Consider the following 67,086-nt stretch of genomic DNA (forward strand, 5'->3'; position numbering starts at 1 on the left):
CGTTAGAAGGAGGAGAGGCTGGACCATTCCTGGCACGCTGTGGTGTGGAGTTGGGAACTCTGCAGAGAACTCCTCAGAACTGGGTGAGCCACGGGGGTGTGTATGTGGGGAGGGGGCTGTCTTTAGAGAAGTGACTTAGGTACTTTGAACCTCAACTTTTTTTTTTAATCTGTAAAATGGGGGGTGAGCATGAGTAGTTCTTCATGGGACACATAAGTGATGTCATGGATGGGTCTTACTCAAACCCAAAGTCCTGTGAATCACCTTCTGAGGGAGGAGGCAGGTTGGGGAGGATCCTACTTCTGCTGTTCTAAACAGCCTCTACCCATGAGGTACTTCAGTGGAAAAAGCCCCTCAGATCTGGGTTCAGATTGCCGCTCAGCACATTCAAACTGGCACTTCTTGTAGCTTCAAGTTTCTTATCTATAAGATAAAGGGCCACTTCCCCTTCAGGACTGCTGTGAGCTTAGCTCCTGGGGAACACCCATGAAGGTCGCTATTGCTGCGGCTGTGGTTGTTGGTGTGTTTCTGCAAGGGGAGCTGGTGGGGAACTTGACCTGAGTAGGCCACCCAGAGCCTTGCGGTACCAGAGAAAATGTTGCACCCCTCCTGCCCGTCATTCCATTACACACACCTTCATAACTTGGAGCTTTATTTGGGTGTGAGCTTGAGAACTCTGTGAGTCAGCTCTAGTGACTTCCGAGGAAGACACGTCCACATGCTGGAGTGTGAGCTTCCTGGCATGGGGGAGGCAAAGGAGGTTGCGAGCCTGGATGGTCTTCTCAGAATATGTTGGCGCTATGGGTGTTGTGTATCCAGAGACCAACTGTCCTGAGGCCACCGTGGGCTGGGATGACAATTGGGAATATTCTAACTACTATGGCCAGGTCGGCATAACTGGTGCACAGTATCCAGGGCCCTGCTCTAGCCTGTTCCCTCTTCTCTCCATGCAGGTATGTTCCACGGCCCTGACCTCTGCTGCAGGGAACACGACCAATGCCCACAAACCATCTCACCCTTGCAGTTTAACTATGGCATCCGAAACCTCCGATTCCACACCATCTCTCACTGCGACTGTGATGCCAGGTTGGCAGCAGGCAGAGAGGGCCCGGGGCTCAGGGGCAGAGCAGAGTTACCCAGTCTTGGGTATCAGCACTAGAAATCCAGAGTATTCTAAAGGTCAGAAGCAGGGCCCCCTTCCTCTCCCGACCACCTTCAGTGCAGATGGGCAAAACTGAGGCCCCAGAAAATGAATGATCATCTAGAGGGTGGGCTGAAGAATGTGCCAGGAGGCTCTCTGGGGTCCCGGGACCTGAATTCTGGTTCTGGGGGCAGGTTTCAGCAATGCCTGAGGAGCCAGCGTGACTCCATCTCTGACATCATGGGCATGGCCTTCTTCAATGTGCTGGAGATCCCATGCTTTGTGCTGAAGGAGCAGGAGGCCTGTGTGGAGTGGCACTGGTGGGGCGGGTACGTGGAGCGTGGCACTGGCGGGGTGGGTGCGTGTGGCGTGGCACTGGCGGGGCGGGTACGTGGAGCGTGGCACTGGCGGGGCGGGTACGTGGAGCGTGGCACTGGCGGGGCGGGTGCGTGTGGCGTGGCACTGGCGGGGCGGGTGCGTGTGGCGTGGCACTGGCGGGGTGGGTGCGTGTGGCGTGGCACTGGCGGGGCTGGTACGTGTGGCGTGGCACTGGCAGAGTGGGTGCGTGTGGCGTGGCACTGGCGGGGTGGGTGCGTGTGGCGTGGCACTGGCAGGGTGGGTGCGTGTGGCGTGGCACTGGCGGGGCTGGTACGTGTGGCGTGGCACTGGTGGGGCGGGTGCGTGGCTGCCCACTTGAGTCCTTGCATAGCCAGCAGGGCAAGTTGGGCTCCAAGACCAGGGAGGGAAGGAGGTCTGTCTGTCCTCTAGAAACCGTGCATTGCAGAGTTTGTCCTTTCCTTTGGGCAGGGTCAGGGGTTTGGACCCTTCTGGGGTTTATCCCATAACCCAGTGGGATGGCAGATGGGACTGGCAGAAATTTAGCCTCTGTAGAGATGACTCTGGGGCTTTTGTGAACAGGAATTCTGGGTCATCAATTGCCTTGAATTGTCCCCTTCAGGTGCAAGGCGTATGGCTCAGTGCCCCTCGCTCACCTCCAGCCCAGGACCTACTATAATGCCTCCTGGGAGGCTGTAGCTACCTCACCTGCCTCACCCAGCCCCCAGAGTCCAGCCCCCAGCAAACTCCCCCAGAAGAGGCGCCTACAGCAGACACAAGTCGAGCACCAAAGCCCAACCACCACCACCACAACCCTCCAGACCCCTGCTGTTGCCTCCAGGCCTGATGTGGTTCCCAGAGCTCAGTCAGGAGTCCCCCATCCAGGCTATCACAAGGGCCCAAAACTTCAAGGTGAGTTAAAAACCAAACTTTCAGGGGGTGGGGTGAGTGGGTGTTCTTGCTTCTGTGTACAAATGCAGGAATTGCTTCTTTTCTTGCTCTAAACACCTCCCAGGCACCCCAACTTTTCTCATCACATCTGGATAGCCAGGGGGTTCCATGTTTTATAAGTGGGGCCACACCACATCCTGTTGAGTCCCTCACCTCTCCCAATATTAGCTAATGGAATCTCAGCACTCAGAACACTTAGGCCCTATAAACTCTGACTGTACCCAAATGCCAACTGCAAGGGTGAGATGTACCCGGCTGGATGAAGCTGGTGGTGAAGCATTTGTCTACAACATGCATGGCCCCAGGTTCCATGCTCAAGCCGAGAAGAAACAACTGAAGCGCTCACTTCTCTCTCAGACTCATCTTTGTAGTCTCTATGTCTAGGAAGCCTTATCTGGGATCTCCAAACAGTGACTGGGCATGGGGTGGGGGGTGTGGTTCATTCTATGTGAGTGACATTTTGTGACTACAGGGGCGGAGACAAAAAAGGACCATGTAACTAAGCATATGTGCTGGTGTATCTCCTGAATGGTGGCAGGCACGGGTGGGCTCCCTGGTGGGCCAGGCTTTCTTAATGACCACATCTGTCTCCAGGTGCCCACCGAGTCTGTCGAAGGCTTCAACACCTGGACCAGTGCAAACACCAGATCAAGCCCCAGGAAACCAAGTTCCACCTTCTCAACAGTGCCCAAACGCCCCTTTTCCATTGCAACTGCACCCGCCGGTGAGGCCTGCTGGGTGGACTTGGGGGTGGGCTGCCTGCTGCCAGGACTGTGCAGGGGTACCTGGCAAGGCTCTGGCATGGCCTGAACCTGCATCTACCTTCAGTCTGGCACACGCCCTGAGGCTCCACAGCCCCCCTGCCGGCACCAGCAAGGTTTGGGAGCTCCTGGGAACCACCTGCTTCAAGCTGGCCCCCCAAATCGACTGTGCTGAAGGCAAAGGGTGAGTGATGGCAGAGCCAGGAGGAGTGGGGGCCTTCGCCAAGGGCTGGGTTTGCCTATATAGAGACCAGTTGTGTGCCTGGGACGAGGGGCCTGGAAAAGGGTCCGGGGACTCTGAACTCCATGCTGCCCTGGGCCCAGCTTTGCAGCAGGCTGGGGTGGCTGGGGGATGTATGTGCCTGGGCTCTGTGATTTAATCCTCGTTTGTCTTTGACAAGCTGATGTAGCTTGCCAACTGTCTACCACTTCCTCGTCTGTAGAATGCTATAGGAAAGGCAGGTGTGGGGTACGTGCCTGGAGTCCCAGGACTTGGGAAGATGAGGCAGGATAAGTACTCTGAGGCCCAGCCGGGTTGGGCAGCAATTTAAAGGCCAGTCTAGGATGCACAAACAAACAAACAAACAAAAAGATTTCAGGAGACAAGAAAATAGCAGATGTGCTGAGCATAGCTCAAGACCTGCTTGATACAGAGATAGGGAAATTGAGGCTCAATTACTGGCTCAGGTTTCTACAACCATTCCGTATGGAACCTAAGCCTCTGGTTACTAGCCTAGGTTAATTCTGCCTCTCTGCCTTGCTGGTGACTCTGGCCTCACACCTGCTCCTCTCTGGGTCTTGTAGGATGGAATTCTGCTGGTTTTGACCCTTGCTCTCCCCACAGCTGCTCCAGAGACCACAGGGCCATCAAGGTGTCAGCGCGGCACCTGCAGAGGCTTCAGCGGAAACGACTCCGTTTCTGGGGTAAAGGTGCAGATGGGACTGTGGCACAGCCTCTGGAGCCTTCAGGGACCTCCCGGTCATTCTACAGCCAGTGTCTACAACTAACCCGTGCAATTTGGAGAGTGGGTGGACAGAAGACATTCCAGAGCTCATGACCTCAGGTGCAGCAGCCTGGACCTCCTTCTGGCTTTGCTATGTTCTGAGAGACTCGGCCTCTTCTTCGAGGAGCAGCGTGACTCACATGGACAATAGGAGGGCTTGATGGGAGGAACCTCAAGGCCCAGACGCTGGGCCACATCTGCTGCATTGGGTGACCTGCAGCTGGTGACACAACCCCCTGTGCCTCTGCGTGCTATTGAGGAGGTGCCTTCTGAAGCCTTGGGTTTCGACCTTGCCGGGAAACTTCATGCACAGGTGGAAACGGGGAGTAACTGATGGCAGAGGTACCAGAAGTAGGACCTGACTGTCCCTGCTGCAAAACTGACGTGTCCTGGGCCCTGCATCCGGGAGCCTCAGCACCTGGCTCTGAGGCCTAGAGCTGCAGGTGGGAAAACAGGGATACAGCGGAAACACCCAGATCTGAACCCAGCATGGGGAGCATGCTCCCTGCTCTCCTCACCAGAGACCCCCGTTTTTTAATAGCCCTTCCTAGCCTGAGCTAATCTTTCTGCTCTAACTCTAAACTGAAATCTCTTCTGTGCCCTTGCGGAGTTAGGGACCTCCCTGCTCCTGCTCGACCTTCGTTTCCTCCTCTGAAAAAAGGAGGTGTTTCTTTTTTTGTACTTGTTTGTTGTTTTGGTTTTGTTTTTTGTCTGAGCCAGGGTTTAACTGTAGCCCAGGCTGGCTTCTGTTATGTGCATGAGTATAGCCTTGGACTTCTGGTCCACTCTCCTCTACCCCCAAGGACTGGGATTACAGGAGTAAGTCGTCACGCCAAGTTTTATGTGGTACTGGGAATGGAACCCAGGGCTTCAACCCTTCAACTCAGGGTTGCTAGGCAAGCATGCAATCAACTAAGTTACACCCCCAGACTGAAAAGGGGAGCCGTAAACATGAACTACTTCACAGGGCTGCTGAGGAGTAACTGAATTAATAAACACATGTACAACCAGTAAACATTCTCTTCTTCTAGTGCTTAGCCAGACTGAGCTTTGCTATCTGCTCTTGAAACCCTGAGGGGGCCTCTTGGAGGCTTCAGTTTGCTCATCTGTGAAATGGGTCTAAGATTAAATGGGAGATTAAAGGAGATGACATGTTTCCATATACAGCTGGTGCCTAATATATGTTAGCTTTATCACTCCTCACATCTATAACTTCTCCCACCCTCATCTGCAAACTTCTCACAAGTCAGGAAGGAGCCAGGAGCGAAGCTGGAGAGTTTTATTCCTAATGGATGACCTCCCAGATGGAAACACCTGCCAGAGTTTCCCCCCTCATCCCAGATGGGGGCCCAGGCGAGGCTTTGCTGATTGTCACAGTTTAGGTGGTGCCAAGACTGAGTTTGGGGAGCTCCAGATGGCCACTCCTGGCCAACACAGAGTGGCAGGTGTGGTGGACAGACCGCTGGAGCAGCAGCAAGAGAGAGGCAGGCAGGTTAGTGGAAGAGAGAGGCAGAGTGAGGCTGTCCAGGCCCTTCTGCCCACGTCAGGGCCCCAAGCCCCCTTCCTCTAGGCCCAGTCGGCCCTGGGGACTGGGCGATAGGCTGTTAGGGTCAGGGGCCTCCCGGTCCGGTCTCCAGGAGCCTCCACCACCAGGGTCTACGGTCTCCAGGCGCAGGGCTGGAAGCAGGCCCAGGCTTCGAGGCACAGCAGGTGGGAAGGCCCATGGGCCAGGCAGCCCAGAGGGCCCCTCCTCACTACTACCTCGGCTGCCACTACTGTGACTCCTGTCAGGGGCCACCCGAGGCAGCTGGCGGCTCTGGGGTGAGGGGCTCCGGCTGCCACCACGGCGTTCACGGGATGAAGGGCGCAGAGCGAGACTAGGGAAGCGGGCTAGGCCAGGGCTGCGGCTACGGTGTCTCTTGGACTTGCCAGGGCTGGGACTGCGGGACTTGGGTGCGAGCAGCTCCAGAGTGCTGTCATCCTCACCCTCCGAGCTGGTGCCGGAGCTGTCTGTGCTGCTGCTGGCCGATTCTGAGGTAGGCAGCGAGATCTGCAGAGGACACCAGCCACTGCGCAATCCCACCTGCTAGCCTGCCCACTTCCTCCCTCCAAGTTGGCAGACCCAGAGCGGTAGGGCTACTGGTCTCGGAGTCCCAGAGCAGAACCCAGAAGATGGGACATTTGACTGGGACTTCTTGATGCGCTTTGGCCCTAGAGTCTGATCTGTTTACCTGAAAGGGTTCAGTGACACCAATAAGGATGCTGTGGTGGTGGCTATAGTAACCCAGGATGAAGTCTCCATGGCCCTTGGGCAGTGATTCCTCACTGAAGGTCACCTGGTGGGCACAGGGGTAGAGGCCCAAGCTGGGGCCAAGGGGTAGCCTCAGGACCCCCTCCCCCAGGCAGAACCCTTGTGTCCCCAGGGCGATGGGGACCTTCTTCCAACCCTCTTCTCCTTCTAAGTACCTGGTAGACATTTCCATCTACTTCTTCGTGTTTGGCCCAGACATAAGCCACGTAGTCCTTGCAGTGGCGGAAACCCACCTAGGCAAAGAGGAACCAGGGTTGGGACACCCTAATGCTGCAGCTTCCCAGCAGAGAGTCAAACACAGGACAAGCCAGTGATACTGGGGTGGGGGTAGGCCCCCTCCTCCCTGAGAGTCCCAGACTCTTGCCCGTCTCACCCGGTACAAGCCGATCCAGTCCCAGGAGCTCCGGGCGAACACTGTTTCCATGCGGTACCGCACCACAGCTTGCTCTGGCCGGGCCCACTCGTCGGCTACCTCCAGCCGTACCAAAGGCACGTCATCCCTGAAGGCAAACTGCCCAAGCAAGGCAGGGACAGGGGACAATGTCAGAAGATGCCCTTTAACGTCTCACATTACCTAGGTCTCTTGGGTAGTGACCCGGGTTTGTAACAACAGTCTTACTGGAGGCCGAAGCAGGAGGATTTATAATTTGAGGACTACCTGGGTAACACAGCAAGCTCTAGACCAGAATGAAAAACTGTTCCAAAAACCTGGTAAAAATCCAAACCAAACCCAAACAAGCAAAGTTCCTGCCTCCATTTCGGGCCTCCTTTTACCCTTAGCTTTCTTAGGAAGTGAGCGGAACGGAGCTCTGAAGACAGCCAGTCTTAGATTTGGCCTCGGCTCAGTCATTGCCGGCTTAGACAGAGGGTTACTTCCTAGACTTTTTTGAAAGGCAGGGCCTGGTCTGTAAACTCAGAGGCTCTTGTCTAGTTTTAACTTCTAAAAAAAAAATTTATCTGTATGAGTGTTTTTGGCTTGCATATGTGTCCGTGTACTGTGTGTGTCTGGTGTCTGGTCCTGAAGTTACAGATGGTTGTGAGCTGCCATGTGAGTTCTGGGAGTTGAATCCGGTTCCTCTGGAAGAGCAGCCAGTGAATGCTTTTATTCGCTGAGCCATCTCTCCAGTGCTCAAGCTCTTGTTTTAGACCCGGGATTGTACTGCTGATTCCCTGACTTCCCTGAAATGCAATTTTCCTCAAACTGCTTAGGTGCTCACTAAATAATCTACCTAAAGGCTAGCAAGGGACATAGACAAAGCCCTGGGGTACTTGAGATCCCAGGATAAGCGTGGTTCCCTGGAGCCAACAAGAGCCCAGACCTCAGTGCGTTTTCTAGCTCTGTCACCAAATTGCTGTGTGATCTCAGACAAGACCCTAGCCACTCCAAACTCGGTTTCCCCCATCTGAATCTTACTATGAAGGGCCCACTAATAACTGCCTGTCATCAGTCCAGGAAGACAAAGTATAAACGTGACCAGCTAGGACAACCAGAGAGTCACCTGACTAGGTGGAGTTTCTGCAGTGGCCAGCAGCCAGAGGACTGGCCACCTGTGTCCCTAGGAGCCAGCTCAGGTGGTGCCAGCCACAGGCCTTTGTCTGGTCCCTGTTGGTCTGGTTTCAGGTTTCCCTCCCTCAGCTTCAGAGCCTAGCTGTTCCGGAAGAAACCAGTGCATTCCTTCCCTGTCCCAGGTTCCTAACAGAAAGGCAGGTTGAAATGTGAGCCAAGGCTTTCCAAGGTCAAAATCCCTGCAGAGGCGTGGTGGTCCACGTCTAGAACCCTAATTCTTAGGTGGAGGCTGGAGGATCAGATCCCAGGATGGTCCTTGGTTGGAGGCCAGACCAGACTACAAGGGACTCTGTTCTAAAAAGACAAGAACAAAGAAACAAAGAAATTCCCAATCAATCAAAACACAAGGCCTGAGAGATGGCTCAGTGGGAGTCTTGGTCCTCAGTCTGACCTGAGTTTAATCCCTGGAATCCACATTTGGGAAGAGAGCACGAACTCCCAAAAGTTGTCCTCTGACCTCTTCCAGGGAGTGCACACCTGTGCACATAAATGAATGGAATTTATTAAAGCAAGGGGCTGGAAAGGTAGATGGCTCAGTGTTTAAGAGCACACTGTCTGTTCTTCCAGAGGACCTGAGTTCAATTCCCAGCACCCACATGGCAGCTCACAGCCATCTAGTTTCAAAGGATCTAATGGCTCCTTTGGCCTCCACAGGTACCAGGTTCACAGAAACACACACAGTCAAAACACATAACATAAACGAAGAGCATAAAGTAAATAAATAGACTCGGTTTCTCCCAACCTTCCAGGGCCTAAGACATTAGGGATGGTGCATGCTAAGTGTCCATGCATAGCCTAACACAGAGTAGGTATGTGGTAGTAACTCTGGACTTTGTTTCTGAGACAGAGTCTCTGTGCACCAGGGACTCCTGAAACTCACTGAATAGCTTAGACTGGCCTTGGACTTAAAATTCTTCTGCCCCAGCCTCCAAAATACTGTAATTAGAGAAATTTGCCACCCTGCTTGGCTCAATGGGTAATTTTTATTGTTGTTTAATCCAGGATCTTACTATGTGTCGCACAGGCTAACCTTGAACTCTTTCTTTCTTTCCTTCTTTCTTTCTTTTCTTTTTTAAAAATATTTTTCAAGACAGGGTTTCTCTGTGTAGCTTTGGAGCCTGTCCTGGAATTCATTCTGTAGACCAGGCTGGCCTCGAACTCAAAGATCTGCTTGTCTCAGCCTCTGGAATGCTGGGTTTAAAGGCGTGCTCCACCATTACCTGGCTCCTGGCCTCGAACTCTTGATCCACCTGCTTCAGTATCCTGAATCCTGGAATTACAGGTGTAGGCCACCAGTCCCAATTTATGCTAACTTTTCAAAAAGTTATTTTCTTTTAGTTTTTTTTGCAGCACTGGGATTGTACCTGGTGCCTTGCCCATGTTAGGGAAATGCCCTACCGCTGAGCTGAATTCAAGCCCCAGGTAACTTTTCCCCCCTATCCACCACAGGAAGGAGCAGGTAGTGTGGCAAAAGTGCTGAGTCTCAAGGTGAGGTCCCTGACTAAGGGCTGGGATGAGGTGGCACATATCTGTAACCCTAACACTAGGGGATCTGAGGTAGGAGCTCATGAGCTTAAAGAAGCCTAATACAAAGTAAGAAGCAATCTAAAAATGACAATAGCAAAAGCTCCCACCCTGTCCCTGTCCCAGAGTTCACAGGAGACCAGGCTTGGGCCAATCTCCATCTGCAGTTGAAGTATTGGCTTAAGTCCCACTGACTGATCACATGACAAAGTTACCATGGGAAACATTCTTTGGCCTGCAGGGCTCCTTCTTATCAGACCAAGAAATCCAGAAAACACAGCTTAGATTTCCAGGTAGGAAACATGGTATCTATCCAGTTTTGCTTCCTTCACCGAACCTTTATGTGACTTGAGGCTCACGGCCATCTCAGAAGGAGCCTGAGGTTACCCCAAAGTCAATCATGGAGTTAGATGACATCATCTTCCAGTTTCTAAGAGTCTAGAGCTCCCCTCTTTCACTTTGGCGACTAGAAACTGCAGCTCTAACCCAATAAAGTCCCCCCTGAGCGTCTGAGTGTGTTTGGTTTCCCTGGTAGACACTGAAAGCCAGGGATGCTGGTGTGCCTCCGTACAACAGTTTATAGTATGTACGTGTACCTGGTACAGCCCTCTGTGCACTTTCAATTCTTCCTAGATTACTTACACTTACATAACATACAATATAATAGAATACAGTACAATATAATGCAGATGATATGAAGGTAGTTGTTACTCCGTACTGTTTAAGGAAAATGACAAGAGTCTACATATATTCAATATAGGCACATGTTTTAAAACAATATTCTTTTAAAATTTTGTGCATGTTTTTATGGGGTGGTAAGGTGGGTATGTGCACTGTGGGGGTGCCCACACAAGCTAATGGCATCAGATCTCCTGGATCTCGAGTTATAGGTGATTGATTGAGAGCTGCCCTATTCATGTGCTGGAAACTGAACCTGGGTCCTCTGCAAGATCAATTAAATTCTCTTAACAGCTGAGCCATCTCTCTAGTCCCCCTGGACACATATTTCCTCAAAATATTTTTATCTGTATATCTGTAGATGTGGAGACCGTGGCACTGAGTTTGGTGCAGGGACAGAGCTGGGGGCCTTGTACATGCTAGGCAGGTAGTCTGCCAACTGGTGTATCTACGGCCTGACTTTGCATTTTTTTCCTCTCTCTCTTCTTCATCACTGCCCATTTTATAATGCCTGCCATATGATAAGACGATGATCATTTAATAAATTAACAATAAATGAAAATCACCTGGGCTTTGAGCACATATTTTGACTTTGCTGCTCTGATTATACATTGATTATACATGTGGGGTTTTTTTTGTTGTTGTTGTTGTTTTGTTTTTTGAGACAGGGTTTCATATACCACAGACTGGCCTCAAATTCTCTATGTATCTAAGGCTGGTCCTGAACTCTTGATTCTCCTGTTTCCACATTCAAATTTTAACTTGTTGCCCTAAACATTTCTTGGAAGAAGGAAGTCAGTTATAGATACGAGCTCTGCAATCAAACAGCAAATACTTTCATTTCCTCTTACTACTGTGTGGTCCTGGGCAAGGGAGGGTGCCATGATCTTATCTGAAAATGGAGATTATAACCCCATGTCCTCTTGGTTTGAAAGAATGGATGTTTTTAAGGACAGATGAAAAAGACTGCTAGATAGATAGAGGATTGCTAAAAAAAAAAAATAGGGGATTCTCAGTTGGGCCAAGGGGCCAAGGGATGTCACAAGCTGAGGATGTGGCCAGGACTCACCTGCAGGATGAACTGGGCAGCAACGGGCTTGTGGTCACTGACAGTGTATTCCATGTGGCTGCGGTAGCTGTGCTGGGTCACCTGGAGCCTGTGACTCTCTCGTCCTGAGGGGCTGGGACCTCCACTTGGAGCCTTGACCTTCCACAGAATACGGTCTGTCCAGGCTGGCTTCCGCTTCTTGGCACTGTGTAGGAAAGGTAACCTGAGTTTCAGGGGCTGGGGTGGGGCTGGGGTCAAAGCACAGTCCCAGGCTTATCTTCTGCCCTGATTCTCACAGGCTCCCTTTCCCTCATCCCACCCCATCTCTTGGTTTACCTGGTATCATATTTGTTGGTACCCACATCAAACTTGAAGGTGGGAGCAAAGTTAAGGGGCCCTTCCTGGAAACCTTTCAGGATGGGCCAAGTGCTCTTAGCCATGTTGAGCTGTGGGGTCCAGAAAAGCAGAAAAACAAACAACTTGGGCCTTGCAGCATTCAGACATGGGATGGGGCAGATGAGGATGGGGCAGAAACCTGAGCTGTTGGTTGAGTTCAGGGTTGAAGGAGGGAGAATAGGGTTCTTACCTGATCCTTTTCCCAGAGCTGATGGAGCTGGTTGCTGTCTATGGCAAACTTGACAAAGTGTAGGTCATAACTCTCAATGCGGAAATTCAGGTCCCCAAACCAGAATACGAGGCTGCTCCGGGGTAGGAATGGGGATTAGTGGGTCCATGGGGTGCGAAGGCTCAATCTAGGTCCTTCTTGGCACCTATCCAACCCCACAGCACTGGTACCTTTTGAGGTCCCAATGGGCGGGGCCTGCCAGAGCCTTCAGTCAGCCCAGGAATGGAGACGGAAGAGTAAGAGGGTCTAGAGAAATTAGGTTAGGACCCTCAGCAAGAAGGTGTCCCTCAGCAAAGTTCCACCTTGCAGGACCCACCCCTTCCCACCAACCTGCTATCTGCTCCATTTCCCTACAGGTAGTATGAGTGGGTCCCTCACAGTCAATAGGCCCACCACTCCGCATCCATCCAGCCGACACTCTGCAAACCCACTTACTCGTGGTCCAGGATGCCGTGTGCACCCGGTCCCTGGAACTGCTGGAGGCTAAGGATAGTCTGGAAGTTATCCTTGCGCTGCTCTGCCTTGTCCATGTGCGCCGGCAAGTGGCAGTTTAAGAAGCACAGCATATGCCCGAAGGCTGCTAGGCGCACGCTTACTCCGCCCTTGTTACCCTAGGGGCGAGGTTTGACAGGTCATGGGCCTGGCCTGGGCTGGGCATCAGAGCTAGGGGTGGGGTCTAAGGAAAGAAACAGCATGCTGGTACAGGGAAGGGGCAGAGAGGGGACGCAGTCTAAAGAAATGGGCCAAGCGATAGGTGGTGCTTGGGTTGGGGTACGCCTCAGGGTGAGGGATGCAAGTGTGAGGCAGGAGTCTCGCAGGCCACACTCAAGCCAGCTCCCATGCTCACCCAGTAGCCGCCCAGGCCAGTCCGTGTACAGTCCGTCTGTACGTCCCGCAGGAAGGGCAGATGGTAGTACTTGGCAAACAGCAGAAGGATGACACCCTGCATCCTCACGGTGCTCACCTGCAGGGGGAGGCCTGTTGGGGGCACTCCACATACGGCTCTCCCCCAGCCTCTGCCTCTGTTCCTGCTCCCCCCTCTCTCGGATTCAAAGGCCCAGCCATAGAGTCCCTGAAGAGCCCTTAGAGATGGGAGCAGGAAACCAGAAGCATCCCTGCTTCCCACGAGGGTGTTAGCGTCCTCACCAGCACGAAGTTGAAGGGCCCCAGTGCATCCATGAAGAGCTCGCTCCACTGGTCGGTGAAGAGCGCATCCTTGAGACGCTTGTTGATCATGGAATTGACTTCTTGCAACCTGGGAGGCGAGGGGGAAGGGACCAACCATCAGATTGGAGGAGCTGTTTTAGAAATTCCTTCTAAGGGTGAGTGTCCATGAGGCCAAAATGCTTAGGAAGGGACACACCCACATGACTCCTCACCCTATGGCAATCATATCTGCACCATCACTGTCATGGCCACCGCCCAGGTGAAGAAGAGATGTGACATCGTCAGGGGGCATGGCAGTCCCCACGTTCCATGTAACCACAGTGATCCTAGAGGCAGGGGCATGGGGGAGTTAACTGCTGGGCACCATTTCCCCACCCTCCCTTCCTCTCTAACGGGACTCTCTCTGGGGAGTTAAAACAAGGCAGGTAAAGATGTAAGGGCCCTTAGAAAAGACGCAGAGTCGACCTAGCATCCCTAGCTACCTTCCTGGGGAGATAAACTGAAGGAAAAGCAAGTCCCCTAGGAAGATACAATATCTTCTAGGGCAACCAAGTGGGCCCAGCAGCACTGCCCTGCACCAGGATAAATACTTAGGGAGGTGAACTGAGTGAAAATACATCATCCCTGGAAGAATGGCCCGTCTCTGCTCTCAAGACCCAGTAACTTTCCATGAGAGAAAATGCCTCACCGGAATCCAGGGTCACTCTTGCAGGTAGGCTGAGCTGACCAAGAGGAAGATGGTGAGGTGGTGGTGGAGGCTGGGCTTTCTTGTGCCTGTGGGTTAGGGCTCGGGGACCTGCCAGGCACTGCATTCTGGGTGCCAGGTCTTGGGAGAGCTGTCTCAGGGGCTGGGGGTGCACAGGGAGAGCGGTTGGGAGAACGACTAGGGGAGCGGCTGGGAGACCGAGGTGGCTTGGGCAGAGGTGGGGGCACAGTCTGGTTTGAATGAGTTCCTGGTCGAAAGGTAGGGGACAGAAGTCCAGGGGAGCGGGTGCCCTGCTCTGGAAGGCCTGGGTTCACTTCCAAGGGCAGGGTTTGTAGTGGCGGCGGTAGGACTGGATCCTCGGGGCTGTGGCGTGGAGCCTCTGGTCGGGCACGGAAGGAGGGGGAAAGTCGGGGGTCTGAGGAAGCTTGGGCCCTTGGTGGAGAGGTGGCAAGAACAGCTGCCTGAGCTGGAGTCTGGAGACACCCCTCTGGAGGGGGAATGGGCCTGGGTACTACGGCATCCTTCTGTTTAGCTGGCAACTGTCTCTCAGAAGCTGGGGCCGGGGCCGATGTCATAGGTGCTGGAGCCAGGGTCTGCTCCTGAGAGGGCGACAGAGTAGGACTGGGCACTGGGGAAGGACTGGAGGGTGATTGCAGGGGCTGCTCCTGAGAGGCCAGGACCAGGCTCAGGCCTGAGGCTGCCAGCGCTGGCTTAGGTCCCACAGAAGTGGGTGATAACTGCTTCTGGTCCTTGGAAGTTGGAGAAAGGATGGGCCCCAGGGTAGCTGGAGGAGGCCTTGGCACAGCAGAGGCCGATATTACTAGCTGCCCTAGAGACTTTGGAGCCAGGATGGAGACTGAGGAGGCTGCTGGAGGCTTTGGTCCTGCAGAGGCAGACACCACCAGCTGGCCCACAGATGTTGAAGCCAGGTTGGAGGTGCGGTGGGATGGAGGTCTTTTCTGTTCTCCAGGGGTGGAGAGTCGGGAAGATGCTAAAGCTGGCCTTGGTCCCTCGGAGGGAGGTAACACAGCTGCCCGTGGTCCCACAGGTGCCATAGCCAACCTTGGTTCCGAGGTTACTGGGCCTGTGTACTTTGCTGAAAGCTGAAAACTTGAGTTCACCTTGTGGAGGACAAATCAATGACTCAGGGTGAATTTTACCAAGGGCTTGAGTCTCCATTTCTATAGAGACCCCTGCAGACCCATACAGCCAAGCACAGCGGATCCCATGGAGACCCCGGAAGACCCATACAGCCAAGCACAGCGGATCCCATGGAGACCCCGGCAGACCCATACAGCCAAGCACAGCGGATCCCATGGAGACCCCGGCAGACCCATACAGCCAAGCACAGCGGATCCCATGGAGACCCCGGCAGACCCATACAGCCAAGCACAGCGGATCCCATGGAGACCCCGGCAGACCCATATAGCCAAGCACAGTGAATCCCATAGAGACCCCGGCAGACCCATACAGCTAAGAACAGCGGATCCCATAGAGACCCCAGCAGACCCATATAGCTAAGAACAGTGGATCCCTTTTGGAGATCCCAGCAGACCCATATAGCTAAGAACAGCGGATCCCATAGAGACCCCAGCAGACCCATACAGCTAAGAACAGCAGATCCCACGTAGACCCCAGCAGACCCATACAGCTAAGAACAGCAGATCCCACGTAGACCCCAGCAGACCCATACAGCTGAGAACAGCAGATCCCACGTAGACCCCAGCAGACCCATACAGCTGAGAACAGCAGATCCCACGTAGACCCCAGCAGACCCATACAGCTAAGAACAGCAGATCCCACGTAGACCCCAGCAGACCCATACAGCTGAGAACAGCAGATCCCACGTAGACCCCAGCAGACCCATACAGCTGAGAACAGCAGATCCCACGTAGACCCCAGCAGACCCATACAGCTAAGAACAGCAGATCCCACGTAGACCCCAGCAGACCCATACAGCTAAGAACAGCAGATCCCATAGAGACCCCAGCAGACCCATACAGCTGGGAACAGCAGATCCCACGTAGACCCCAGCAGACCCATACAGCTGAGAACAGCAGATCCCACGTAGACCCCAGCAGACCCATACAGCTAAGAACAGCAGATCCCACGTAGACCCCAGCAGACCCATACAGCTGGGAACAGCAGATCCCACGTAGACCCCAGCAGACCCATACAGCTGAGAACAGCAGATCCCACGTAGACCCCAGCAGACCCATACAGCTGAGAACAGCAGATCCCATAGAGACCCCAGCAGACCCATACAGCTGAGAACAGCAGATCCCATAGAGACCCCAGCAGACCCATACAGCTGAGAACAGCAGATCCTACGTAGACCCCAGCAGACCCATACAGCTAAGAACAGCAGATCCCACGTAGACCCCAGCAGACTCATACAGCTGAGAACAGCAGATCCCACGTAGACCCCAGCAGACCCATACAGCTAAGAACAGCAGATCCCACGTAGACCCCAGCAGACCCATACAGCTGAGAACAGCAGATCCTACGTAGACCCCAGCAGACCCATACAGCTAAGAACAGCAGATCCCACGTAGACCCCAGCAGACCCATACAGCTGAGAACAGCAGATCCCATAGAGACCCCAGCAGACCCACACAGCTGAGAACAGAGGCTCATTCCAAGGAAATTCTCCCCTGCTATTGCACTCCAACCCATTCTGCTCTAGGTCAGTTTCTCTCTCAGAAGACACGGGATACAAAGCCATGTTTCCATATTAAACTTTAAAAGACTGAGAGAGACCCTGAATGGACCAAGAAGAGCATGCTTCTGAATCTGAGGGCTCTCCTAGTCTTCCTCTATCCTGACCAGCTTCTAGGGCAGCTACCACTGTAGCCACTACAGCTTCCCCTACCGAGGGTTGCTGACAATACTCCAAGTCTGTCCGTGTGCGTTTGGGGACACAGGGGCCACCCTGCTGAGTGCCTTTTCCTCCCTCCACAGTGCCAGTAGCCCTTAGGTGACCCCTTGGTCACAGCCCTGCCTGTGCTGATCCCTTCCCAGCGCTCTGTGCAGTGTGAGAGCTGGCAGCTGAGCCTGTCATATGCATTCCCACCCTGGCTCTGTGATTTCAGGCAAAGGGACCCTGGGAAGGGTCCCCACCACAGGGTGAGCAGCATGTCACCTTTAGCCTAGCACTTCCTGGAAGTCCCCGAGTACTGGAGAGGGAGTCCACCCTTGGCCAGGTATCCCAGGGAGTGTGGTCTGCTGCCACGCCTCTCGCCTCTCCGTGCCCAGGCTGTGCCCCCTTATCCTGCCTGTCCTCTCCCCACCTGTGAGGACAGGCAAGCAGGGACCCTTTACACCCGACAGATGGACAAGGACAGTAGCCCCCCTGCCTCGTCAGTACCGCTATGATGTTCTCAGTCTCCAGAGGCCAGGAAAACTGTCCTTTGCCAGGGAGGACAGAAGGTCCGCATTCACCCCAGGGTGGCCCCGTCCTGCTCCGTCCCAGTCTCTGTCTGCGTCCTTCTCGGTTCAGAGAACCTGAAACTCTGCCTCCTCCTCGAACTCACTCTTTGAGGCTGCAGTTTGGATACTCCCCTTGGGCTCCAAGTGTCCCACTGTGTGCCCCCTCCCCCCAACCACCATACCGCCTCCAGCACTCACAACTTAGACATCACAGATGTCACAATTCTAGTCTTCAGACACAAACCCCCTCATTTTGCATGGGCTCAGAGAGGACCAGTAACTTGCCCAAGGTCACACAGCAAAGCTGGAGAATATCTGGGTCCCCTGACAACCATCCAGAGTGCTTCTGGGGGGCTCTGGGCCGTGGCTGATTCTATTTCTCTACGGGCACCCCACCACTGCCCCTACAGGGTGATCTTTTTTGTCCAGCACCTGCTTGGTGGGCACAGAAAAGTACCAGTCTCTTAACCACTTAGCCAGGGGCACCAGAGTGCCTGCAGAGTGTGTGTGTGTGGTGGGGGAGTGAGACCAAAGATCAGGAATGGGAGCTAGGGTTTGGGGGCTCTTACCTTTGAGGGTGCCCCAGCTTGCAAAACCCCATGGGGCGCAGGCAAGGGTCCCAGGCCAGTTCTGGTACCTGGCCTGGCACTACCACTGCTGCTCTGGCCCTCCATGTCTGCAGCCCCCGGCAGTGCAGCCTGGCTCCCTAGGGTTCTGACTCCAGCTCCTCAGCTCCCGGGAACCAGTGATGTCATCAGCCATTTCAACCTGCTGAGAATTTAAAGGCACAGGCACCCACTTCCCATATTGAAGGTGGCCAGGGCTAAGTGGCCAAGCTCTAGGAAAACTTCAAGCTGTCTGCTGATGCTGGAACATCCTTAGGTAATATGAGCACCTAGCAGCCTGGCCCTAATCCCTCCGGGATGCTGGAAGAGACCCTCTGTCTGCTCCACCCTCCAGACAGTGAGCCTGACCCACCCTTCCTCCAGGGAGGGCCACAGGCACACCTGCAGGTTTATAGGGACTGGTGGTTCAGAGGTCAGCAGCCTCTTTAAAGGACTCAGGGACACCAGAGTCCCTGCCCAGTTGTTTTCCTGACTTCCTGATTAGCTCAGGACTTGGCTTGGCCCCCACCCTTGCCCCATTTTTAAGCCTTGGGCCAGCTCCCCCTCCTCCACCTCATCCCCATCTGGCTTATTCTTCTCAAACCAAAACCAGACAGTCGGGCTCCAGCCACTGGAGTCTTCTCTCTTTCAAAGCCAGAGCCAGCCCCTCCTCTTCTGCAGTTATCTCATTGCCCTCAGACGTCCCCACGAGTCCAATCTCAGCCTCTCTCTAACACTCACTCACTGGCTGTGGATCTGAAAGGCCCTTGTCAGGGTCGGTGCAGGAACTGAGGAGGTCCTGCCGTTCAGTGGGTTAACCCAGGGATCCCACCAACCTGAACCAGTGGGGTACATGGGGGAGGCAAACTAGGGAGGAGTTCACAGTAGGAGGGGGACACATATTATCACCCCAAAACCAAGGAGACCATCGCAGGAGGCTTGCTGAGAGTTTGGGGACTATCCTGAGCTATAGTACGAATTCAGTCAGGCCTCTTTTGGGTGTACAGGGAGACTTCTCTCAAAAAGCCGAAACCAAAAACAAGCCAAAAGCTCACTAGTCTTTCAGATCTTAAAGATAAGAACCCAGAATAGGGCCTGGTGCCCAGCAGGTGCAGGAGTATGTTTGATGAATGAGTGAGTGAGTGAGTGAGTGGAGAAGAGTTGATCCATCTGTAATCCCAGCACTTGGAAACAGGAGAATCGAGAATTCAGTGCCATTGGGCTAGAGAGATGGCTTTAGCAGTTTAGAGTGTGATTGCTTTCCAGGGGACCCAGGTTCATCTCCTACAAGCCATGTCAGGTGACTCACAACCTGCGACTCCAGCTTCAGGGGAGCTGATTCTGTGAGAGCCCACACACATGGCATACACACATATGCACACAAGATGAAAATAAAAGTTCAATGTCACCTTTTGTTATAAACAGTCGGTCCCCACTGGGCTATGTGAGACCATTTTCAGTAAAAATAAGTAAGAAGAAAAGAAGAGCGAATGATTGAAAAGGTCGGGTTTGGCCAGGGATAAATGCGGGCTGTAGGTTTTCATCCTGCTCCAAGTTGACTGGTCTCAGCTAAATTACCCTGGAATCTGAATTCATCTAGGATCACTAGGTTGTACCACAGATGAGCGACACCCAGGTCAGGCAGAAAACGTTCAAAGTTCTTTTGTTTGTTTGTGCGGCCGTGCAGTATTTACTTCTTTGTTTGTGTCGTGCATGTACTTGGCGTGTGCCTGTGTGTGCAGGAGCATGTGTCCAGGTGCACACATGTGGAAGCCAAACAAGGACCTCAGGTGTCTTGTTCTGCCATTATCTACCTTATTCTTTTGAGACAGGGTCTCTCACTGAATCTGGAACTAGGTTAACAGCCAGCAAGTCACAGCAAGCACCTGTACCTGTTCCATGATAGGGTTTCAGGTGCACACAACTATGCCTAACTTTTTACGTGGGTTCTGGGGATTTGAACTCAGGTCCTCAAGCTTGCACAGCAAGTTCTCTTATCTACTGAGCTGTCTCCCCAGCCCAAAATGTTCAGAAGCCTGTGCCCAGAGTCCTTGTAGGTCAACGGCCAGCTCTGCATTTTCACTGTGCCAACCCCACTGAAGTTCTTGGGAACAGATACTACAGGCTGTCTGTGCTCGCTCTTCTGGACTCGCTCTGAGTCAGGCCTGTGTATCTGCATTGGCTTCTTTGTAAGTAAGGCTGGACTCTGGAGGGGGAAAGACTCAGGCCAGTGTAAAGCATGGGATGGAAAGAGACTTTGAGGCCGACGGGGGAGATGACTGTCACGGTGGGGGTGTTAACACACCTGATGATGGTGGAAGCAAGGGCCTGTGGGCAATAGCAGGGGTGGAACGGAAGGGGTGTCTGGTAAAGGTGGGGGCCATGGTGGTGAGGATGACGGTGTGCGTGTAGTGGAGGGGCTGATGGCAGATGAAGTGAGCAAGGCAGTGGTGATGGAAACCCGTGGGATGAAGGGACAGTGACAGTGACGAGGGTGGTGAGGTGGAAGAGAAATGGAGCCGTGGTGGGAGTGTGGCATTGATGGAAAGGTGCTGGGAGAATTGGGGGTGAGGATGGGGGTGTTGAGCCGTGGTGGGAGTGTGGCATTGGTGGGAAAGGGGCTGGGAGAATTGGAAGTGAGGATGGGGGTGCGTGTGAGGGAGAAGGAGCCCAACCATGGTCACCAAGAGGCAAGAGAACGTTGTCTGGTCCTCCAGCTCCTATTTCACAGTGGGTAACTGGGATTCTCAGGAGAGCTGGCCTCGGATACCATCCCGGAGGAGTTTAAGGGTGCAGATTCAGGCCTCTCAGTCCCAGGGCTGAGAAAGGGGCACCTAGGCCCTTGGCAAGCAATGCAAATATCACAAAATGAATGGGCAGGTTATTCCTCTGCCAACCAGGGTTCCCCACTGTCTCTGCTCACTGGGCTCAGGATGTTGCTGGGAGCTTTGCTCCTGTCCCTGTCACTGATTTACTTGGGAGGTCTCTGAGAGTCTTGATCTGTGTAAGGAAAAGTTAAAACACCAGATGTTTGCTGCTTTTGCCACGACGATTAAACAAGCTATCTGAAGAAGTTAGCTTGGAGCAGGGTGCGAGCAAGCAAGCTCTTAGTAAGCTGCTCTGCAGCCATCGCCATCCCACCATCTTTTCCAGACCACCCATTTAGTGGATGCTGAAACTGAGGCCTGGGGTGGTTGTATTCTGGGAAGAGAAAGGAAGGGGAAGGGGTGGTGGGGGGTGGACCCCTGCTGAGACAGGAGCTGGTAGGGAGCTATATTTGAGCTTCTGGAAGGATGACTAAGGAGGTTGATAACAGGCTCCCGGGCTTAGGGCGGCAGGCCGGGGGCAGCTGCCACGGAGAACCGCCCCCCTGAAGACAGCTGTCTTCAGAAGCCCCTCCCAGCTCCCTGCTTTGTCTCACTCTGTGGAGGTTACAGCTCAACCCGGCACTTTCTGGAAACTTCTCACACTCCCCTTCAGACTGTTGAGGTCAGGGAAGGGAGAGTCCTGGAGGGGGAGACTAATCCAGTTCCTCTCCCCATCACCCCGTTTTCCTGCCCAGAAGGTCCCCAGTGACAGAGGGAGAAGCTGAGCTTAGGAGAGGACAGGGTGGACAGTGCTCCTTGGGAGGAAGGAGATGGGTAGTTCTCCCCTACAAAAGAGGTCACATGATTGTCGAATTCTTGCTTGGCGGAGGAGTCTGAAGTGACAAGGAGAAGAGAAATAAATGTCTGGGTGCCAGGTGGCGGCTAGGGTATGGAAGATTCACCTGAGGAGGATTCGAAATTTGGTTCTGTGCCCTCCTGGCCTTATAGCCCAGACGGAACACATGAGCAGGCAAAGGAGAGAAGGCCCCTCCCTCCCTTTTCCTCCTCTCTCCCCCACTTCTTCTCACTCGCTATCCTTTATCGTCTTCTCTGCAACTTAACTCAGACCCACGGTCAATGAAGTCACTGTGGCACTATGTGAGATATGCCTACAAAGGAACGGAGGCAGGCATCAGGGAGCATGGTGGCCACAAAAGGAGCCCTCCTCCTCCGAGGGTCCTCATTGGTAACAAGTGTCTCGTCCTAGGGCTGGCTCCTCGCTCCCATTTTGTGGGACAGATGGATATTCTCCTCATCCAAATGCTGTCATGCCACTCAGGAAATGGGCTGGAGGAAGAGGAATGACTTTCCCAAGGTCACGCAGCTGGGACTGAGCTCAGACATCCCTCCTCCCTCTCCTCTGCTCCCCCTCCTCCCAGGCAGCCAGGCACCCGATGTCAGCTGCTCTGAAGTGAGTGGCTATTTTTATTCTGGTGCGAGGGACCTGAAACAGCAGAGCCATGTAGGTTAGAAGACTCGAGGACACCGGCCTCAGCAGCAAGGAAAAGCTCACTGCAGCTACTGGACCCTGCTAAGCTTGCCTGGGGGAACTCTTGTTCCTGAGCTTCTGGGTCTTCAAAAACTTCTTCATTGGAGGTCAAGGTAAAGCACAGAACTGGAATAAGCTCTGTTCGCGGCCCTCATCCTATACCCAGCTTGAACTCTAACCTTGAGATTGACTGAGACTTGATCCCATACCAAGACAAACCCTCTACTGCAGCTCTCCAAAGAGCTCTGACCATCACCTTAGAACTGCTCTCTGAGCCGGCGGTGGTGGTGCGCGCCTTTAATCCCAGCACTCAGGAGGCAGAGGCAGGCGGATCTCTGTGAGTTCGAGGCCAACCTGGTCTACAAGAGCTAGTTCCAGGACTGGCTCCAAAGCCACAGAGAAATCCTGTCTCGAAAAACCTACACACACACACACACACACACAATTGTTCTCTGGCGAGCCACATACTGACCCTGACCTAAGCCTGATAGAAGGCCAATCCCCGCTTGAGACCTTCATTCTGGACCAAGACTCAGCCCTGTTCCTAGCCTAAGGATTGAGCCCCACTCACAGAGAGCTCATTAACCTCAGTCAGGATTACCTCTTGCTGAGACCAAGTCCTTGCTCTGATATAAGTGAGACACCAGTTTTGTCCACAGAGCCCCGAGCTTAATTATTGACTGATTCTTGATCTCATAATGAATCCTCACCATGTATCATGCAAATTCTGTTTATTTTGGTCATAAATGGAGCCTTGAATCTGGTCAAAGTCCAAGTCCTGAGTTTAGTTGTTGACTGAGCCATAACCCTGGTCATACACTGAGCCTTAACCTGGACAAAGACTGAATTCTGACTTCATTCTAGAATTAGTTCTAAACCTACTGTGCTTTTGTTACTGCTATTGTTATTGGTGGTGATGATATCTATCTGTCTATCTGTCTGTCTGTCTGTCCATTCATCCATCATCTATCTTCTGAGAAGGCATCACTATGTAGCTGATCTCACAGTTGTGTTCCTCTTCTGTCTCCCTCTTCCTCTTCCTCTTCCTTCTTCAAGACAGGGTTTCTCTGTGTAGCTTTGCCCGTCCTGAAACCCTCTGTAGACTAGGCTAGCCTCAAACTCAGAGATTCCCCTGCCTCTGCCTCCCGAGTGCTGGGATGAAAGGCATGCACCACCACCACCTGATTTCTTTCTTAAATCTTCATTTAAACTAAAAGCTGCCCCTGACTCTGACGAGCCTAAACTCATCATCACAGGCTAAGCTTCACTCCCGACCTACCCAGGGTTACACTCTGCCACCCGAGGGGTATGGGCTATGAGCAGAGCTCTATCCTGGGATGCCTTGTGCTGCTGATGCCAGAAACTTCCTGATATTGCTGTGGCCTTTGTCTCCCTTGCTGGTTCCACCATCTGGTAGTCAACCCTCAGCAGGCCAATCTGTGGTCCAACAGCCACAGCGTCTAAGTTAATGCAATGAGAGTGGTTTGGTGGCATATGTCCAGTGAACAAGAAGGGCCCATGGGGCACTGGGGCTTGGGTGTGTCAGCAGAAAAACCACAGGCTCTGTGGGGCCTCTGGTTGCAGTTGCCCTGGGGCCCTTATTAAGATAGAAAAGGGCTGGGGGGTGGAGGGAACTAATGTGTTATATTCCATAGTTTTGTAAACACAATTTACTACTTGTGTTTAGTTGACATACACTTACAGAAAATACAGAAAAGGGTACAGAGGAGAAAAAAATTACCTATAGTTTCAACCTCTAAGAGACAGCCATTTTTATTTTTAATTTTTTTCTTGATTGTTTTGATCTAGTCAAATATATTTGTGTATGCATAGTTTATAATATTGGTTGGCTATGTTGGCCATCATCACACGAATTACCATCTACGTCTTTCTCAACAGGAACAGGGATGTGGGTGACCTTGTCCCCAGCTTTAGGAATGGGTCAAAATTGGTTATTCTGATGAGAAATTCTCACGGCACATGATTGGATCATGGAAAGATTAATGGGATAGAAGGAGATTTTTACTGGGAATTTGAAAAAAGAAGCTTACTTTCTATCCTGGCAAGTTTGAGAACCCACCCTTCCTCTCTTAGAAGTGAATGTTGCCAGTGATTCTTCATCAACTAGACCTTTTCTATTTTTATTTTTTAAGATGCAGTCACACTGTGTTGCTCTGGTTGGCTTGGAACTCACAGAGATCCACCTGCCTCTGCCTCCCGCGTGCTGTGGTTAAAGGCGTGCGCCACCACACTCAGCTTTAAGATTATTTATTGCATGTATTTTTTATGTGTGGGTGTGGGCATGCTATGGCTTGCCCACAGGTCAGAGGACAAGTTCCAGAAGTTGGTTCTCTCCTACCTTGTGAACTCCAGGGATTGAACTCAGATTGTCAAGGCTTTGCAGCAAGTACCTTTACTAATTTTTTTAATACGCTATCTCACTGAACCCAGAGCTCAACGATTTGGCTAGCCTGGCTGGCCAGCAAGCCCCCAGTATCTTCCTCTCTCCTGGTGTTCATTGCAAACATGGCCTGGTACACTTGGCTTCTTATGTGGATTCTAGGGCTCTCAACTCAAGTCCTTGTGCTTGTCTAGCAAGTACTTAACCCTCTGAGCCATCTCTGCAGCTCTAAGCTTGTTTCGAAATCTTAGCAGTCAAGCCAGTGAAAAGGAGATGTAGGGGGCTCTTACTCTGTAGCCAAACTGGGCCTTGAGCTTGAGGAAATTTTCTTGCCTTGGCCTCTTGAGAGGTGGGATTACAGGAGTGCACTGTCATACACAAAGCTAAAATCCCTTGTGTATGTGTATGTCGTATTTTTTAAGACTTATTTTCTTTTATGTGTTCTGATGTTTTGTCTGTATGTATATATGTTCATCACATGTGTGCAGTGCTCATGTAGGCCAGAAGAAGGCATCAGATACCTGGATGGGTGTAGTTGTGAACCACCATGTGGGTGCTGGGAACTGAACCCTGGTCCTCTGGAAGAACCTGTCCATGCTCTTAACCCTAGGGCCCCCTCTCTAGCTTCTCTCTCTCTCTCTTGGGTCTTATAGGTTAGGCTGGCCTTGAACTCACTATGATACTGATGATGACTTTTTAAACTTTTATTTGTATATTTTGTTTTGACTTTTTCAAGACAGGATTTCTCTGTGTAGCCCTGGCTAGACCAGGCTGGCCTTGAACTCAGAGATCCACCTATGTCTGTCTCCTGAGTGCTGGAATTAAAGGCATGTGCCACCATGCCCAGCTCTTTATTTATATTTTAAGTATGTGACTATTTAGCCTGCAAGCAAGTCTGTGTATCACATTTGTTCTCCCAGGGCCTGCAGAGGGTAAGTTGAGGCATAGGATTCCCTGAAACTAGAGTTACAGATAGTTGTGAGCTGCCACGTGGGTGCTGGGAACCAAACATGGGTCCTGTGGGAGAGCAATCAGTGCTCTTAACTGCTGAGCCATCTCTCCAGCCCCTCTGAGGATGACTTGAACTCTGATCCTCTTGCCCTGTCAAGTGCTTTATTATCATGACCAGCTTCTCACATTGGTGTAGGGACCCAAACTCACATCTTCATCATTATGAAGCTCTTTTTTTTTATGAACTATTTTTTTATATTTTTTATGGTTTATTTAACTTTTATTTTTTGTGTGTATTGGTGTGAAGGTGTCAGATCCCCTGCAACTGGATCTTCAGACAGTTGTGAGCTGCCATGTGGGTGCTGGGAATTGAACCCGGGTCCTCTGGAAGAGCAGTCAGTGCTCTTAACCACTGAGCCATTTCTCCAGCCCCATTATGAAGCTCTTGATCCTACATGTTAAACTATCTCCCCAACTCAAAAGCCCAGTTGTTTGCATTTACTTATTAGTGTGCATGTGTGTGTGTGTGCACATGTGCACACATGCACGTGTGCAAGAGTGAGAACTTGACACCACATACATGTGAGGATCAGAGGACAATTTATGGGAGTCTCTTCTCTCATTTTGCCATATGGATTCTGGGAATTGAACTTAGGGCATCAGTGTTGGCCACAAGTGCCTATAATCACTAAACCATATAAGCCTCCCCACATCCCATTTTTAATATGCACTTTTAAAGTGGGGAATAAGCTCAGGGAGGTAAAAATACCTCAGATCACCAAGCAGCCTTGGCTCAATGTTGACAGGGCTCTCTGGATTCAGTGGGAAAGGGCACAGCGTGTTCTTACTGTCGGCCAGCGATTAGTTCCAGAGCGCCCTTCCATACACCAACTTGAAAGACTGGGATGCTCAACCCCATAGGTAAAAGGCTTAATATTTCCCTCCAATCTGTGTGGCTTTCTCTTGTACTCACACCGTCTCTAGATAATTTATAACACCTAATACAATGCAAGCGCTATAAATAGCTGTCGCGTCTTATTGGCTGGAATAACAACGAGAAAAAGAGTTGGTGCATGTTCAGTACAGAGACAGCTCCTACTTGCCGATATTTCTAACTTGGACTGGTTGAATCCAGGGTGAGGAAGAGCTGACTGTACTTGCTGTGTCTGCTGGAGGCGTGAGGAGGTGAAGTGTGGCGCCTGCATCATTTTTGGGCTGGCGACATGACCCACAGAGGTGTTTGGGGTTCAAACCCAGATCAAGGCATAACTGGGTCTGTTTTACATTTCTGAAACAGTTCCTAACCTGCAAAACGGAGTTCGCTGGGGGAGGGGGAGTTTTGATGAGGAAAGCGGAGGAAGGACAGCGGAAGGCTACTCAGCAGGAGTCTGTCCCGATAATCCCTGCCCTCGGGAGGCTCAGCTCAAGGACAGCCAGGGATAGGTGTGGGGGGCAGGCTGTACAAAGTGAGTCACCCCCACCATCTCTGACCAGATACTGTTCTAATGAAATGTATTATGAATATTAACCCTTTCAACCTTTCTAGCTAAAAAGGATAGGAAATAATCCTTTTTTAAGAATTTATATTTATTATTATTATGTGCACGCTGTGACCCGAGGTATCCTGAGCTTATGCCACCACTTTATATATATATATATATATATATATATATATATATATATATATATATATATATATGATATCGGTGCAGACACTCTCGTGTCAAGGTGCGTGAACTGAACTGGGGCGCGTGTGAAGGACAGAGCAAAACTTGTAGGAGCCGCTGTTTTCCCTTCACATTTTTGCGGTGTGGAGGTATCAAACTCAGGTGTCAGGCTCGCATGACTTTTACCCACTGAGCCTTCTCGCTCTAGGGCATAGGTAATAGTTCTCTCTACAACGTGGGCTTTGGGGGAATTGAAGCTTTGATCGGAAATTCGTTCAAAGACATCAAAAGAATATAAAGATTTCCTAGGTTTCTATATCCTTAAGTCTGACCCAGTTATCCTCAGGTCCGCCTGCGACCCGCCTGCGCTCTCTGGTGGCGAGGAGTGGCGCTGTCTTCTGGCATCCTGCGGGAACGTCCACACTCAGTGGGCAAAGACAGTATAGGAATTGTCAGGACTGGGAACGTGAAATCTGGAGGACCCGAGAGCAACAGAGACCAGGAAGGGGGCTAGTAGGAGGCGCCCACCGGATTCTGGGAGGGTGGTGTTTCTAACTCAGGGGGCGTGGGCTATGGGTGGGTGGGCGGGGCCTTTAGCTGGGGCGGGGCCACCCTGCGGGCCAGACGTGGCGCTGCGGCCGAGTTTGGGTGCAGCCTGCGGAACGTCTTCTGCCAGGCACAGATGAACATCCTACTGTGGCCGCCGCCGCTGCTGCTGCTTCTCGCGGCCTTTGTGGCCCAAGCCACCGCCGCCACCACCTACCGACCGGACTGGAACCGTCTTCGAGGTCTGGCCAGGGGGCGGGTGGAGGTGAGTGCGCCTTTTCCCATCCTTAGTAGGACCACCCTAGAACCCCGCAGCCCCTCAACCCTGGACTACAGCTCACTCCGGTCTCGGGAACACCAGAATTCCCGAGGCTCCCTCTTTCTCTCCTGCGTGGCGCCGGGGATCATTCCTTCTATTCCCAGCCACAGGATGCGCAGCATGCACTGTGGAAGCAATAGACGTCGACCTTGCGGCCTGGCATTTTGAACCTGGCTCTGCTCCCAATTAGGCCGTACCGTGGGTCTCTGAACACCCAGCCCCTCTTTTCCAGGTTATATTTCTCCTAAAACTGCTCCTTAGAACCCAGTTCCCCCCACTGATAACCCCGCTTTTTTCTATTATTCCTCCCACATCCCGTTTTTAGTGCCTGGAGTTCAAGAATCTTCTGGGGGGGGGAGACCTTCTAAGCTCCTCCCCTCACTGTTCTTTGCCGGAGCTGGAGGAGCGTGCAGGGAAATGATACCAAGCATCCCAACAGCCCTGGACCACCACCCCCATCACTCCACCCCCCACAAAGGAATTCCCTAGAGTCGTCCTAAGTGATTCAGATGCTTACAGACTCTTCATGGGCCTTGGTTGTATTTTGTGAAAAAGGAATGTAAGGGAGGCCTGAAATAGGAGGTTGTGAGGTCTGCGCTTCCTGTCAGAATGTGGCCTCCCTCCAGGGGAGACAGAGGGTCCACCCATCCTCCATAGTCAGGGAAGGGTAACCAGATGGTTTGTGGAGCTGGACCACAGGTGTCTAGCAGGGTTAGCTCTGCAAGGGGTGGGTAGGGACCAGATGGCTGTTGCCTCTAATGCGGCCCTTAGGGCAGTTCTGAACTGTTTTCTTATGGTCTGACTTCCCAAGTGGTTCCAAGGGCCAGAGGGCAGGTTTAGAACTCTTCTGGCAGAAAGGAGAATGCTGTATATGTGTCTCCTGGGCACTGGTCAGCTATCAGTAACCTGCAGACAGGAACCCATAGCTAGCTCTTCTCTCGGATCCTCTACCCCATGTCTCTGGGTCTGAGTTTCTCCGACCTGTACAGAGGTCTTCTTTCCACAGGATCCTTTTCCCCCCTCCATACCTTGATGCTTTCAGATCCCAGCCTGACCCAACTCGGTGTTAAAGATAGCATGGTCTTGGCTGTATAGTGATGGGCTCCTGATTTATCACATTTTATCTCTCTCCAGACCTGTGGAGGATGACAGTTGAATCGCCTAAAGGAGGTGAGTTCGAAGGAAGGGGTCCCCTTAAGGAAGAAGCAACACTGCTTACTGACTGGGAGCCAGGGAGGAATCCTTGGACCTGGCATTTCCCCATGTCTAGAGAGTTCTGAGGTCTCGTTTTCTAATGTTGTGATTCCTCCCCAGGTGAAAGCCTTTGTCACCCAGGACATCCCACTGTAGTATCCTTCCGTTCTGGGGAAGGGGAAGGGGAAGGGGAAGGGGAAGGGGAAGGGGAAGGGGAAGGGGAAGGGGAAGGGGAAAGGGAGGACTACTAGTTTTCAGAGATAGAAAATGATTTTCGTCGGCCAAAGAGGTTGATTGGCCAGGGGATTCTGCGGAAGTCTCAAAATTAAGTAGACAAGAGAGATTATTAGCTGAGAGAAGGGCCCTTTACTTCCCTGAACCCCAATCTCACAGTGAATGAGGATCGGGTCCCCACCTAGGCTCAAAGTAAGTGATCAGCTAAGAGGGTCCAGGAGCCACCATCACTCTTTGCCTCTGTCCCCACCCCCTTAACATCTCCTCCAGCCACAACCTGGTGATGAAGCACCTCCCTGGGGCAGACCCCGAACTCGTGCTGTTAAGTCGCAATTACCAGGAACTAGAGGTGAGGCATTGACGGGAGGGGCCCCAGAGCAGTGCTGAAGTACTGACCCCGCCTTTTCTCCATCTCAGCGCATCCCACTCAGCGAAATGACCCGCGACGAGATCAATACGCTGGTACAGGAGCTGGGCTTCTACCGCAAGTCGGCGCCAGACGCGAAGGTGCCTACCGAGCACCTGTGGGCGCCCGCTAAGCCACCCGAGGACGCTTCAGAGCGCGCCGACCTGTAACCCGGAGCCCCAGTGGAGCTGGGACCCCCCACAACCCCTTGCCAGCGCCCCGGAGACAGAATGAGGCGCTCAGTATCCCGGGAGCATTTCTCTTGCTGAGAGCTGACGCCAGTCTCCGAGGCAACGGAAATGGGGTGTGTGTATGGGGGTCCTCTCAATCCTCCTTTTTCCCTCCCCAGCTCTACTAAATCCCCTTCCACCCTTACTAAGGCTCTTCTCTTTACTTGCTGCGAGTAGATGGTGTGGGAAATCAAACAAGAGTTCTCGAGTATCCTAGGGTGACTCCTCCCACTGCCTGGTTGAGGGAGTTGGGGACATTTGGGGGATAATTCACAACCCGATACCATTCCCCAAGACAACAGAGAGAAGTCGGAATCGTTGAAAACCAATAATTTATCAAAAACGCTGCGTGTGTACAAGAGGGAGGGGGTTCCGACAAACCGGGCAGCAGTGGGCAGGCGCACTGGGGGGGAGAGGGGCGGGAGCGGTGCTGGGGTGGGGTGGGGACAGCCTGCAGCGCGGGTCGGGCAGTGTGAGCAGAGTGGCTAGACATTCTTGCCGCGCAGGCGCAGCTCATGGCGCCGCAGGTGGTTGTACAGCGATTGCACGTAGGTGAAGACGCACTTGGGGTCGGGCTTTTTGCCCATGATCATCATGTCCTCCACCTCCACCAGGGGCACACAGTCCACCAGCATCCTGCAGGGGAAGGGGCACAGGAGTTGTCGTCAGTGCCGGCCTGCTTTTTGCTGTGTCCCTCTACCCCGAGGTCTTTTCTGTGCCGCAGCCTGTTAGTCTTTCCATAACTCCAGACTGTCCATGGATGAGAAACACTTTCCAGGAAGGGGAAGCCACAGCCAAACCCAGGGGCCATCCTGCCCATAGGCTAAGCAGGTAGAGAATAAGATGGAGCTGCGGGGTAAGTCATGCCCCACCTCAGGCAGGCAGGTTCTGGTTCTAGACCCCAACTTCTCTCTGGAGGGTCCACCTCCTGCTCACGCACTGGTATACCCCAGTCGGTAGTCTCAGCTACACCCCTGAGAGCGTTCCTCTTTGGTTAATGTCTCTCTATTGCCAGGATTCCCCAGTGACCCCCTTTCTCCTGGGGACAGGTCTTCTACTGGAAATAGAGGCCAGGGGGCTATGTCAGGAGTGGCCCTTTAGCTGTTATCACCTGCATTGGGCTGAGCAAGGGAGGCAGGTGAGGATCCCAGCCACATGAGCTGGATCGTCTACACCCTACACTATGCTCTCTGGTGCAACTGCCCTTCTGATTCTTCTTCAGAGTGCTGCACTTCACACAGCTTCACAGCTCAGAAGGTGCCAGGCTGGACCTGGTATGGGATACATGCCCTCAACCGTGGGTGCTTGCAACTGCCTGGCTGGAACTCCTTTTTCCCTACTGTAGGAACCCTTCCCCCACAGCTTTAAGATGGGGTACAAGCTCAGCTTTACTTTTCCTCCTGTCCCAAACTATGACAGGAGTCTCTTCTGTGTTGCCTCCTGTTTGTGCCGGCCCCTTGTTGCTGCTGCTCAGTAAGCTTACTTTGGCAGGGAAGGGAAAAGCAGATTGCTGCTGGTCCCCAGACATGGGATAACCCAAGACCCAATCTGGTACCTTCAAATCCAGGACTGTGGCAGGACTGGAATCTACTTCCAGCTCACCTAGACCATCTTTGTGGTGGTACTGGAGATTAAATCCAGGGACTCAAGCTTGAGACAGAAGCTCTCCATCACTGAGCTACATCCTAGCTCTTTACCTTTTGAGATTAGCGTCTCAATAAATTGCTGGGGCTAGCCTTGAAATCACCCCCGAAGCCCAGGCAAGCCTGGAATTTGTGGTTCTCCTACCTCTGCCTCCAGCGGAGTTGGGATCGCAGCCCAGCTCCTCACCAGATCTTTTACAAAGACACTGAGAAGCTGAAAAGTTTCTCTCCTGGTTCCACCTCTGACCACTTGTGGGTGCTGGACAAGACTCTGCCCTCTGTGATCCTACCCCACCCCTTATTAGTCATCCCTGATCTCATCTGAGACCTTGGAAGTACTCAGGATAAGTGACAGGTACCTGGCTCTACTGATGATGGACTACGTGCCTTGGGGTCATCCCCATCCCACATTTGGCTTGTTTATCCAGCTGTACCATGGTGAGAAGGCAGCCTCTCTCTGGAGCATCTTCCAACTGCAGCTATCTTCCCAAGGATCCCTGCCCCCAACCCCCCTCCTGCCCATGGTGCCTTCCCTGGAGACCTTATAAAGCCATTGTTTATACTGGGGTACATGGTTCAGGCTACCCAAGTGACAAGCCAAGCACCAGGCAACTGAAGCAACAGCACGTAGCTGAGTCACACTTTCCTACCGGACCAGACCTACACTAAGCCCCTTTCTCTTTAGAGTGGCCCGCTGAGCTGCAGCTAAGTCCATATAAGACCTAGAGCCTGTACCAAGTCTGTTTTCCACACCTGGACCTCTGGGTGTATGCGCACGTGTGTTCCTCCCTCCCCCCCCCGGGGACCCTGACCCAGGAGGGAGCCCCAGCGCATCCTTGTTGACTCTCTGAGTCAGATACCTTCCAGCAATCCCTTTGCTCCCTGGGGACCTCTCTTTGGTCCTAGCTCTAACCACTTGAGGATGCTGGATATCGCTCTACCCTCTCCTGTGCTCCTACCTCCGCCTCCAACTTATTTCTGCCACAAAATTGGTCAGAACACAGTGGTGGGGCTAGAAAAGCAACCGCTAAGGAGTCTGGAATCCTTCTGTGGCCAGCCTGAATGCTTTCCTTATCTTTCTGGCTTTCTGAATTCCTTATCTGGAATGGGACAGTCAGTTCAGGTGGGAATTCTTTACTGGGGCCCTGAGGTGAGATGACCAGAGAGGAAAGCCATATGGCTCAGGCAATGCGGCCAGAAACATCTTCCTGTTGAACTGGCCCTGTTCCCAAGCTCCCCACTTTGGAGAAGGACACCTCCAACTCCCCATATGGCACATTCCAAGCTTGTCGGTGTCTTGACCCCCTCCCGTTCTCCAAACCAGATCAGGGAGCCTGTCTTTCTACCTTTTTTTTTTTTTAGATAGGGTCTTGTAGCAAGGCAGTGCTGGCATACATCTTTAATTCCAGCACTCGGGAGGCAGAGGCAGGCAGATCTCTGTGAGTTTGAGGCCAGCCTGGTCTACAGAGTGAGTTCCAGGACAGCCAGGACTACACAGGGAAACTCTGTCTCGAAAAAGCAAACCACAGGGTCTTGCTATTCTGCCCAGGCTGGCCTTCCACAGTGATCCCCAAGCTTCAGGCTCCTGAATGCTGGGATTGCAAGCTCACACACCACACCTGGCTCTGCCCTCCCTACTTCTGATGCTGCTCCATCTTGAACATCTCAAGTTTCACCCGAGGATCGTTTTAGAACGCTAACCTGAGCACACCTCTCCTGTTTGGATACCTTTGATTCCTGGGTCCTCACAAGGAAGTTCAAACTCAAACTGTGGTCGTCTTCTCTCATCAAGACCCTCCCTTCCAGGTAATACTATATGCTCCATCTCTCTTGTTCCTGGCCCTGTCGGGCCTGTTCCTGTGCCTGCAGCTCCTTCTCTTCCTTCAGGCTGAACTGCTCGGATCCCAGTTTACTTTTCTCTTGTTTACAGACTGCCAGCCTGGGCCTGAAGCCTGAGTCTGGGGCCTCCTGGGCTCCCCCATCTGTCTTCCTACTTTATCATCACTCCCCATGGGCAACGGTGTCACCTAGGGTACTGCCTGTGTCTCCTTTGGCTTTTCTAAGGCTCCCCCTGCACTCCCCACTTTCCCCTCATCCCTCTTTGTGCACTGATGAGCAGATTCCGGAGAAATGGGACAGGTGGGAGAGGCGACATTTCTCACCGTGGGGCCCCAGGCAGGGGTTAGGACTTTTTGGTTTTTACCAGCCCCTTCTGGACCAGACAGCGGTAGAATTCCTGGATGTACGTGTACACGCACTTCCAGTCAGGCTCTCGAAGCCGCACCATGTCCTCTGTATCCAGGAGCTGCGGGCAGTCCGCATGGGTCCTGGGGAGGGTAGGGGGCCAGGAAGGGGCGGGGGCAGGACCCGGTGGAGGAAGGAGGGAGAGAGGCCGAGAGAGAAGGGAGGACAGAGACACACACACACATACACACACAGAGACATGAGTTCAGTTATGTTGTCAGTGCCGCAGTCTGCCAGCCTCCCGCATGCCCCCTCCCAACGGTGGACGTGCCGCTCACTACCCGTCACTAATGGTGTGCGGTGCAGACAAGGGTGGGGGGTCAAACCAGTCAAGGTGCAGAGAACTCTTGGGGCAAGCGGGGACGCAGGGGAAGGGGGGCAACGGCACTGGTGCCGAGGTTGGAGAGGAGGGCTGTGCCCCAGGGATGGGGGGTGAGGGAGGCGTGAGAGGAGTGGGGGAGGAGGAGGAAAAATCCTGGAGGGAACCAGAAAGAGAAGGGGAGAATAAGAAAAAGATGGAGGAGGGTGCTTGGGTGCAGTGTGCAGAAGGGGCAACGATTCCAAAGTGGAGGGCTTTTGATGTCCTATATAAGCCTATATAGGTCACTCGGGCACGGTGCCTGGGCCAGGAGCCTCCTTTTGGAATCTCCAGCTGGGATCCCGTGGGAGCAGGAAGCTCTGGTGATAGTGGGAGGAGAGCAGGACAGAGAAATGGAGAGAGGAGGGACAGGGGCAGAGGGAGGAGGGAGAGGTTATGGACTGGGCCACCTGGTGGGCTGTAGCCTGGGTTGGTAGGCGAGCCTGCTGCTCCTTCCTTCCGGTGGGCACCTGGCACACTCAGCAACAGGTGGGCATGGGTGGAGGAGGATGGAAACTCTCTGGGGAAGGGGGGTCTCGTCTGCAGACCCACAGAACAACTGGCCACTTCCATGGGGTCTCGGGGCTGCTGAGCCCAGCTGACACCAGGAGGAGGGGGCCCACACTTACTCAGCAGATGAGAAGGCCATTTCAAAGTTCTGGCGCCTGTTCTGTGGGCTAAGCTGCCCATAGTCAAAAGCCTCGGGGAAGAAATTGTGCACCAGGGCACAGAAGGCCATCCCGTCACTCCAGCTGGAGGAGAAGTTCTGAATGTCCACATGCTATGGGAGGAAAGAGCACTGGTCAGGACCCTAGGGAAACCTTCCCGTGCTTGCTGAACCCCCCTTTCCCATGTCCTGCATCCCAGACCTACGGCAGTTGGGTTCAGAAAGACCTCGTAGCTTGTTGAAAGCTATACAGAAGGTGAGCAGTCAAAACATGAGCCTCTTCCAACTTGGTTTATGAACCTCTGAGCTGTGATTTTTAGCGGGGGTGGGGGGAGAGCTACTGAGAGCCCAGTGCCACTTAGCTAAGGCTGTGGCCAATGTTCCAGTCACTCCTTCCCTCGGTATCATTTACTCTGTGTAACACTGACTGGACTCCAAGAGCAGGATTTGTCCTTGAATCATGCCCACCAGCGCAAAGGGCCTTCCTTCGTTAGGCCCTCAGGATCCAGAACAGGATACATGGTCTACCCGATACTTAGTTTTCCCATCTGAGAATGTTTTCCGTGTTTCCTGCCAGAGCACATGGTAGCGGCAAAATAATTCTAAGGAGCGGGTACAAGCTGAGATGTTCCACTGGGCTCACCTCGTAGCCACGGGTCTTGGCTCTGCACCAGTCCAGCAACATCTGCTTGATGCTATTGGCATTGGGGACTCCGAAGCTGGTGGAACGCTGTACAGCCGTACGGGGTGTGCCAGGACTGCTGTGGGGGGCAGTGTGGGAGGAGGGTCACAAGACACCATTAGTGGGCCAGCCTACCCGTTGGGCCCCTGGTCTAGTCTTCCATGATCTTCAGCCTTTCTATCCCACCTCTGGCTCCACCCACTGAGCTTCAGGCCCCATCCCCAATGCCCAGACCACGCCTGCTGGGCAGTCCACACCCTGTACCACTCACCCTGAGGAGCCTTCTTTCTCCAGTTTCTCAATCATGGCCTTGCGTGCTTGCGACGCTGAAGTCTTGGGCAGACTCTGGGCCTTCATTAACTCCTTCTTCTTCTCTGCCTGGCGCTTTTCTAGGGCGGCCAGGCTGCCAGGACGTGGGCTGGCTTGGTCCTCTCGGTCGAAGATGCTGGAGGGTGACAAAATACATGTTGTGGGGCCCGCCCTCTTGGCACCAGAGCAGGATCATTAGCTTTGATGTCGTTGGTCTTGAAAACGCTGAAACCGGTGCAGCTCTCTGCACAGCTGCATGGCGTCCTCCTGGGCTGCTTTGCAGCAGCATTTAGGAGAGATCTTATACTGCATGAAATGCCACCAGCAACAAATGAAGAACGGGTTGGGGGAGTAGAGGGTGGTCCTAACAATGGGGAGCGGTGTCCTTGTCATGCCCATTTTACAGAGAGGGACATAGAGGCACAAACACAGGAAGCTGGCAGTCATGCTTGTCTGCTCAGGCTTCGTTCCCAGGACTTTTCTAGGGGTGTGTGTTGTACTGCCAAGTTCTAGACAAGCTCAGCATCTAGGCATTATCAAGTAATAACAGCGGCACGGGCTAGTAATCCCAGCTACTGGGGAGCTGAACCAGAAAGACTGCGAGCTGGAGGACCATCTAAGCGATACGGTGGCTGACTTGGGGAAACTCCTGACTCACAATAAAAAATGAAAGGGCAAGTAGAGAACTTGCCTAGAAGCACAAGGCCCTAGGTTCCATCCCCAATACCTAAACCAAGCAGTAAAAAGTAATGAAGTGAGCATGAGCCTTTAAGACTTTCTCGTGTGTTCTTTTATTACTTCTAGTGCTGGGGGAAGGAATCCAGGGTCTCCGGAGCGCTAAGCAAATGCTCTACAAATGAGCTACACCCTCAGTCCTCCCACTGTGCTATTTAAACACCACAGGGGACTCTGATGTGTTGGTGTGCTCCTGATATCCCTCTGGAGGATGACAAGTTCAAAACCAGCCTGGGACACAGAGTGAGACTCTGTCAAGTGTCCACCTCTCACCACACCGTAAAAATACAAAAAGTGTAGGTCTATAATACCAGATACTCAGGTAGCTAAGGCAAGCTCACAGCCTGCTGAACCACAGAGGGAGATCAAGGCCAATATCGGCAATATAGGGAGAGACCCTGCCTCAAAGGAAAAAGTGAAGAGAGGACCAGTGATGGAGCTCAGTGGTGCGGTGCTTGTCCAGACAAAAACAAATCAACTTTGCAAGGGGTGAGAGGAATGCATGCTGTTTCCACTAACAATGTGGAAATCGAGGCCTCTTTCGTAGGGTTTCAGAGGGTACAGTTGCAGGGCTATAGCATCTGCATTGCAGTTCACCAAATGAGAGCTCCTGGAGCCACAGTGCTCTGCTTTCTTCCGGCCCTGCATCCTCTGTACTGTGGAGCATACCTCTCTGTACTGTGGGCGTACCTCTCTGTACTGTGGGTGTACCTCTCTGTACTGTGGGGTGTATCTCTCTGTACTGTGGGGTGTATCTCTCTGTACTGTGGGCGTACCTCTCTGTACTGTGGGCGTACCTCTCTGTACTGTGGGGGTATCTCTCTGTACTGTGGGCGTACCTCTCTGTACTGTGGGGTGTATCTCTCTGTACTGTCGGGTGTACCTCTCTGTACTGTGGGTTGTACCTCTCTGTACTGTGGGCGTACCTCTCTGTACTGTGGGCGTACCTCTCTGTACTGTGGGGTGTATCTCTCTGTACTGTGGGGTGTATCTCTCTGTACTGTGGGCGTACCTCTCTGTACTGTGGGTTGTACCTCTCTGTACTGTGGGCGTTCCTCTCTGTACTGTGGGCGTACCTCTCTGTACTGTGGGCGTACCTCTCTGTACTGTGGGGCGTACCTCTCTGTACTGTGGGGCGTACCTCTCTGTACTGTGGGGTGTATCTCTCTGTACTGTGGAGCATACCTCTCTGTACTGTGGGGCGTACCTCTCTGTACTGTGGGGGTATCTCTCTGTACTGTGGGCGTACCTCTCTGTACTGTGGGGTGTATCTCTCTGTACTGTGGGCGTACCTCTCTGTACTGTGGGGTGTATCTCTCTGTACTGTGGGGTGTATCTCTCTGTACTGTGGGCGTACCTCTCTGTACTGTGGGCGTACCTCTCTGTACTGTGGGGCGTACCTCTCTGTACTGTGGGGTGTATCTCTACTGTGGGCGTACCTCTCTGTACTGTGGGGTGTATCTCTCTGTACTGTGGGCGTACCTCTCTGTACTGTGGGGTGTATCTCTCTGTACTGTGGGGTGTATCTCTCTGTACTGTGGGCGTACCTCTCTGTACTGTGGGCGTATCTCTCTGTACTGTGGGGCGTACCTCTCTGTACTGTGGGGCGTACCTCTCTGTACTGTGGGGCGTACCTCTCTGTACTATGGGCGTACCTCTCTGTACTGTGGGCGTACCTCTCTGTACTGTAGGGTGTACCTCTCTGTACTGTGGGGCATACCTCTCTGTACTGTGGGCGTACCTCTCTGTACTGTGGGCGTACCTCTCTGTACTGTGGGGTGTATCTCTCTGTACTGTGGGGTGTATCTCTCTGTACTGTGGGGTGTATCTCTCTGTACTGTGGGGTGTATCTCTCTGTACTGTGGGGTTTATCTCTTTGTACTGTGGGGTGTATCTCTTTGTACTGTGGGGTGTATCTCTTTGTACTGTGGGGTGTATCTCTTTGTACTGTGGGGTGTATCTCTCTGTACTGTGGGGTGTATCTCTCTGTACTGTGGGGCGTACCTCTCTGTACTGTGGGGTGTATCTCTCTGTACTGTGGGGCGTATCTCTCTGTACTGTGGGGTGTATCTCTTTGTACTGTGGGGTGTATCTCTTTGTACTGTGGGGTGTATCTCTCTGTACTGTGGGGTGTATCTCTTTGTACTGTGGGGTGTATCTCTTTGTACTGTGGGGTGTATCTCTTTGTACTGTGGGGTGTATCTCTTTGTACTGTGGGGTGTATCTCTCTGTACTGTGGGGTGTATCTCTCTGTACTGTGGGGTGTATCTCTCTGTACTGTGGGCATACCTCTCTGTACTGTGGGCGTACCTCTCTGTACTGTGGGGTGTATCTCTCTGTACTGTGGGGCGTATCTCTCTGTACTGTGGGGTATCTCTCTGTACTGTGGGGTGTATCTCTCTGTACTGTGGGGTGTATCTCTCTGTACTGTGGGGCGTATCTCTCTGTACTGTGGGGTGTATCTCTCTGTACTGTGGGGTGTATCTCTCTGTACTGTGGGGCGTATCTCTCTGTACTGTGGGGTGTATCTCTCTGTACTGTGGGGTGTATCTCTCTGTACTGTGGGGTGTATCTCTCTGTACTGTGGGGCGTATCTCTCTGTACTGTGGGGTGTATCTCTCTGTACTGTGGGGTGTATCTCTCTGTACTGTGGGCATACCTCTCTGTACTGTGGGCGTACCTCTCTGTACTGTGGGGTGTATCTCTCTGTACTGTGGGGCGTACCTCTCTGTACTGTGGGGTGTATCTCTCTGTACTGTGGGGCGTATCTCTCTGTACTGTGGGGTGTATCTCTTTGTACTGTGGGGTGTATCTCTTTGTACTGTGGGGTGTATCTCTCTGTACTGTGGGGTGTATCTCTTTGTACTGTGGGGTGTATCTCTTTGTACTGTGGGGTGTATCTCTTTGTACTGTGGGGTGTATCTCTTTGTACTGTGGGGTGTATCTCTCTGTACTGTGGGGTGTATCTCTCTGTACTGTGGGGTGTATCTCTCTGTACTGTGGGCATACCTCTCTGTACTGTGGGCGTACCTCTCTGTACTGTGGGGTGTATCTCTCTGTACTGTGGGGCGTATCTCTCTGTACTGTGGGGTATCTCTCTGTACTGTGGGGTGTATCTCTCTGTACTGTGGGGTGTATCTCTCTGTACTGTGGGGCGTATCTCTCTGTACTGTGGGGTGTATCTCTCTGTACTGTGGGGTGTATCTCTCTGTACTGTGGGGCGTATCTCTCTGTACTGTGGGGTGTATCTCTCTGTACTGTGGGGTGTATCTCTCTGTACTGTGGGGTGTATCTCTCTGTACTGTGGGGCGTATCTCTCTGTACTGTGGGGTGTATCTCTCTGTACTGTGGGGTGTATCTCTCTGTACTGTGGGCATACCTCTCTGTACTGTGGGCGTACCTCTCTGTACTGTGGGGTGTATCTCTCTGTACTGTGGGGTGTATCTCTCTGTACTGTGGGGTGTACTCTCCCTCAAGTCAAGCTCTGTGACCCAGAAGTGATTGCAGATGTGGGAAGGTGGCAGTGCCAGCAGGCGATGGCAGGTCACTCTCTAAGGCTCAGTGTGAAACCCACACCAAGGGTCTGGCCTCCACAGTCCTCCACCCGTACCCTGTGGTGTGGCTGAGGATTAAGAGAGATCACAAAGCAAGCAGGGCACATTTGGTACCTCCCTTACTGTAGGCCTATCCTTCCAGTAGGTCAGCCTGCCCCCTTGCAGAATGAATCCCTAGTGAGATCCCCATAGGCACTGTCCCATGCTCACCTGCCCATCTTTTTGGATGAGGAAGAGGAAGAGGAAAAGGTTTTGGTTTGGACTGTGGTGCTGCTGCTGCTACCATCTGCGGAAAAGGGGGTGAGATGAGGACCTGGGCTGGACGGGAGGATATGGGGGGGCTGCCCGGAGGGATGGTGATAGACGCAGTAGAGAAGTGAAAGTGGGGGCACGGTTGAAGACACAGAGTGTTTAAGGAAGAACTTAAGGAGGTGAGCAGGCAGCAGGCAGCAGGCACAGGAGAGAGCAGGTGGCCTTACTCTCCGAGCGCCTCACGAAACTTGACTCCACAGTGGTGGTGCGGGCCGTCTGTGTGCCATCGTCTGGAGGGACAGCAAAAGGACAAAGAAGCGTGTGAAAGGTACAGGGAGTTAGCCTGAGCTCGCCCCGAGCCCCAAGCCCTGCTCAGTCTTACTGGAGTGGACGAGCCGCTCAGTTTTGGTAACTGTGCTGACAGCTGAGCCGTCAGCCGCCCGCTGACTGTGCCTCGTGGTGGTCTCCGTAGCCAGATTGTTTCGGCTCTCCCCTGGCCGGGCCCGTGCCTCCCGTAGTCGCTGTTCTCGCTCCTTGTCCCTCTGGTCTGAGCAGGAGATGCCCCCATGCATGCCCAGAGGGGCCGCCCAGCGCCACACAGCACACATGCACAGACACAAGGGGTACACGGGATGGAGTGGAGGCAGCTCGTTAGAAACACCAATGACAGAAAACCCGTGCCTCTCTAGGGATGGTTGAAAGTGGGTGGGTGGGGGGACAACCACAACTTGGCACAGAGCTGAGTGTGTGCTGAGGGTGATGGGCTCTGAGATGGGAGGGGGGATATTTGGATCCAAGACAAGTTTCTGTGGGACTAAGCAGCCAGTCAGGAGGAAATAGCTGACATCCAGAGAGAGCTGGGTGGGCACCGCAGCTGACTGGTGAACCCTTCAAACTAGTCTCAGGGAGGAGAAGAGCAACTGCAAGGAGGATGCCGAGATCCAGGGGTGGGTGCAGGTACTGGGAGAAGCCATCAGATCCAGAGAAAGAACACTTGAGAAAGAAGCTGGTGGGGAGGGTTAACTGGGTCTGCTGAAAAAGCAAGTAGGCTGGGGACCGGGGACATCAGGGCACAGGCAGCTCAGCGGGAGGGAGAGCGCTTGTCGGGGCTGCAGGAGGCATTTGACTGCCAGCTGGGAGTGGGGTAGGCTGGGGGAGTGATTGTTCTCAGAGAACAACTGTTCCAGAAGTCAATCTAGAGTATGAGGGAGAGAAGAGCCAGATCCAGGGAAGAACCGCAGGGAAGGGAAATGACCACATATGGGCTAGAGGCTAAGGGGAGCAACCCAAGGGAGAGGAGCAACTGGGGGATTATCTGGATTAAAGCAAGGCACAATTAGATGCCAGGTGAGAAGGGCCAGGGAAGGGCTGGGAATGCACAGCTGGACACAGGGCAAGGAGGCCAGGGAGCAGATGGCTCCAGGGAGGGGGGCACAAGGAGGGCAACTACTGCCTCCAGAATGAGGGGGACGGCTGAGGAATGGAGCAGCTACATCTAGTGGGCAACTGGCTCTCTACCTCTCTTTCTTTGTCGGAGCTCACGGAGTGCAGCCCGGATGAGCTTCCGTTCCTCAAAGTTCGTAGTCTGGTCCAGCTGTAGATGAAACAGTTGCTGCATACCTGGGGCCTGCCAATCCCTACCCTCTGCCAGCCCCCAGCCTACCGGAGCTAACATACCATCTTGTCCAGGACTCCTTCATCCTCAATAGCCATCAGCTCCTCGGCACTCAGGGGGCTCCGCCCCTCTGGGGCTTTGTCCACTCGAGTCTGCTCTGTGCCATTAGCTGCTTCCACTGTCACAGAGGGGGGCTCTGCTGGATCTGGCTCCATCTACAGAGTGTGGAGAGGGTGTAGGGTTTACACAGGGATGGAAGTGAAACCTGGGTGGGAGAGGATTAGATCCTGGGGCTGCAGGCATAGCACTGGAAAAAGCCAACAGCCCACCAGGCCTACTAATGTAGGTTGGCTATGTTGGCTTCAGGTCCAGGGTAGTCAAAGTGGAAGCCCCGTATACAGTTTCCCACATATCCAGAATTCAGAATCATATTAATCCAAGTTGGTGGCAGTAGGAACAATGGTTTCCATTCAGTAGAAAACATCTGTATAAACACTGGGGATAATATTATCCCTGTCAGATACAGGGGAAACTGAGGCTAGGCCCTCTGTGAGTGTGATATGACCTGGGGGTGGAGCTGCAGTAGTTTAGCTCCTCAACTTGAGTTCTTTCTAATATTTTTTTTCTAGCTTCCCCCAGGCAAGTATTGCTTGCCAAGGGGCTGGACCAGGTCCCAAGGTCTCCTAACAAGGTGGCCGAGTCGGGCTACCCCAAACTAAGACGTCTTGTCTCTGGAGGTCCAGACCACTTCCTTCCCCACCTTGCTGGGTACCATTACCTAAGGGGCACCAGCACTGACCTATCTCCCGAAGGGAACTCCCTCCCACCTTGCCCCTTGAAGCCAAGGCCCAGCTCAGCTACTATAGCTGTCCCCTCCCAGCAGGGCCTCTGTCTGTCATGAGGGTAGGGAGAGCCAAGGTAGCAGCTGCTCCAGAGAGGCCTGGCCTGGTTGAGGCTGCAGGGCAGCTACCAGGGTTAAGAGTCTGGGACCTTCTTGCTCCAATCTTAGAGTACCCATGCTTAGTCCTCTGTACAGTGAGGTAAACTGAGGCTGAGGCAGTGCTGCCCTGTCTACAGACGCTCAGCAGAGCTGGGTTCAATCAAGTCCCTCCCACGGGCTGACTTACGAGACTGCTGCTGCGAGAGGGACCCGCAGAGGAGCTGCGGCGGGTGCTAAAGGCAGGCGGGTGGGCCACAGGAGCCCCAGCATCCTCAGCTGCCTGGAAGAGGGCCTCAGGGTCGGCAGCAGCCAGCAACAACTCGCTGGGCTCTAGCTCAGACTCCAGGTCCGGCAGAAGTGGAACACCCAGCCGCAGGCTCAGTACCTCCACCTGCCTGGTCAGTGTGTCTAGTCGCCGGCTCAGAGCGGCTGTCTCTGCTCGAAGCTCTTCAGCTGCCTGAGCCACCGGCTCTACAGTGGCTAGGGCTGCATCAGCTGCCTGGGTCACCGCAGCCCGGCCCGCTTCAGCTACCGCCTGCAGCTCCTGTAATGCCCGGCTCAACCGTTCCTCAAAGGCCGCAGCCATCTCGGGCCCAGGCCCTGGTACTCCTGGCATCGTGCTACCGGGGACTCTTTGGGGTACGATGGTGGGACAGTAGCAGGGGCTGCTGTCTATGCTGGCAGCGTCAGAGTCTTTGCAGCTGGTCTGAGGGCGAAGGCAAGGGCAGTGAGCCTGCCCCGCCCCTGCTGGCCTCCCAGCCTGCCACCAGCCAGCTGGAGCAACTGCCCAAATAGAAACCTATTCTGGGCTCCTCTATGGAGGGGATGGAGGGGGATGGGTAGCCTGCCCAAACAGGCACACAGCCTGCTGCATGTCTCAAGGATTACTGAGACCAGAGTCCCATGACCCATAGGTAGAAAAATGGAAGCCGGGAGCAAGACACGGGCTGAGACAGCATGTGCATTAGCTGTACATCGTGTATACCGTGTACATTCGATTTGCTGGGCTCCTGCAAATCTCTGCCCTCGTGGCACGTTGTCTTAGAAAGTTTTGAGCAAGTCAGGGAAACGGAGGCACAAAGAGGTGGGCCTTTAAGCAGCCTGCAGGAAAAGGGCTTGGCCCTGGGAGACATGTTCTCTCCAAGCCCAGACGTTGTGCAAGTGCATCACAGATACACCATCTGCTCCCCAAGCTGGGGAGACAGGTGAGTTGTTAGTGCCAAAGTCATCTAACCCTGACACCTTCCATTCACCCCGAGAACCTCATCTGTAACCATCCCTCATGACACCCCATCCCAATCTGTTGGGTCCTGCTTTGTGGCAAGAAGGCCGCTGTCATTCCCATTGTCTGCCTGTCACCCGCTAGAAGACCCAACGCTAGCTCCGCCTGACCACCTCACCTCAGTCAAAGTCCCATTCGGTCTTTGGTACAGCATAGAGGGCACTACCTGGGCAGACCAGTGGGAATCCCTTCCCCATCCGAGCTCCCAGCCAGCTGATCCTGGGCTCGGGAATGAATAATAGAAGGAATACATCGTATTTAGTTCCCGTGGCACCTGCTGGGCCGATGCCTCATTGCCTGATGCCCCACTGCCTGCCTGTCTTCATCAGTGGCTCTGCTCTGCCTCCACAGCGAAGATGCTAATCAACAATCTCCTAATGGACCAGGCTGAGCTTGCGTGAGCCTGTGATCTGATCTCCATGCTGGGGCTGACGTCCAGCGTCAGGTGGCAACAAGGGTATCAGGGCTGCCATAGGAAGACAGCGGGAGCCCCTACCACCTTCTCCGAGCCTCAGGCTTCACACTTGCTCATGAAGAACGAACTGATCGATTTAGGTACAAGGTCAGAGACCAGCAAATGGACCCAAGCATGGTGGCTCACGCCTGTTGTGCCAGCTCTCTGGAGGTGGAGACAGGAGGCTCACTGAGTTTAAGTTCAGCCATGGCTATGGGCAAAGATCATTGCCAACCCAGGGCACAGGAGACTCCACATCAAACAAACTAAACAACAAAAGGTCAGCACATGGGGAACATGACTTCAGCTATGTCTCTGGGTGATACAGTGTCTTAGTCATGCTACCCACTACCTGTGGACTATTGGCAGCGATGCTCCTTCTCTGACCTCGGTGGCTTTGCACGCACAGTGGCGGAGGAGCATCGCAGAGAAAGCCTGCTAGTCCTGCACCCTTAAAGCAGCCTCTGGAGCTGGTGTATGGTGTATGGTGGATTCAAGAGGGGCTCACCTTAAAGTTGCAGCCTCCTCGGTTACCAGGGGAGGCATGGCTGAAGGAGGTAACCTGAGTGACACTACCCAGTCGGGTCACAGTCCCAGGGCTGCTGATGTGGCTGATGGTGCTCTTGCCCCCACTGCTGGTGCTGAGAAGAGTCGGGGGTGCCCGCAGTCCCAGGGTCAATTCTGATTGGGGAGAAGGGTTGCTGTTAGGGCCAGTTGGAGTGAGGGCAGTGCCAGTCAAGGGAGTGACACCTTGGACACTGGACACTGCCCTGGCCACACATGCAGAACCAGGAGGGAGGGGTGGCAAGGGCTCCACCCTGGCAGTGAGAAGCCTACCTGCTCGCTGGTTGCCTGTGGGCAGCAGCACCCGGCCTGAGGAGGCCTGGCCACGGCCATCCTTGATCTCAATGGTAAATGTGGTCTTCATACTGCCCCCTGGTTCCCCAGTGCCAATGCCCACAGACAGCGGGGTACTGGGCTCTTCTGAGCAGGGCCTGGGCCCCCCTGCTCTGTTTTCAAGGGACCTGGGAGCCAAGCCCCGCCCCCCAGGGCCCTCCTCTTGAGGGCAGCTCTGAAGCTGGGCCAGGGAATGAGCAAGTTCTCTTTGCTTCTTGTGGGAGGAAGTGTCATTGGGACCTCGGGAGGAGGAGTTGCTGGAGGAGGAGGCAGGGGTGGTGCCAATGAAGGAAGGGCCCAGGGGCCTCGTGGGGGTCAGCGAAGTGAGGGCTGTTCGAGGTGGGCCATCCTGGAGCCTGGCAGCCACTGCTGGGGTATCAGATGTAAACTTGCGGACTCGGTCTCTCACGGAGCCAGCCCGTTGGAACTGGGACCGTCCTGCAAGGAGGACCGGCTCTGGAAGAGACAAGAAGGCTGTCAGTGACTGGGTGGAATAGGGACTGCCCAGAACTTGGGGGTAGTAAATAGGGGCAGTACCTCGATTTTGGGTTGGCTGTCGGGGACTGAGCACAGACAGGGAGCGTTGGCAGGGCTGTGGTTCAGCCAGATCTGGTAGGTTGGTGAGTAGGTGGCAGCCATATGGGGGAAGAGAAAGAAAAGTGGATGGTGGGGTGGTGTCCATGTCACTCGCCATGCCCGGCACCCCCACTGCTGAGGCCTGCCTACTCAGCTGCAACCCTCGTGCAGGCTCCTCCTTTCTCTCCTGCACTGACCCAGGATGACGTGCGCACTCTTAGGAGCCAGGGGTAAGTTTGGGCCAGAGAAGGTATCCAGATTCTCCTTACTGATGGGACTAGGGGACAGTCCCCCCACCCCCCAGCCAGTACTGCCCATAGATCCAGCTGGGTGATGGGTGTACTCCCTTATTGGGGAGAAGAATGTGCCTGAGGCCTGTTGCCTTTCAAGGCTGTGAGGAGGCCTCTGGCCATGGGTGGCAGGGGCGGGAATACCTCGGGGGCAGCGGTGGGGAGTGCTGGGGACTGCTTGAACCTGGAAGCTACAGCTGTTGAAGCATCAGAACCCATCCTACCGGCAGGGAAAGGGAAGCAGGGGAAAGCGGAAGCCTGTAGCAACCTGCACAGGGATCCTCACCTGCTCTCTTAGTGCTGGAGGAGCCTCTGGTGGGGGCCAAGGTGTTAGAGGGCTCCGTGGAGCCAGGCGGGGGCTGCAAGGGAGACATCACATAGGAAGGGGCTATCAGACCAAGGGCCTCACCTGCCTGGCATCCCTGCCTCTCACCAAACTCACCTTGCTGATGACCGGCCCATGAGAGCTGGGGGGTGCTGGTGACATGGGGGGTTCAGGGCTGGGAGCTACTGAAGGGCAAGGAAGTGGCTCGGAGCTGTCCAGAGCCTCAGCAGCAGGACACTGGGCTCCAGCCGGCTCTGGGAGAGGCTCAGGGGAAGCAGTGGTGGGTGAACTGTCAGGTGAGGCAGGTGAGCTGGGCGTGCCCCCAGGCGGGGCCCTCAACAGGAGTGTCACTGTGGTTACATCCTGGCTGGTGTCCTCAGGGGCTGGGGCTGGGGCTGGCTCTGCCACGTCTGTCTGCTGTTTCTGTTGCTCTTGCTCTGGCACCTGCAGCGGACCCACAGGACGGAACCAAGGTTTTTCTGACTCCGAGTGCTACCCCCACCCAGGGAGGACCAAGCTGACAGAGCAGGCCATGCAAAGCAGAGGGGCTGGGCACGGCTTCCTGTGGGCACACCTGCGTAAGGAAGGCTAGTCAGTGCCAAAGGTGGGTTGACAATGACCAGATCCTAACGTCAACAGTTGGTGATGACAGGAAACTGGCTGGGGGGGGACTCCTATGTCCAGAGAACCTCGAGAGCAGAGCTCTGGCCTCAGACTGGCTAATCAGAGAAAGCCAGCTGTGCAGGACTGGGCAGCTAGCACCCTCTGCTGGCCATTTAGTGGAAACTGTGTGTTGCGACTTCTCTTCCACACTCCTGAAGAATAAATGACGCTGAGCACTGCTCAGCAGGGGCCTGGCAAGCAGGCCTTGGTGAGGTAAGGATGCGGTACTTTCTGGCGGGTGAAGGGCAGCACGGGGTGTGCTTAGTCAGGGGAGGTACCAAGACTAGACTTGCATTTCTAGGAGATCCTTTTGGCTGCTGAGCACAGGCAGGGTGGTAGGGGTGGGGGTGGGAAGTAGGAGTGGAGTTGGAGAGGTGCCAGCGTATCCATGAGAGTAGCGATGGGGAAGGAACACTAACTTGGAGTTGTGTAGACAGGCTGGCTTTGAGAGAAACACCTGAGTTCAAGGTCTGGAGTGGAAGGCGTACGCCTGAGAGTATAAAAAACTAACTCCAGGGTTTCCTCAAACACTGGCCAAGGGCCAGCTCCCCAGTCAAATGACAGTGTAGCAAAAATGCCCTGTACTACTGGCACCAGGAGGCACAAGACACTGGCTCCCCCTCCCTCCACACCCATACTCCTTACCTTACCAGGGTCCAGTCTGTGCGCTGCCTGCCTCCTGCTATCCTCTCGGGAGTCACTACTAGGAAGTCTACTGCACAGTCTCCCAGCCAAGGTGGCAGCTGGAAGAGCAGGGGCAAGTGTCAGGAGGTGACTGAGATGCTGTAGGCAGCAGCTGGTAGGGCAAAGGGGGCTCTAGGCCAGGGCACCTACCCTCAATCTCCTGAGCTCGCACACGGCGGATGGCAGCTCGGATCAGCTTGCGTTCCTCGTACTCACCGGCACTCCGAAGCTGTGGGTGACAGGCAGGCCACAAGGGATGGACTGTGGAGTCTGGGTTTTTATTTACCCTTCCCCTATCCCTTGCCTGCCCTGGGCCTCACCAGTGTGGTCAACTCCTCTACATCATTCATGGACTCCAGCCTCCCTGCCAACCGTGCAAGGGCAGCCTGCTGCTCGGCTTCCCGCTGTTGAGCGCTGCAGAGACACCATGAGCGTAACTACCATTGTATGACAGGGTCTGGAGGGTGTGAGCTCAAGGAAAGGCTCAGGATCAGAGGCCTGAACCTTGACAGAGAGACACGGAGCTGTCTGTGTAGAATCTCTGAGCAAACATCAATATATATATACATCTGTGGACACAGGCACTAATGCCACACGCTACCCATACGGCATGGCCACAGTTGGCACTTGGTCCATACCCACAGGTATCCTGTGCATCCCAATGCTCACAGGCAATCAGACACACTTGCCTCCACACGAGATGACCCCCTGGCACCACCTGCACTTGCAAACCCAGCCCCCTCTGCCACTCACTGTAGCCAGTTCTCCTTGTTGTCTTGCCGTTCGGCGCGGAAACGTTTGGATGCCAAAGCCCCCTCGTCTCGTTCTAGCTCCTGCCGCTGCAGCTCCCGGATGGCGGAGCGGATCCGCCGCCGCTCTGCTAGATCTGCCGTGACCTCCAGCTGCAATGCAGGTGGGAGTGAGGGGTAGGGCATTCTGTCAGGGGCAGAGGGACTGGCACCAACTGCCCATAGTTCTGCCTGGGACACAATGAGAGGCTTGTCTCCAGTCTCTCTACCCTAAGCCTTCCACGTGCCTGCCTCCCACTCAGGGTCTTTAGGAGAGACCAAGCTCATGACGCCAAAGATCCTGAGGAGCCCACTGTGCACTGTGGTACACAGACCACCTTCTGTGAGTGCAGGGCCAGCAACCACACACCCAGATCAAGGGCCAAGCAGTCAGGCACTCCTTTCTGTGACTTGATACCTGCTCATTAACCTTTCAGACCAGGGAGCCACAGGAGGAAGAGTGTGGTCTCCCTTCTGAGGGGCCCTGGAAAAGGAAGGGTGATCCAGGTAGCTGAAGTCCCCTGTGATCTAGACCCAGAGTAGCAGGGCCCTGCTGGAAAAGATGTCAGATAGGGAAACTGAGGCAGAGGAAGGCGCTGTAGGGTCCTCGTTCTCTGCTCGGCTGAGGGTTACTTTTCCCCTTTCCTGGCTCTGGCCTAGCCCTAACCATCATGGAAGAAGTCAAGGCCCAGAATGAGAAGGGCTGGTCCCCTAGAGAGATAAAGATAAGGCAGCTAGCACCAGGGTCTACCTAGAGCCCCCAGAGGTGTCCACAGAGTACAGGAACTCTTATCAGCTTCTCAGTTCAGAAGTTCATGGGAAATTGGGGACCTGATAGAAACAGGTTTAGAAAAATGTGCTCCCTCTGTGGTGTGTGGGCAATGCCTTCCCCACACCACTCGGCATAGTGGCCCCTAGAAGGGATCTTATGGTAGAGGCCTGGCTCAGGGCTGGCCTTCAGAGCAGTGGCAGAGCCAAGCCTCCCGTGTGGGTCTAGCAGGCAAACAGGAACAAGAAAAGCACACAGTGACTGACTCTCCCTTCTCAATGCTCTTCCTTCTCGGGTAGGGAGCTGAGTGGGCAGAGATAAAGAAGCTTCCGTAGGGACTGTGAGCTGGTCCAGTTTAGCCAAGAACCAGCTTGTCTTCATCTGAAGAGAGCAGGCAAAGCCTTGAGGGAGAGCTCTCCAAGATCCACGTTCCTGAGGAGCTATGGAGGGTCAGTCCCTTGCAGCTCAGGCCAGAGCCCCCATCATGTTCCAGTCTTGGCTCTACAGTAGGGGTATATTCCTTAACCTCTCTGTCACTGCTTCCTAATTTTCCAGATGGAACAAAGGCCTTTGGGACTGGGCAAGAACAGGGGGAGGGAGCAGTGACTCAGGGTGGCCTCTTCTACATTTACAACATGCACATGCAAAACCATTGCCTCTCGTCTGGGTTCCCATCAGCCAGGAGTAGACGGCGAAGGAAAGACAGAACATACTGTCTTTTATTTATTGAGACCCAAATTATGTCAGGCCCTGCACTAAATCCCCACCTGTTGTTTCGGTTTGTTTGTTTGTTTGAGACAGGGCTTGTGTGTGTGTGTGTGTGTGTGTGTGTGTGTGTGCGCGCGCGTGTGTAGCTCTGGCTGTTCTGGAACTTGCTTTGCAGAGCTGGCCTGGGGCTCAGAGATTTGCCTGCCTCTGCCTCCAGAGTTGTTGTTTTTTAAAGATTTATTTGTATTTATGTGTATGCATGCGTCTGTATGTGTGTATGCTTCATGTGTGCTGGTGCCTGTAGGGGCCAGGAGAGGGCATCAGATCCCCTGGAGCTGGAGTGGTTGTGAGCCACCTGATGTGGGTGCTATGAACCAAATTTGGGTCTTCTGGAAGAGCGGCAAATGCTCTAAACTGTTGGGCCTATCCAGCCCCCTTATCTACTCTTGATACATTATTTCTATCTGATAAGAGAGAAATGAGTGTCTTGTTCATGATCAAAAAACTTGAAAGTTTCAACTTAGGTCTTTCTTACAGCAAGGCTCGTCTAAGACAGAAAATGGCTGCAACCCTGGAGTCTCTGTCAAGGTGGGAACTTTGAGGTTCTGTATTGGAGACCCCTCTAGCCTGGTCTAGAAATGTCAAAGCCTTAGGAGACCTTATCCCAATCAAGGGAAAGACGCTCATTTCCCTGAAACATTTGGAGGTTGGTAGCCTTCGGGACAGCTGGTCCAGACTGGTCCAGACGGTAAAGGCCCCGAGATACAATGACTAATCCTTTATATCATGGGTCCCCATTTCCAAGCCCTAGGGCGTGGGGAGAATAAGATGGGAAGTTGGCCATTTCTTCAAACCCTGGGTACCTCAATATCTCGATCTGAAAACTGGAATCCTCCCTCTGAATCTCCTAAGTGGATGGGGTGGCCAAGGGATGGACCTCATTCTGCTGACCACTTCCTGGCATGTTCCTTCCTTTTGGGACTGTGGGCAAAGCTCTGACCTGTGTCCCTCTTGTGTGTCTTGTGTTCCCCACCCTCTCACACATCAAAGGTCAGATCACAGTGTTCCTACTGTGTCCAAAGTTCCCCACCCTCTCAGTAACCCCCACTGTGTGTGGAGGGGACTGTGAGAGGGAGGGAAGGAAATACAAAGAGCTATTGTCCACCAGGGGGAAGGGGACGGTTTCCTAAACTGCCTAGTGAAATTCTCCTGGGAGGAAAGAGGGTGCTTCCTCCTCCTGCGGGAGGCTGGAGGGGGCGGGACGGGCAGGGCTAGAGTTCTGGCGCTCTCTACTCTTGCTGCTGGGGCGTCCGATCCAGCGTCTCGGTAACTTTTGTCTCTCCACCTGCCTAAGAACCGATTTCTCCTTTCAGGTCCTCCCTCAATTCCAGGATCAGAGCAGCCCGCAGTGTTGAGAGCAATGGGGGAACGCCTCGCAAGGGGGCGCTGAAGGTCCGCAGGCTGCGGCCACTAGCGCGGGGCTCGCCCGCGCCCCACCCACCCCAGTCTCCAGCCGGGCGCTGCAGCTAGGAGTCCGGCAGGAAGCCCCCCGCTACGGCATCTGCAAAGGAAGGGAGGTTCACAGCACCTAAGCCGCTTCCCAGGTCACCCGGCAGGGAGGTGGAAGGCGCGCAGACACGTGGCATGGGGCACACGCGGCGTGCTTGTCCCCGGGTACCCCTGTCCCGCGCAGCCCACCACCCCGACCTCAGGAATGTGCGGGAGAGGGGCCGGAAGCAGCTGCGGCTCCCGAGTCAGCTGGGCACAGCTTTCCCATATAAGGCCGGGCCCCGCGGGGAGGAGCCGGGCTTGGGACGCCCCCGTTCCTGCCACGAGGCCGGAGGGTGGGACCCTCAAAGCTCCGGGGCGCAGCAATGGCGGGTGCGGGGCTGTGGAGCCGCAGGGCTGGGGTGGGCCTGGGACCGCGATCCGAGCCGGAGTTTGGCCTCGCTTGTCCTTTCCTCCCAGGCCCCGGGGCCGGGAGGAAGTGCGTCCGTCAACTACTGCTTCTGTTTCTTCTCTCTAACGCTTCCCACAGCTCCCAAACTTTGCGTGCGTGGGGTCTGATGCTGGATAATCCCCGAGATGAGAGTGCGTGGACACCCAGCCTGGCTTTCCCTGTGGAAAGTCTGCGACCCTTACGAGGACTCTGACTTCTTGAGGGATGGTGAAGACGGCTGCGGGGCGTCTTTGGATACCCAACCCCATCTCCTGGCTCTAGGAGTGGCTGCCCTAAACTCAAGAGGAGGTTAAGGTGCTGGCCCCAGGATATACAGGCCAACTGCCTAGGGGAGGTCAAGGCAACTAGGTCAAGTGGCCCCAGCCTCTTTCTCTAGGGGCAAGGATTGCTGGTAGCGTGGGGCACTTGTAGAGAAAGTAAATCTCTACTTTTTTGCCCAGGACAGAGATCAGAGGCAGGGTGGTGGGGCTCTGGCCCCTCTCCCCATGGCCTGCTGCAAGGCCGTGTGGATGGACACATTACTGACCCGTGTTGTTGTACTGCCTCTCTGTACGTGGTCGTAGGAAGAAGGTAGTAAACAGGGATGGAGTGGACTAATCCCAGCCTCTATCCCAAAGTTAGGGTCCTATCTTGTTTCACCCCTGTGCTAACACTAGCAACCTTATTTATTTATTTATAATTTAAGTGCATTGATGTTTTGCCTGCATGTATGTCTGTGTGAGGGTGTCAGAAGCCCTGGATTGGAGTTACAGACAGGTGTGAGCTGTCATGTGGGTGACTTGGATTTGAAGCCAGATCCTCTGGAAGAGCAGCCAGTGAGTGCTCTTAACTACTGAACTATCTTTCCAGCCCCCCCCCCCCCACATTTTTTAACAAGTAAGAAACAAAACAAACAAACAAAAAAACCCTGAGGCTTAGAGAAGAAAACAACAGACGAGACATCACAAGACCCATAAGGGTCCACAGTCTATTTCTCTCTCATGGCCAGACTCTGGGTATCCCACGATCTCCTCTGGAGTTTGGACCTAGTAAAGCTTATAACCCGGAGCGTTTGGGTATGCGATTTCAGCACACAGGTGGCAGCATCATGGCTCTTGGAGCATGTGTGAGCATTCTGTAAGATGGTGTACTCAGTGCCCTACTGTTCTGCTGCCATTATCATTGGGCAGGCTTCCAGGAGTGGGCAGTGCCCAGGCTGCCTTCCCACACCTGCGGCAGCCCATGGGTGAGTCCCCAAGAAGTTACTGTTTAAACAGGAGATGACAGTTGGGGGTGGGTAGGGACCAGGTCTCAGCACTGGACATGGACAGGCACATGCCACAAGGGCCTGTGGATCAGCCGAATGGAACCAACTTGGCGCTGTTTCTGTAACCTCTCCTCCAAACCCCTCCTTCTTATGCGCTGAAGAGTGCAAAAGCAGTGGCCTTATAGCCCTGGCTTGGCTCTTGCCCACCCCATAGTACAGTAATAGGGCTACTTACCAGTTTTCGGAGGGCTCCCTCATCCAGCCCAGCTAAGGCCTCATCTGCCATCTTGCTGGCCCCTAGCTCCTTAAGTGTGTCAGCTCTCGGTGGCACTCGGGGGATTCTGCAAGAGGCAGACATGAGTTGGATTGCTGAAGCTTGTGGAAATCTCAGTCCCTTAGTTTCACGCCTGTTTCCCTCTCTACCCCCTGAGCATTCGTTTCTGTTCTATACTAACTACACAGCCATGTGCTCCTGGCTAGGAGCTGTCCTCTGCCCCAGGGTGGTTTACTGAAAAACTCACTAACCAAGAATAGGTGTTCGTGTTTCAGCCTTACCAGCTTGGCTGCCAGTCTGCCCTGTGGTCTAAGTTGGCATCCTGACCAAGCCCCAAACAAGGAGGGCATGGACCTGGACTGGGAAAGGACTCAGCAAGGCCCACCCAAGCTGTTTACCACCAGGGGGTGCAAGCTTCCTGTCACACCCATTCATCTCCAGGGCTACCCAGCCCTCTACCTGCCCTCCACAAACTGGGCGTCTGGCTGTGGGCTGAGGCCATGTCCATCTTACTGCTCCTGTCACTAATTCCTTCAGGTGTGGGGGCTGCTTGTGTCTTCTGAATTCTCAGAGCCAGCCTTCTGGTACATTTCCTCCCTGCAACGCCGACGGGCCTGGCTCTCTGGAGCCCGGTGTCCAGTTCTCCCAGTCAGCTCACACACTCAGAACTCACCTAGAGTTTGCTTCCCAGCTGGAAGTGCCTTGGGAAGCTGACCCACCCAACCTCTGGACTTTGGGCAAACGGAGAGAATGGGAGAGGGCCAAACGGTCATCACAGGGGGGTCAGTAAAACTCAGACTCAAAGGGCAGGAAGGATCTAATACAAATCGTGGTTATTTCTGCCTTCTCAAGTCCCCTCCCAAAAATGCCGCCAAGACTCCAGGGTGTTTGTTTCTTGTCCAATCACTATCAAAACGGATCCCTAAATCTGGTGGCAGTCTTTTTAGCCCGACTCTCTCCTTCCTGGACCCCGAAGTCTCTGGAATTTGAGATTCCATGGCCTAGCACACCTAGATACTTAGTTAATATGGTGACTGGAATGGCCTCGGGACCCCCACCTCCATTGATTCATCCCGAAATCATCCCTTCTCTCCACAAGTCACTTAGTGTGAGTCACCCCATCCGGTGAATGGGTCTGGGGGAACCCTAATGTACACTAATTGTAGTTTGAAGAACCCCGTCTGTTCAAGTCAGTGCTTGAGCTTGCCAACCATTCTTAGGGTCTTTGCCTCCTGATCTAGCTATTCTGTCTGGGGTAACTCCCCCTCCCCAGTGTCATTTAATGGTCATGTACACATGCTGTGCTTCCTCATGTTGGGCAAGGCTGTTCCTAGTACCACTCCGCTCAGAAATTCCTGTCACTGATTGCCACTATTCCCATGGCTTCATGGTACACAGTTTGGGGTCCTGGAGATTGTTAAGGCCCTGTGGGTGAGGGGTCGGGATCTGGGAAAGTTTCCTCAAGGTATCAGTTCCCCACAGATTAGTGTCTCTGGGGACCGTGGAGCCCTTTAGAGGTCCACAGCTGCCTTCACCAAGGTCTCAGAACCTTAATCCTGTGGTCTGAAGCTCCCATAATTTGGTTGGGGCTCCCGGACCTGAGAGTTCCAGAATCCCTGTCCTGACATCTAGGTTTCACTACCCCACCCCTGACCCACCCCCTGACTCATCTTGGCTCTGAGGGTCGCCCCAAGATCCTCATACCTACCTCTCAGTCCGGCCCGCCTTTTCCGTGCGGGTTCGTGTTTGCTCGGGACCCGGCAGATGCAGAGGAGACGGACGGGCGGGCGGGACGCACCACAGCCCGGGATCCCAGCCGGTTCAGCAACGTCCCCTGGACTCTGCGGTAGACGCCTGTCCCGCGGCGCCTGCCAGCTGGCTGGCCCCGCCCTGACAAGCTGTCCCAGCCAATTCTCTGTTGGGTCCCGCCCCTTCTCGGGTCCTATTGGGAAAATTCAATTTTTGGGTCCCACCTCCATTAAACTCCCGCCCCTCACTGTCTAGGGATGTTGGGTATTGTAGTTTTGGGGGCTGCTGCCGCGGTGTCCTTGACCTCCTCGGGTGGGCTTCGGCAGGACTCAGGCTGTAAACCGAAGTCCAGGAAGGTGCCACAAGCCGGGCAAATATCTTGAGATGGGGTAAGCTCTGAGAGGTCTGGACAGCCCCTCCCCGCCCTCCTCTTTGTTCCTGAGACTACATCCTTTCTCCGGACTCCACCCACTACTGGCTTCGGAACTCAGGCTTGCTCCGCCAACGCTCACAGAGCGCTTTCGGGACACCTGGTCTTTGCCATTGCAGGGTAATGACCAGCAGCATCTTGACCCTGTATCGAGTCGCCAAGGACCCTCTGAGATGGAAAAGGATCAATCATACCGGTAGTACGTCTTCCCTTGTCCATAAAGCATGCTCTCCCAAACATTTTAAAGTCTGCCTCTGGGAGCCCTGTAGTCCTAAACAAGGTCTATGAACTTCACAATCCTCAGCAAAGGGGGGGGGGGGGGGAGTAGAAGTCCCAAAGAACCAATATTCCCAAGATCAAATAAGATCTCAGACCCTGTAGAGAAAGCCACCTCCAGTGTCCAGCCCTGGAGGCTGTGGAGCCGCCCTACCGGTCTTGGTGGAGACAAAAGTGGGTGGAGCCTCAACTGGGAAGGAGCCTGGCCAGGTCGAGTCTGGAATCCTGCTTGATAAGTAAAAACTGTAAGTCAAATAAAAACTATAAGAACACCAATTTATTTATTTTGTGTGTTTCATGTGCCAGATTATAATATCCATGACAACAAATGAGATTTGAACTGTCCCATCATTGTACAGATGAGGACAAAAGCCAATGGAGCGGCAGTTCATACCTCCTAGCCTTGATTCTAATCTGTGCTTCGGACCTCTGTGACGTGGGATTGTGGGAGCTGAGGTGGGGTCCTGTTGTCTCGGAGAGCGCCAGGTCAGATTTCTCCAAGACCACCCTGTACACACCTAAAGAGAGGCCCTGTGTCCATTCCGAGCGTCTTTTCTCTGTGCCGTTCGTTTCCTCCCACACCTCAAGAGGTGGTCCTCTCATCTTAGGCACTGGGAAGTGAGACCGAGAGAAAGAAGCCGCTTGCGAGTCAAGCAGAAGTACCCAGCGTGGAGACTGTCGTTCCAAGCCCTCTCTACCTGAGCTAGATACCAGCTTATTCTCCAGAATGAGGGTGAAGGCTCTGCAAGGCCAGATGGGGAGCACTGCAAACCTTGCGTCCCTGGGGACCCACCTTTCTGCTGGACATAACTAAGTCTCAGGATCTGTTTGAGTGGGAGCCGATTGCTCCAGTGAACCTGCTGCTGGGTGCTAACACCCTGGATGCCTGTTTAGAGCTTGTGCTCCCTCGCTCTGACCTAGGCATGGCAAGCCCTGGCCTGCCTCCAGGTTGACCTACCCCGCCTCTTTTTCTTCCTTCTTACAAGGGATGGGTGCCATGGGTGGGGGTGACTGGTGGTGGTGATGGTGATCTGGGCATCAGAGGGCAACCCAGGGCAGGTGGCCAGAAACTTTATAACCACGCGCAGGGAAGAGTATACACCTGGTGAGAGTACCCAGCAGGTGCTGTACACCAGATCACCAAGATAAACACCATGCCTGCCTGCTTCTACAAGGAGTAAGCCGACTTGCCGGGAGGCAAAGGCACCATCATGGCAGAATGTTGCCCACTGCCAAAGCACCTCTCCTAACCTTGTTTCAAATATGGAAGAAATCTGGGAGGGCTTCTTAGAGGTGGTGGTGTGCTAAATATTACTGAAGATGAGTACAAAGAAAACTCACCTAATAGAAGGACATTTTCCAGAAGAGACCACGTATGAACAAAGTCTGGGAGGCGTGTGGGTGAGAAGCGGAGGTGAAGGGGCTGTGGGTAGGAAATACAGGTGAAGAGCCCTGGGCACCAGAGGAGGAGGAATGAATTTTGAAGGCACCCCAGAGGCCTGAGTTTCTATCTGCTCAGTTTAGAAAAAGGCAGTGCCAACCTCTGACGGACTGACTGGCTCTCAGTCCTCCAAAGGGCTATAACAGGAAGGCTCTGGATTCCCCCACATCCAACCCTGTCCTGGCAGAGTTAGGGCGCAGTGGCTGGAACAGCTCACGGGCCAAGGGTAATATTTTGCTCTAAAGCCTAAGTCCAAAAATGATGATTTTTACCAAGCTGGCAGCATTGGTTCCCTGACTCACTCTGGGTTCTCCCCCCCCCCATTCCCTCTCCCCCACCACACCTGGGGCCAAGCAAGAGGCAAGAAAATTATGTTTTCTGATCCCAGCTCTGCCTTGTGCAAGGCCTTAGGCTTCTCAGAGCCTTCTTTGTTTCTTTCTCTGCACGTTGGAGGTGTTTTCCTGTGAGGAACTTAAGGGCCCAGACCCGTCAGAAAGATCTTAACCTTAGGCTATGCCTGTTCGTGCCTCTAAGTGGCTGTAAGGCTAGCTGAGGCCTGAGCCTTGGAGTGTGAGGTGGTCTCGGAGAAAGAATTGGGGAGCGAGGGGTGGTTTGGCGACTGATGGCACAGCGGAAGCAGGAGGAGAGAAAGTACCTAGAGCCCAAAGGCTGCTGAGAGCAAAGCTTGGGTTGGTGTCTGAGAGCTGGAGGAAAGGCAGCTTGCAGACAGCCAGAGCTGAAGGCAGCGCGGAAGCAAGGTGACTGAGAGGGAGCAGTCGGGCAAATAAGGCTAGACCAAGGTTCCGAAAGAGAACAGGTTCTCGCCGGTGCTGGCTGGGCCCTTTCTCTCTGGGGGCAGAGCTGGGGCCTCCAAGGTCCCATCCAGGAGCTTGAGGAGGTCAGCTGACCTGCTTCTCCAACCGGTTTGTCAAGGTCATCACAAGTCTTCTAGCTGTTGTGTCTCTGGGCAACTATAATCTTGGAGGAGAGGAGGGGCTATGAGACCCCTGGGTGGAGTGGACATCAGAAGAACAGCCCCAGAGACAAAAGGGAGGACTTTATGCGGGCCAACCTGGACCTCTTATGACTTTTAAGGAGTTCCTGGTGAAGGGAGAAGGAAGGTTCACTGGGGTACGGATGATGTGGACCCTGGTCTGCAATATCATATGGTAGCTCTATCGTAAGGACCCTTGAAGCTTGAGTCTGGTGAGATGTCACCCTTACAGACATGAGGTGATCCCAGTGAGGCTAAGTTCTCTGACACCCACAACTCAAACTAAGACCCTTATCCTAATCACGAATCTTCTGCCCAGTGGGAGGTAGGCCCGTGTGATAGTTTGTTAGCACCCCGCCCCCCCAGGGTTTCCCTGTGTAACAGCCCTAGCTGTGCTGACCTGGAACTCACTCTATAGACCAGGCTGGCCTTGAACTCACAGAGATCCGCCTGCCTCTGCCTCCTGAGTTCTGGGATTAAAGGTGCTCATCACCACCGCCCAGCACTTTGTCAGATTCTTAAAACAAATTCTCTTACTGCTTATGAGCACAGGAGCTGGGTCTTGCCACCCCAAAGTTCTAGATGTACCCTTTATGATACAGGTGGGTAACCTGAGTCCCAGACAGGGCCAGGAGCAGAGGAGTTAATCACACAGCAAGTCAAGAGCAGAGCCACTGTGGACCCCAGTCTCCTCAATACCTTCTTTCTTTCTCAGAGTCTGATCCACCCACACAAGCATGAAATAAGATCAGTCCTGGCACATACTGAGCACCTGCTGTGTACACTTCAGTTGTTCAAGGCTGAGCACAGCTCTGTCAAGTAGGTGCTGGGATACGTCCATTTTACAGAACAAAAAACAAGGGCAGTTTAGAGACAAGGAGATCCTCATCCAAGTTGGTGTAGCCCAATGGTGGAGGGCTGGCATTTGAAGGCAGAGGTGTGCACCTTTCTTCTCAGGAGACCAAGGAACCCTTAATGGATGCATGGAGAGCCATAGAGGGGAAAGCGGATGGCTCTCTCGCAGGCTCCAGAGGCAAGCAGGATGGACTCCAAGCTTCCGTGCAGGTCTGACGGGCCTTCTGGGGGCTGATAGGAAAGCGCTAAAGGCTGCAGAAGGCCTCTGAGCCTTCCCAGAGGAGGCAGCTGTGGTGGGAGGCAGTGCTTAGCTCCAACCTCAGAGCCAAGTGTAGACGTGGCTGCTGGACCAGCTGCAGGCAGGGTGGGGCCCAAACCCACATCCAGCCTCCCCGCCGTGATCCCAGCCTAGTCCCTGCCTGCTCCTCTTACTCCCCATCTGGATTGGAGACGAGGACTTTGGGCCTAATAATAGCCAAATGGCAGACAAGGCAGTGCCTGGAGCTATAGCCAGTGATGTGGGGGGGCTTGGGGCCCCATCATCTCCTGCTGGCCTTGAATAGCCTTCAGAACCTTAAAAATATAGAAAGTGCTTATGGGAGAAAAAAAAATCAAACCACAGCCTACAGTAACTCATTCATCCCTCATGACCACTCAATGGGATAAAGCTATTATGAGCCCTTTTGATGGACAGAGCAACTGAGAGCCACACAGTTGATCAGCTTGCCCCTGACGACCACTAAATTTGGCAGCCAGCAGTTTCTTAGTCCCCTAAGCAGCTGTGTGCTGTGTCCCTCTGGGCGCAGTGCTAAGAAGTTGCAAGGGTGTCGGGTGTTGCCCACAGCCATACTAAGCAATTTCCAATGAAGTCCCACAGCCTTAGAGATAGGCCCCAAGTTGTAACAGAGAAGAGTGATGTGCCCAAGGTTAAATAGCCATAGTGGTGGGAGTTGGGGCCTAAACCCAGGATGCTTCAGGAAAAAGACAAGCCTGGAGGGAGGTCCTTGCCTCTTGCTGTGTGACCATGACACATGGCTTGAGTCTGCCTTCCTCCTCTGTGGACTGGAGGTGTTGGTAGCGCTGTTCATTTTACCCTTCCTGTTCTGCTTCTTCTCATCCATTGAAAGAGCTCCAAAGGAAGCTGGGCTATGGTGGCGCATGTCTTTAATCCCAGCACTCAGGAGGCAGAGGCAGGCGGATCTTTGTGAGTTGAGGCCAGCCTGGTCTACAGAGCTAGTTCCAGGACAGGAACCAAAAGCTACAGAGAAACACTGTCTCAAAAATCAGAACAGAACAAAACAAAAAAAGAGCTCCAAAGGCCTGAGGTCATGGTCACTGATGGGGCCATCCACTCTCCAGCTCCAGGTAAGTCTGGTTCAGGAGCACAAGGCTGCTGGTTCTGTGAGGCAGAGGCAGAGGAGGGAGGGGAAACCATTTATCACGGCCCTCTTGATCCAGTCTTACTCACTGTACTGTGGGACCTGCCACATTCTCATGCAGCCCTCATTCTGACCTAGGAACCTAGGGGCCAGTACTTTGTTTTTTTAGTTTTCCTACTTTTAAATTAATTTGTATACATATTGGTGTTGTGCCTGCATGTTTGTCTGTGCACCGTGGGCATGCAGTGACCCAGGAGGCCAGAAGAGGGCATCAGATCCCCTGGAACCAGAGTTACATATGGTTGTGAGCTGCCATGTGGGTGCTGGGAATAGAACCCAGGTCCTCTGCAAGAACAAGTGCTCTAAACCCCCGAGATTTTCCTCCAGTCCCAGAGGTCAGCATTTTAAACAGCACTGGGATCAAGTCCTTCTCTGTGAATGGGAAGTCAGCCTTCCATATGGCTCATCAGATGTGTCTCCCAGCTTTTGTAGTTGATTGACTTCTCTGTGCAGCCACTCAGCTTGTCCATGTGTGCCCAGGACATCTTGGTGCATTTGTGATAACACCAAGTCGTGAACAGGTTCTGAAACAGGTAGACTCAGGACTCAGAACCAAGGCTGGGTGGCAGAACACATGGCCATGGGAGACGGCTGCAGCAGTGACACCTAGGCTTCTTGCCTGTTTATTCATCCATTTATTTACTTATTATTTATTTATTTATTTATTTATTTATTTATTTATTTATTTATTTATTTATTTATGTTTTTGAGGCAGGGTTTCACTGTGCAACCCTGGCTGTCCAGGAACTCATACTCTGTCGACCAGGCTGGCCTCAAATTCAGAGATCTGTCTGCTTCTGCCTCCTAATACTGAGATTAGAGGTGTAAGCCACCACTGCCTGGCTTCTTGACAATTTTATTAAATAAAGTTATGAGGCTCAGAAAATTATGCTAACATCTGGAGTCTAAAAGGAACTTTGTTGTCAGGCAGTGATGGCACATTCCTTTAATTCTCTGTGAGTTTGAAGCCAGACTAGTTTACAGAGCAAGTTCCATCCAGGACAGCCAGGGCAACACAGAGAAACTCTGTCATGAAAAACCAAAAAATAAAAAAGGTAGTTTGTTGAAGTCAAGTATGGAGGTTTCTGCGTGTTATCTTAGCATTTGGGAGGCCAAGGCAGGAGGACTATATTGTAAGTGTAATTCTTCTTTGATACCTGTTTTGTTATATGTAATTTTATACTGATTCGTTTCCAGGCTGCCCAGACCTGAATAATCACACAGAAACTATATTAATCACAACAATGCCAATAGCTTAGGCATATTTCTACCTAGCTCTTACATCTTTTTTTTCTTTTTTTCTTTTGGTTTTTCGAGACAGGGTTTCTCTGTGGCTTTGGAGCCTGTCCTGGAACTAGCTCTGTAGACCAGGCTGGTCTCGAACTCACAGAGATCCGCCTACCTCTGCCTCCTGAGTGCTGGGATTAAAGGCGTGCGCCACCATCGCCCGGCTAGCTCTTACATCTTAAATGAACCCATTTCTATTAATCTGTGTATCACCATGAGGCTATGGCCTACTGGTAAATTCTGGCATCTGTCTCCTTTGACAGCTACATGGTGTCTCTTTGACTCTACCTACTCTCTCTATCTCTTTCAATCTGCTAATTCTGCTCTGCCATAGGCCAAACCAATAAACCAATAAAATCAACACATATATAGAAGGACATCCCACATTATCTCCCCTTTTCTGTCTATTTAAAAAGTAAAGTTTTAATTTTAACATATTAAAATTACATATAACAAAACAGGTATCAAAGAAGAATTACACTTACAATATTTAATCTATTTGTATCTGGAAGGTTTCATATATAATTTATCATTTATCATAACTAAGAAAAACTATAACTATCTTTTTTCAACTCTTCAAAGACCCCAGAAGGATATAATAATGCCTAAGTCAACAGGAAGTACATTGTGAGTAACTTCCAAAGTTCTAGAATTGACAAACATTTTGCTGCTTGGACAGTCACCCAAAGTTCTTCTGTAATGTTGGGGCATCCATATTTAGCTTACAGGCCCATAATATCTGGCACACTTTTCCATGAAGCAGGAAATTTGAAGATCTGTTCTGCCTTGTAATGGCAAAGTTCATCAGTTGCTTTCTTCTGTGTTCTGTAGAATGTCTGGCAGGCTTTTTCTTGTTTGTTTTTTGTTTTTGTTTTTTTGTTGTTTGTTTTGGTTTTGGTTTTGATGAAGCAGGAACCCTGAAGGGCCCTCTCATCTTTTGGAAAGTTCAGCAGTCTTATTTTTCTGTGGGTCCTGCATATCCAGTTCATACAGCATACCATCAAGCAGCCCAGGCAAGAGCAGTGTCTTGCCCAGACATCTAACCTTGTCATTGAAGGCAAAGTCCATAATGAGTTTCTTCAATGCCCATCAACCTCTCTGAAGTAATTGGTGGAGTAATTCTCAACATGTCTCACTGTTGAGAAAAGTCTAAGTTCTTAAAACCTTTTAAATGCCATATTATATAGGTCTTTGAAGTGTTGAAGATTATCTATCTAACAGAAATATATCTATGCATATCTAGAAAACCTAACTAACATGACTACAAGTTTGACTATTATAAATGACTATCTATTAATCCATAATTTTAAATTATACATTACATTTTAAAATAGTGTATAAACATAAAACCTTAAACAAGAATAGAAATGTACATATAACAAAATTGACCTTAAATTTCTATCAATAAATCAAAGTCCATACCAATGTAAAGTATTCATTTCTATATCATGTTCCCCCCCCTTTTTTTAGAACAGAGATTGACCATGATCATTAGTCAATTATAACCAACCCTTTTAAAATGAAAATAAACATTTACAAACAATCATTTTTGGAATTTGGGCATAGTTTTCTCCAAACTGATTCCTGCTGTTTGTTGGGCAAACTATTTTTTGGGTTCACGGAGACCTTTCAAGAGGGGTCTTGTTCAACAAAACCACATTAGCCTGTGGAGACAAAAGCAGAACCTCTTTTCCAAAGTAATATATCCGTAGACTCAAATTTTAAAGTCAAGATACCTTAAAATATATATGTTGGTTTAGCTTAGCAGCCTGAACAATGATATAGCTCTTTGTACTTAGATCATTCACAGCCAAAAAATTAAAAGAAAACACATTAATACACATAATCCAGACTCTCTGTGTATTTTCTATCTCCATGTGGATTTTTAAAAACTCTTTTACTTTTTAATATTGAATTGTCTTTACTCCTTTAGTCTATGACTATGACTTTCTGTACTCTTTCTTCTCTCTCATAAGCCCACGTACATTTATCCAACACTGTGACCCATTCAGAGGTCTTTTTTTTTTGTCTGAATCTGCCTTTATTGCATATCTATAATCATTTTCTGACCAGGAGCACTTTTTTTTTAATGCTAAGTGGGCATGGTAAGGACCAACTCCGCACCCTGCCTGTTTGCTCTGCCAGTCCAACATACTCCAGCTCCATGAGTCCCCCAGCTCCAGGGATGCAGCGGGTCTGTGTTGCCATTATGTAATTTGTAACACTTTGCTCACAGACCCCATTTAAGTGCTCCTAACAGGACCAGCATAAACCAGGAAGCCAGCTCTTAAAGGAGCCGTGCAGTTTTTACTGCTAATGCTGAGTCAGGAAGCCTTCTCTTAATGGAGAAGGCTTAACAGAGCTCACCGGACAAAATGCTGCTACCAAGAAGCCATGCTTAACTCTGCTCTTTTGTGTCTAGAATTCTTTCCCAAGCTCTCTCAGGTTTTATGTGGATGTAGTCGGCCCATGTTGGTGCCATTATGTAAACAAAGATCGCCTGTTCATTTTCTGACCACCCAGTCCCTAATAATCATGCAGAAACTATATTAATCACAACACTGTTTGGCCAATAGCTTAGATGCATTTCTAGCTAGTTCTTACATCTTAAATTAAATCATTTCTATTAATCTGTGTATCACCACGAGGCTGTGGCCTACTGGTAAATTCCGGCATCTGTCTCCTTCAGCAGCCACATGGCATCTCTTTGACTCTGCCTATTCTATCTCTCCCAACCTGGCTATATTCTGCCCTGTCATAGGCCAAAGCAGCTTTATTCATTAACCAATAAAAGAAACACATATACAGAAGGACATCCCACATCAGAGGATAGCCTAGGTCAGAGAGTGAAACAGGCGGTGGTAGCACACACCTTTAATCCCAGAACTCAGGAGGCAGAGACAGGTGAATCTCTGTGAGTTTGAAGCCAGCCTGGTCTACAGAGCGAGTTCTAGGACAAACTCCAAAGCTATATAGAAACCCTGTCTCAAAAAATCGAAGCCAAAATTAAACAAAACAGAAAGCCATGGATGAGGGCATTCCAGGAAGAGCCAGTATGTGTGTAAATGTCCTGATGTAATCCGGGGACATAGGGGCTCTTTTTCAGGTCTTAGTCTTGCAAATAAAATAATTTAAAATGGACTCAGAAGGAAACTTGATAACAATTCTATTGGTGCTTGAGAAAGAAAGCAACAGGGCAGGCAAGCTGGAGCCTTCATGGTTGCTGAGGGGGGGAAGCAAAAGAGCAGAAAAAAGGGAGCTTGCCATTTGAATTGTGAGCCAAGAGAGCAGCAGAGTGAGCAAAGGAAGGTTTAGGCGGCTGCTTGAGCAAGAGTGAGCATCAGGTGTTGAAGTGCAAGATGGAAAAGGGGGCCAGTCCACAGAGAGAGGGTTTCACATGAGACTCTGCAAGTGTTTGCATTGAGGGAGAGACCTTTGCAGCAAATACTTACCTCACTAGGCGGAATAGTTAGTCTTCCAGGCTCCTCTTTTCTTTCTTCTTATCGTATCTTCAGGTGTATCAAGAGAGACTGGCTGGTCTTCAGGTTTAAGACATGATATTCTCCTTACCAGGTCTCCAGCCTTGTCTGGACAATGGACTCTCCTGCCATCTGCATCAGATGGGTTTTTCAGTCACTGACCCATCCATTTGGAAACTGGCTGCCACACTGTCCCAAAGGAAGCAGGCATCCTGAGAGTCATACTGGGAAACAAGCCCAGGGAAGTGGGCATCTGCAGAGGGCTCCTTTGATTCCCACTCTTCCTGCCTGGTCCCTCTGTCTCTAAGGCAAGTCTAGGGTCCTTCCTGTGCTGGCTAAATTTTTTTTATGTTAACTTGACACAAGTTAAGCTCATCTGAGAGGAGGAACCTCAATTGAGAAGATGCCTCCATAAGATCAGGCTGAAGGCAGGTATGTGGGACATTTTCTTAATTAGTGATTGATGCCAGCCCATTGTGGGTGGCAAAGCTCTGGGCTGCTGGTACTGGGTTCTATTAGAAAGCAGACTGAATAAGCTATGGGGAGCAACCCAGTAAGCAGCACCCCTCCATGCCTCTGCATCAGCTCCTGCCTCCAGGTTCCTGCCCTGTGTGAGTTCCTGTCCTGACTTCAGTTATGAACAGTGATATGGAATTGTAAGTCGAATAAACCCTTTCCCCAACTTGCTTTTGTTCATGGTGTTTCATCACAGCAATAGAAACGCTAATAAAGACAGTGCCTCTATTTTCTCTGAGTTCAAAGGGTGAGAGAGAAGTGGTGTGTGTGTAGGAAAGGTGAGGGCAATGCGGGCTGGGCAGAAGAGTCCCACAGGCAGGACTGCCTACAAAACATGGTGCTCTTCCTTCAGAGAACTAAGAATCTGGGCCAGCGAGTTGACTCAGCAGGCTTGCTGCCAAGTCTATAGACTTGAGTTCTGATTCTCAGAATCCTTATGGTAGAAGAAGAGAACTTCTTCTACAAATTGTCCCCTGAGACCTCCTCCACACCATACACATACACGTGAACTGAATAAATATAATAAATAAAGGTAATAAGAATTCCAA

General features: G+C 52.6%; 4 protein-coding genes across 14 annotated transcripts in view; 2 read left to right on the plus strand and 2 right to left on the minus strand.

Annotated features, from left to right (window-relative positions):
- The window catches only part of Pla2g3 (phospholipase A2 group III), a 5,740-nt gene extending 536 nt beyond the window's left edge, over positions 1 to 5,204 (plus strand). The window contains exons 1-7 of the mRNA XM_075944067.1: positions 1 to 83; positions 954 to 1,086; positions 1,336 to 1,470; positions 2,100 to 2,389; positions 3,023 to 3,152; positions 3,257 to 3,373; positions 4,034 to 5,204. The exon at positions 1 to 83 is cut by the window's left edge and continues 536 nt beyond it. Of these exons, the coding sequence (XP_075800182.1) occupies positions 1 to 83; positions 954 to 1,086; positions 1,336 to 1,470; positions 2,100 to 2,389; positions 3,023 to 3,152; positions 3,257 to 3,373; positions 4,034 to 4,247 (1,102 nt within the window). The 3' untranslated portion in view covers positions 4,248 to 5,204. The remainder of the gene's footprint in view (positions 84 to 953; positions 1,087 to 1,335; positions 1,471 to 2,099; positions 2,390 to 3,022; positions 3,153 to 3,256; positions 3,374 to 4,033) is intronic.
- Positions 5,015 to 18,224, minus strand: Inpp5j (inositol polyphosphate-5-phosphatase J). Of its 3 annotated transcripts, none has more exons than XM_075944065.1 (13): positions 17,818 to 18,224; positions 13,802 to 14,940; positions 13,326 to 13,439; positions 13,093 to 13,201; positions 12,794 to 12,910; positions 12,382 to 12,557; positions 11,908 to 12,019; positions 11,658 to 11,767; positions 11,343 to 11,526; positions 6,878 to 7,015; positions 6,660 to 6,737; positions 6,425 to 6,529; positions 5,015 to 6,243 (listed from the first exon to the last, which is right to left on the minus strand). In XM_075944065.1, exons 1-13 carry the CDS (start codon positions 17,920 to 17,922, stop codon positions 5,737 to 5,739), a joined length of 2,994 nt encoding a protein of 997 aa, XP_075800180.1. In that variant the 5' UTR covers positions 17,923 to 18,224; the 3' UTR covers positions 5,015 to 5,736. The 3 variants fall into 3 exon arrangements, 2 of the variants coding, with proteins under 2 accessions (XP_075800180.1, XP_075800181.1); XR_012907317.1 differs by having other exon boundaries at positions 5,457 to 6,243; positions 6,425 to 6,557; positions 17,818 to 18,059; XM_075944066.1 differs by having other exon boundaries at positions 5,457 to 6,243; positions 13,802 to 15,382; positions 16,217 to 17,978.
- Positions 18,225 to 27,825: 9,601 nt separating this feature from the next.
- Positions 27,826 to 30,302, plus strand: Selenom (selenoprotein M). Its single transcript, XM_075944068.1, has 5 exons — positions 27,826 to 28,039; positions 29,228 to 29,263; positions 29,408 to 29,442; positions 29,792 to 29,870; positions 29,939 to 30,302. Exons 1-5 carry the CDS (start codon positions 27,911 to 27,913, stop codon positions 30,095 to 30,097), a joined length of 438 nt encoding a protein of 145 aa, XP_075800183.1. The 5' UTR covers positions 27,826 to 27,910; the 3' UTR covers positions 30,098 to 30,302.
- Positions 30,303 to 30,471: 169 nt separating this feature from the next.
- On the minus strand, positions 30,472 to 55,917 carry Smtn (smoothelin). 9 transcript variants are annotated; one of them, XM_075944072.1, is made up of 21 exons: positions 55,781 to 55,917; positions 54,034 to 54,139; positions 49,081 to 49,229; positions 48,648 to 48,741; positions 48,478 to 48,556; positions 48,289 to 48,386; positions 47,098 to 47,424; positions 46,942 to 47,014; positions 46,327 to 46,398; positions 45,730 to 46,245; positions 45,401 to 45,573; positions 42,279 to 42,431; positions 42,120 to 42,195; positions 40,984 to 41,148; positions 40,829 to 40,891; positions 40,560 to 40,635; positions 36,023 to 36,196; positions 35,713 to 35,827; positions 35,032 to 35,183; positions 33,963 to 34,127; positions 30,472 to 30,793 (listed from the first exon to the last, which is right to left on the minus strand). In XM_075944072.1, the coding sequence occupies exons 2-20, from the start codon at positions 54,082 to 54,084 to the stop codon at positions 33,983 to 33,985; spliced, it is 2,751 nt and encodes a 916-aa protein (XP_075800187.1). In that variant the 5' UTR covers positions 54,085 to 54,139; positions 55,781 to 55,917; the 3' UTR covers positions 30,472 to 30,793; positions 33,963 to 33,982. The 9 variants fall into 9 exon arrangements, with proteins under 9 accessions (XP_075800187.1, XP_075800186.1, XP_075800185.1 ...); XM_075944071.1 differs by having other exon boundaries at positions 35,713 to 35,830; XM_075944077.1 differs by lacking the exon at positions 33,963 to 34,127 and adding an exon at positions 43,344 to 43,436 and having other exon boundaries at positions 30,501 to 30,793; positions 35,713 to 35,830; positions 55,781 to 55,893.
- Positions 55,918 to 67,086: the final 11,169 nt, after the last annotated feature.

This window comes from Microtus pennsylvanicus, chromosome 12 (genome assembly GCF_037038515.1).
Source record: "Microtus pennsylvanicus isolate mMicPen1 chromosome 12, mMicPen1.hap1, whole genome shotgun sequence".
Lineage (NCBI taxonomy): Eukaryota > Metazoa > Chordata > Mammalia > Rodentia > Cricetidae > Microtus > Microtus pennsylvanicus.

Coding starts and splice junctions, on each gene's coding strand:
- Inpp5j (XM_075944065.1), bottom strand. CDS start 17,922: ATGGAGGGCCAGAGCAGCAGTGGTAGTGCCAGGCCAGGTACCAGAACT. Junction 13,440..13,801: donor AAGAGTGACCCTGGATTCCG/GTGAGGCATTTT, acceptor CCCTGCCTCTAG/GATCACTGTGGTTACATGGA. Junction 11,527..11,657: donor ACCAACAAATATGATACCAG/GTAAACCAAGAG, acceptor TTTCCTACACAG/TGCCAAGAAGCGGAAGCCAG.
- Smtn (XM_075944077.1), bottom strand. CDS start 54,084: ATGGCAGATGAGGCCTTAGCTGGGCTGGATGAGGGAGCCCTCCGAAAA. Junction 43,437..45,400: donor GAGGAGGCTGCAACTTTAAG/GTGAGCCCCTCT, acceptor GCCCTCTTCCAG/GCAGCTGAGGATGCTGGGGC. Junction 30,794..35,031: donor ATGGCCTTCTCATCTGCTGA/GTAAGTGTGGGC, acceptor CTTCCCCTGCAG/GATGCTGGTGGACTGTGTGC.